This window comes from Pinus tabuliformis, chromosome 4_2, assembly GCF_031772625.1.
Source record: "Pinus tabuliformis cultivar Carrire ecotype Pingquan chromosome 4_2, CPIR1, whole genome shotgun sequence".
Taxonomy (NCBI): Eukaryota; Viridiplantae; Streptophyta; class Pinopsida; order Pinales; family Pinaceae; genus Pinus; species Pinus tabuliformis.
In genome coordinates, this window is record NC_142304.1 from 702,068,670 (window position 1) to 702,140,758 (window position 72,089).

Consider the following 72,089-nt stretch of genomic DNA (forward strand, 5'->3'; position numbering starts at 1 on the left):
CACGGAAGGATCGATGGCGATCCAAAGATCTTGTGTTTATATGAATGTTATGTGTGTTAACGAAGAGTGGCAGAGTAACTGTGTTTTAGGCGAGAATCCATCAAAGGCGACGAACTCCATTTACACAGAGAAATGGCGAAAACCCCTTAGCGGATCCGTAAAGCAGACCTAAAATATTATAAATCATGGCCTATATCCTTATCGGGTCCGGAATGCATATCGGGTTGGCGCATTGAGCCGGTCGAAACATGCCTTTGAAATGTAGCGATAGCGATATGCGATTAAATCGCAACCATTGGATCAGAAGGTAGATCAACGGTGCAGATCTAATCGCTAATCACAATCAGGGACTTAAGAGATAGTGGGAGTGTTATGAACGCCGACGGCCGACGAGCGAATATGGAGATATTGTCGATAAACCAATCGGTGATCGGAGGTGTCGGTAGTTGGGTATCAGAGCGGTGCTGAGGAGCGACAAAAGGAATGGACCCGCCGATATATATAGAGGCAGGTGTATTATTTTTTAAGTTCGTATATGTGAACCGGAGCGGGATTTACATGGTTTCCCATGTATTTTGTATTATGTGTGGCTGCGGGGTTAAGGCTTGAACCCGATAGTTATATTAGCTCTGATTCTAATGTAAGTCTGCGATTATAATTTAAAAGGCTTAAAGCCTAGAACACTTCTGGTAGGGCTTTGTGGGCCCATAACCCACAGGCCTCAGAATTGATTTGTTTAGGGAAAGGGATTTTGACTTACCCCCAAGATCTCTTTTCATCAAACAACCCTTTGAAGATGAAACTTGTTTGTTGCTAGATTGTTCCAAATATGATAAACTTTCAGTCCAAAGGGCTGAATGCTTTGCGTAATTTTCTAGCAAACATATAGGAAGCTTTCCCAATGAACTGTAGTTTTTTTTAGATATGAAAAACTTTCAGTACAAAGGGTTGAATGCTTTGTTGAATTGAATTTCTAGCAAACATATAGGAAGATTTTTCAAGGAGTTGTTAGAAAAAAAAAAAACATTTTTCTAGCACAAGAAGAGATGAAGAGTTTATAAATGTATTGATATACAAGGCAATTTGAGCGATATATATTTGTATTTACATCACATATCTTATACAACTAAATATAACAAGATAAATTTCATGGAATCTATTTTTATGATGTCCCATAAATATGTTTGAGCTCTTAAAGGATGGTAATAAAAGTTATGTTTCATTTAATTTCAAATTCATTTGCTCAACTAGATTCTTGGGTCATTTCTACTTCTGCCACATTTCCTCTCTGTACATACTGCTTCCAAAATATAATCTGTAACCTATTTAAATATTTCCTCTGACAAAGAGACTTCGGCGAGTAATTTAAATGCATAGTCCTCAAAAGCCATGTCAAAGTCACGTCAAAGTCCTGCTTCCTCTTCAAAACAATGTGTACACTAATTTCTTCAATTTACATTTTGAGTTATTTGTTATTTATATTTTGATAGAATGAATTAAATTGATGAAATGTTCGTGATTTGTGTTTATAGAATCCAAATGTAGACTTAATTGACATAGTCTTCACTGTTGGACAGAGAAAAACTTGTAATTTGTTTATAAAGGATCCTTCTATTAGTATAGTTTTGTGCAAGTTGAAGTATACACTGGTAATCTTTATTGTATCTTCAGAAATTTTGGTTTGTGTGCTTTGATACAAAATGATATTATGCAATCATAAAAGGAGTAAATTTGTTGATAGGTGATGTAGAAAAAATTTTGGTGATGCGTTTGTTTTCATGCATACTTTAAATTAATATGGTTTACTTTGATGAAAAGTAACCAAACAACATGGAGATCCTATGACAATTGTCCTTGAAAGCACAGGCAACAGTGGCTTTGTTCAAGTCAGCAGAAATCATTTTAGAGTTTCAATTACTATGAAGGAAGGGAGGTTCTCTAATTGAGTGAAATTGCTCGGTATGATCCTACTTTCATATTCTCAATCGGAATCAAGTACCTGCATATTTTTCAGGAGGAAGTGGGAGAGTAATCAGGATGGAATCATCCCCCGCAAGATGATGAAGGCAATAATCTAGTGATTGATTCAATTTCTAGACACTCCTTATTACCCTACAAGGACTACCAGGATAGCTACTACGAGAAAAAAGAAATTGGTTGCTAATCATGTGAATAAGCCCACTCCCTATGAAATATCATCGTAAAAATGTTTCATTTCGCTGTTAGAAATATCATGGAATGGTTTGAAGTTCCACACACTCCTTTCTACCTGGAACTTCATTCCAAGCCTGGTTTTGACTGATGTTACAACTTGTATGATGTTGTACTGACACAATAGTAATGCATTGTAAGAAACCCTTTTCCAAGCCAGGAGAAGACATGTTTCTGTTTTATACATATTAACTCACTCTAGAATGAGATCTTGTTAGAAGAGTAATATGGATACTAAGTCCAAAATCAATAAATAAAGCTACCTTTGTAACAAACAAAACCAATATAATCAAACATAGTTCAAAACTACTATAATGAGATATAGATATGCATCTGTAACATTTTCTATATGGATACTGAGTTCAAAATCGATCAGTAAAGATACCTTTTGTTTATTGCCTTTTGTAACAAAAGAAACTTATATAATCACTCAGAATTCAAAATTATTATAAGGAGATCCAACTATGCATATGTAACATTTTCTCAATTCGTTCGATCAAGTGAAATATTTAACTTTACAGTCTTGATTTGAATAAAAAGGACTTGGCATGGGTCTTTGAGAAGCCAGACACATCATTTTTGTCAATATTTACCAAAGTTCACATACAAATAGCGTTTTTTTAAATAACAACCTCGATAAGATAATAGCTTCGTGGAAGGAAAACATAAATTCTTCCACATATTCTAAAACCTAAATTCTTCGTCATATTTTATGTTAGGATATGCATGTAAGTAATTTGTGTTGAAATAACTTATAGTATTGTATGTTAGGATATGTATGAAAGTTATTTGTGTTGAAATAACAGATAGAATTTGGATAAAGGATTATTCGCAATAAATGTCTCTACACTAGAAAAGGGTATGATTTGAGTTTAAAAGAAATGTTATCTGAAACATGTCTATTCTAGGTATTCAAGATAGTCCAAAAATGTTGAACTTTTAGTCACTTGAAAGCCTTTACCTACCTTTAACAAGATTACCTAAAAATTGTAGATTCAAAAAGACAAATCCTTATTAGGTGGTTGATGCAAACATAATAGGAAGTGCACAAGTCATCAATAAGAAGAAATACAATTAACAACTGCATTGAGCATTTTTTAGTGTTATGCAGCCATGCAATAGATATCTAAAATATATCATTACACTAACTCATATGTGCTTCACAACATTGAAAAATCTAGTAGTTGTTAATAATACCTCAAAAAACTACAAAATTAAGGGAATTAAATAATACTCAAAATGTTGTATAAACATACCCATGGGGCATACAACAAACAATGCCAAGGTGTTATGTTAAGGCGCTTTGTGTTGTAAATGTCACTAGTTCTCAACTGGAAGCGAAGGACTCGCAAAGATATGATTATGATGATGATGTTAAGCGTGTTTTTGGGTTGTTGAATATTTTTGTATATTGCAAAAGCCTCACAGATATAGTATAGCCATCCTTCCTTCTAGTGTGACAAGAAAGTACATCCCACGACTTGTCTGGTCTCATTCTTGCAGCATCATATCATTTAATATACTTTAAATCTTTTGTTTTCATCAATGAATGTGTAAATTTTTGGATTTTGAAACTGCTTGTTGAGGTTTACTAATATTCTATGCAATATTGACAATCTGCTCGTCTTCTATTTCTTATTTGGTTCAAAATTGAAGAGCTCCAATTTAGTGACTTGAAGTGGAATGGACTCTTGTAAACTCCTATTGACTGAACAAGATAGGTTATGGGTTTTCATGTAGATTGAACCATAACAAAAGTATTTCACCCATTTACCATTAAAACTTGAAATAAGACAACCAAGGACATGAAATTGCGAGCACCAGTGGCCCATAGGCTTTGAATAGAAGCATTCCATGAACTCAGGCCCTTGGTGTCCAATGCGATGGAACTTCCCCAGCAAACCACGAGCAGCGGGAATAATACATCTCCAAACCGTGAACCACAAACACTAGCCGCGAACATCCAAGAACCATGATCTATCAAGAACCAAAAGAGAAACCACGAACTTCAAACTGCTACAAGCTAATGGAGCATCCACAAACCATGAACTATTGAAACCCGTGGACTAGGAAGGATAGGAGACTCCATTAAGAGGCCTTAGAGTCTTATAATGCACAAGCTGACAATGCAAAGCAAAGTCCCACATTCCAAATAACGAGCCACTAACTGAGTTGATAAATTACAACCTCTTATTGACCAAGAGGAAGCAGAGCATTGTTTGTGAGAGTGGGACCATTACTGAAATCCTTAGAGTCCAGGGGAGACCCGAGAGACACTATGTGAGCGTGAGAGGATGGAAATTCCTAGACCAAAGGAGGATGGCTACATTGACCCTCCAATTTCGAGAAGTCCAATGCATACTAAGATATAGGCCAACTGAAGAGTGTTTGGATGCAATCAGGAGTGCAGGCATGGCGACCATAAACAAACAAGAGAGAAACACCAAGCATAACTAACATCAATAATACATTTTCAGAACTGCTCATCGGGTCCGAAGACAGGCTTAAAGAAGGACGCATACGCGCCATGACGCCATCTTCGTCCATCTCCATCAAAGTAAGCCTCTTCGTGCAATAATAAGGTGACATGATGAACCAATGAGGGACGACGTACGATAACAGGAGCAAGTAAATGATTCCATCTCGCGAGTATAAATATGAGTGTGCCAGCCTGTATGAGGGTTGAAGCTATGGGCCAAGTGGCCACCTGATCCACCTATGTTCAGCGTGACAAGGACAGGTGTCTGGATCCAACACCCATTTTGGGGATTCTTATTATTAACGTTAATGTTATTAATATCATTGATATTCATAATAACATTAATATATTATAATAATGCCCCTAGTTCATGGAATGCTTCTATTCAAAGCTATGAAACTTGCCCCTTCTGGTTTGTTGGGGTATTTGGTTAGGAAGGAACCAAAATATTTTTCAAGATAAGGTATCAAACTGGAATTTTACATGTTCCCACATAGTGGCACTTTATAACATGATCCCTGAGGATGAACTAAAACAGAATCATTGGAACATTAACATAGAAATCATCGATAAGGCTTTCCCTTTGGCGTATTTTGATGGATTTGCTCAACAAGGTGGTTGTGGTAGAGGAGCAGTTTTTTATTTAAATGAAGATCATTATTACAAGATGAATTTGGGTTTAGGGAGAGGCACAAATAACTATGCATAACTTAATAGCCTTAGACTTTTTATTTTTTCCCTTGAGAAAGGATGTCAGCAACTGCAGCTATTTGGTGACTCTAAACTAGTCATAAATTGGTTCACTGCACACACTCAGAAATGTGCTGGAAGAAGTTATTACAATAAAATCACATTTTGACTATGTAATTTGTCATCATATCTACAGGGAAAGGAACCAGATTTCTGAGAGTTTATCTAAAGAAGCAGCACAGCAAGTTGCTATTAGAGATATAGTTCAATGGAAAGTAAATGAGAAAATTTGGTAAAATACAAAGGAACATATGAACTACTATAGTATGGAAATAAATCCTATGGTTATATATGAGGAATACAAACATTGATATAAGTCCATATCAGTCTCCGAAAGACAATTGACATGTAGGATAAATATGAGTTTGCAAAACCTAGAAATTGGAACAAGAAGGTGGGAACAAATGGAAAAAATAGAACACACGTGTCTCTTATGCAATGAACAACCCTTTGAAGATGAAACTTGTTTGCTACTAAATTGTTCCAAATATGACAAACTTTCAGTCCCAAGGGCTGAATGCTTTGTTGAATTTTCTAGCAAATATATAGGAAGCTTTCCAAATGAACTGTAGTTTCTTTTAGGTATGAAAAACTTTCAGTACAAAGGGTTGAATGCTTTGTTGAATGGAATTTCTAGCAAACATGTCAGAAGATTTTTCAAGGAGCTGTTAGAATATAGAAAAAAATCATTTTTCTAGCACAAGAAGAGATGAAAAGTTTATAAATGTATTGATATACAAGGAAATTTGAGCGATATATATTTGTATTTACATCACATATCTTATACAACTAAATATAACAAGATAAATTTCATGGACTCTATTTTTATGATGTCTCATAAATCTGTTTGAGTTCTTCGAGGATGGTAATAAAAGTTATGTTTTATTTAATTTCAAATTCTTTTGCTCAACTAGATTCTTGGGTCATTTCTCCTTCTGCCACACTTCCTCTCTGTACATACTACTTCCAAAATATAATCTGTAACCTATTTAAATATTTCCTCTGACAAAGAGAATTCACCAAGTAATTTAAATGCATAGTCCTCAAAAGCCATGTCAAAGTCACGTCAAAGTCCTGCTTCCTCTTCAAAACAATGTGTACACTAATTTCTTTGATTTACATTTTGATTTATTTGTTATTTATATTTTGATAGAATTACTTAAGTTGATGAAATGTTCGTGATTTTTGTTTATAGAATCCAAATGTAGACTTAATTGACATAGTCTTCATTGTTGGACAGAGAAAAACTTGCAATCTGTTTATAAAGGATCCCTCTATTAGTACATTTTTGTGCAAGTTGAAGTATACACTCGTAATCTTTATTCTATCTTCAATGATTTTGGTTTGTCTACATCAAGACAAAATGATTTATGCAATCATAAAAGGAGTTCATTTGTTGATCATTGATGTAGCAAATTTTTTGGTGATGCATTTGTTCCTCCATACTTTAAATTAATATGGTTTATTCTGATGAAATGAAACCAAACGACATGGAGATAATATGACAATTGTCCTTGAAAGCACATGCAACAGTGGCTTTTTTCAAGTAAGCGGAAATCATTTTAGAGTTTCAATTACTATGAAGGAATGGAGGTTCTCTAATTGAGTGAAATGGCTCAGTATGCTCCTACTTTCATATTCTCAATCGGAATCAAGCACCTGCATATTTTCCAAAAGCAAGCGAGAGAGTAATGAGGATGTAATCAGCCCCCCCAAGATGATGAAGGCAATAATCTGGTGATTGATTCAATTTCTAGACACTCCTTATTACCCTACAAGGATAGCTACTACGAGAAAAAAGAAATCAGCTTCTAATCATGTGAATAAGCCCACTCCCTATGAAATACCATGGTAAAAATGTTTCATTTGGCTGTTAGAAATATCATGGAATGGTTTGAAGTTCCACACACTCCTCTCTACCTAGAAGTTCTTTTCAAGCATGGTTTTGATTGATGTTACAACTTGTATGATGTTGTACTGACACAATAGTAATGCATTGTAAGAATCTCTTTTCCAAGCCAGGATAAGACATGTTGTTGTTTTATACATATTAACTCACTCTATAATGAGATCTTGTTAGAAGAGTAAAATGGATACTAAGTCCAAAATCGATCAGTAAAGCTACCTTTGTAACAAGATGAACCAATATAATCAGGCATAATTCAAAACTATTATAAGGAGATAGATATGCATCTGTAACATTTTCTATATGGATACTGAGTTCAAAATCGATCAGTAAAGATACCTTTTGTTTATTGCCTTTTGTAAAAAAAAGAAACCAATATAATCACTCATAATTCAAAATTATTATAAAGAGATCCAACTATGCATCTATAACATTTTTTCAATTCGTTCGATCAAGTGAAATATTTAACTTTACAGTCTTGATTTGAATAAAAAGGACTTGGCATGGGTCTTTGAGAAGCCAGACACATCATTTTTGTCAATATTTACCAAAGTTCACATACAAACAACATTTTTTTAAATAAAAACCTCGATAAGCTACTAGATTTGTGGAAGGAAAACATAAATTCTTCCACATATTCTAAAACCGAAATTCCTCCTCATATTGTATGTTAGGATATGCATGTAAGTAATTCGTGTTGAAATAACTTATAGTATTATATGTTAGGATATGTCTGCAAGTAATTTGTGTTGAAATAACAAATAGAATTTGGATAAAGGATTATTCACAAATAAATGTCTCTACACTAGAAAAGGGTATGATTTGAGTTCAAAAGAAATTTTATCTGAAACATGTATATTCCAGGTATTCAAGATAGTCCAAAAATGTTGAACTTTTAGTCACTTGAAAGCCTTTACCTACCTTTAACAAGATTACCTAAAATTTATAGATTCAAAAAGACAAATCATTATTAGGCGGCTGATGCAAACATAATAGGAATTGTACAAGTCGCCAATAAGAAGAAATACAATTAACAATTGCACTGAGCATTTTTTTGTGTTATGCAACCATGCAACAAATATCTAAAATATATCATTACACTAACTCATAGGTGCTTCATAACATTGAAAAATCTAGTTAGTTGTTAATAATACCTCAAAAAACTGCAAAATTAAGGGAATTAATTAATACTCAAAATGTTGTATAAACATACCCATGGGGCATACAACAAACAATGACAAGGTGTTATGTTAAGGAACTTTGTGTTGTAAAGGTCACTGGTTCTCAACTAGAAGGGAAGGACTCGCAGAGATATGATTATGATGATGATGTTAAGCATGTTTTTGGGTTGTTGAATATTTTTGTATATTGCAAAAGCCTCACAGATATAGTATAACCTTCCTTCCTTCTAGTGTGACAAGAAAGTACATACCACGACTTGTCTGGTCTCATTCTTGCATCATCATATCATTTAATATACTTTAAATCTTTCGTTTTCATCAATGAATGTGTAAATTTTTGGATTTTGAAACTACTTGTTGAAGGTTACTAATATTTTATTCAATATTGACAATCTGCTCGTCTTTTGTTTCTTATTTGGGTCAAAATTGAAGAGCTCCAATTTAGTGAGTTAAAGTGGAATGGACTCTTGTAAACTCCTATTGATTGAACAAGATAGGTTATGGGTTTTGATGTAGGTCAAACCATAACAAAATTATTTCACCCATTTACCATTAAAACTTGAAATAAGACAGCCAAGGACATGAAATGTCGAGCAGCAATGGCCCATAGGCTTTGAATAGAAGCATTCCACGAACTCGGGCCCCTGGCGTCCAATGCGATGGAGCTTCCCCAGCAAACCACGAGCAACGGGAATAATACATTTCTGAACCGTGAACCACAAACACTAGCCACGAACATCCACAAACCATGAGCTATCAAGAACCAAAAGAGAAACCACAAACCTCAAACTGCTACAAGCCAATTGAGCATCCACAGTGTTGGGGGGAAAAGTATCTAATGCAGAATGCCTCTATCCCACTCTGAAGGTGATAGTACTCCAGCAACAACTGAATGCAAAGCTATTTAAAGTTTCTTCTTTATGAGATGAGAGAGGGAAGGAAAGGATGATCTACTAACCGTTATCTTGCGCTAATAGTCGATCCAGTCTTCACTCCTTGCCGCTTGCTCCTAGCTCCTTGCCCTTTCACCGGCCCAGCTACACACAGATCCTGTAAAAGCACAAGAAAAGGAAACTACAAGAAGCATACATCCATAATCGATTATAGGATTAGCATAAATCAAATATACAAGCATCCATTCATCATAAAGACACATGCATATAGAAGAACCTCAAATACTTTATTGATAATAGAAGTAAAGTTCTGAGAGAGTTACAACCACAATGGGCCCAATCCAGCAACACCTCCCAGCTGAAAGAAATCTCCTCTTCACCTCCTTCAAGCAAAACACCCAATAGCTCTATACACAAACCAACAGCACTTCCTTACTTGCACAAAATTCCAGCCTGCCTAGACCTCATGAGAGAGCTCTATATATAGGAGATTTGGAGAAAGGATGAGTCATCTTGAGACTGGCCTGAAGGTGACTTGTGTCCTCTCCCACTTTAGTTAATCTTCAGTTCTTGAGTCCACTTGGAGAATCTTGCTTCCACTTGGAGATCAAGACCCTCTTACTCATCATAGGGCGAATTCCTTGAACCAAGTGTCAGTTTGGAAGCTTCCTGGGAAGTTGACACCTTGCAGAATGACTGTGCCACTTGGCCAATCTCGCCCAGCACAGGTAGCCTTCATTAGTTTTGACCTTCAGCGCAGGTACAAGGAGGAGCAGTTGACATTCAGTGCAGATGCTCAGTGGAGCAGCTGACATGATCCAGAAATAGCCTGTTTTTGAGTGTTTTTGGGTGGAGAACTGATTTTCAGTGCTGTGGTTTGCTGACCTTGTTCCTCTAAGGGTAAGAACAACATGTTTAGGGACTTTGGATCCCTCAGATTATTGACATTTCATGCTCCATGTTGTAAGGCACAAAAATGTCTATAACAGTTGCCCCCTAAAGTATGAGGTCGTTTATCGGGTGAAATGCTTTATCAGGAGGATCCGAAGTTCATTCAATCGCTGAGAGGTGCTCTGTAATAAAATACAATACAATACATTATTTTTCATTCTGCTTTCATGATCTAGCTGAGGCGGGTATTCCCATGCTCAGCTTTATAAATTCATTTTGGTACACATAACAGACGACCGTCTGATTATAGACTGATAATTCTCTGCTGAAATTATCATCCTTTGAGTAGGATGATCATCTGCTGTAATGATGTACATATCCAATGTCTTTATATTTCCTGAATATATATCGCAGCCCGGATGGATGAAACTAGATCCGGGGTCTTCAATCTCGTTCGATCTTCACTCTAAGTACAAGTCGATCCATGTGAGAATTGCGCTGAAGTCGAACATGGAAAGACATCGCTTGATTACCGGTCAATAATGTAAACCGTTAACAAGCGCGAGAGGAATCACCAATAATGACAATGACCCTCAAGGTACTACAGTACAATTCACGTGGTGTGAATAAAGGACTTGGCGTCGAACACCACGCAAAATCTTCTGGTCGAAGGTCATTGATGTATACCTGTCGCCGGAAGTGAGAAACTTGCCATTGAGGCATGCAAGCTTCAAAGTACTGGGGGGGTGTCCCTAGATCAACTTCTTGGATAATGAGCTGAAGTCGACAAGAAGCGATCCGTCAAAGGAGGGCCTTAATGAATCCCACATCAGTGACATGGAACGGAGCTAATGACTTTAGTGGAGGTGAAAACAATCTGTGAAATATGATTCAGGGTGGCGATCATGGGTGGATGAAGGATAATGTATGGCAGTGGATGGAACACGGTTGACTCTTTCTGAACACATCTCTTGAACATATAACGACACTGATGTGATGGATCGGTAGCATTACCCCAAATACGGATGGTTTGGTGAAGACCATGGTGATGAGACCGGTGAATGAAACAACCCAACCCGATGTGATACGGAGGACAAAGTGTCATGTTCAAGAGCGACTTGCTACCATCAAAGCTTTGAGGTTCTCCCAATTTTTCCCCAGTCATTTCTGACCAGTACCTCTTTATTTTTGTCAAGCTTGAGGAGGATAACATATGCTTGTTCTATAACCTGCCCTTCGGGCAAGCCCATCGCTATGTTTTAACGAGCCTAGCGATAGGGAAACTCGTTCTCGTCTAAAGACAAGTTTGTCGCTATTTAATCATTTTAACGAGTCTAACGACAAGGAAAACTCGGTCCTTTTCATTTTTAGAGAGTCTGAAAAGGTACAGAAAGTTAACTCCAAAATTCCTTTTACGTCATCTAATCCCTTAAGTCCGAAAAAGTATAAAACAATACAAAAGGGATGAATTTTCGATAACTTTAACGAGCCGAATAAAACAAGTGCTCGACCTTTTTGTGCAATAATCCCTCAGGTCCAAAAAGATTAAAATCTAGAGGAGGGATAGCTCTTCCGGTCACTTTAACGAGCTGGAAGGCCAAAACTCGGCAAACTTTTCATATTTTACGAGTCAGGAGAAAAGAGCTCAAAGAAGACTCGTCTTTTGAGGAACGAGTGATAAACAGGGATAGCAGCGGATTCCAGGTACAGGTTGGAATTTTCCAATCACGGCAGCGTCACAAGGATGGCTAAGTGAAATCACTCTTCGCAGTTGTTCCTCAAAATGGGTAAACAATCATATGGAGGTGAACGATTGGCCAAATGAAATGGAGGTGGCAGGTGCAAAACACGACCAAGGCTTTTATGGCTAATAAATTTACGATCACAATGGTTATTTACCGAGATGGGTTCATTTTTTAATGAGCTTGAATGCGCCAAAACACTGCTCGAAAGCTTATGTTTATTTTTTAACGAGCATGAACTATGACGCTAAAACTGCTCGGATCTCGCTTTTCTATTTTTTAACGAGCATAAATTCCGCAGTAAAACTGCTCGATATACCAGTCATAGGATAAGAAATGTCTTCCTGCAAGATTCCAATTTTTATAGAGCTTGCACCTCACATAAGCTATGCTCTAAATTTGGCAATTTTTTACCTTTGCCCCACATCCTTTCTTTATGTAATTAGGAAACGATCAATGACCGCTCTTTGCTTACACTCCAAAAGGTTGCATGCCCCCAGGTATAAAGTATGATTTCAAGGTTACCCCCCAATTTGCAGGTAGAACAATCGTTCTACCGGGAAAGGCCTACCTCTTTTAGGTTATCCAAAAAAAATGGTTTTATTTGCTGCCACAAATGAAACTCTTTCTTCGGCAATGTCTATCATTAGGTTACTCAAAGATGGTTACTACTTGTTGCAGCAAAGGAATCCCTTTCTTTGGAGGCTGCCCCTACTTATCCTCTAAAACATTAGTTTTAATGGGTGAGGCTTGCCTTTTACCCAAAGATGGTTACCATTTGCTGCCGCAATAGAATCTCTTTCCTTGGTAGCCTACCTGTTTAGACAAAGGTGAATGACTAAAATCATCAAACACATAACTTTGACAAAAGAGTCCTGTTCTAGAACAACCCCTCTTCCATCCACGGACGGGGTACGGACTAGTCATACTTTTTCGCGGAAATTCTACCTTATACCCAAGGTTTCCTCTGCCTGAAGCAGACCAGGATGCATGCCCCCTGGGTTCCAGCCCTATCTTTCCGAATCACTCGCATTCATCGGGAAGGAGGACTGGGGGTGGAGACATTTCTTGGGTGAATAGACCATTGAGGATTGGTATTTGACTATTTGCGATGCGTGATCCCGGAAATGAAAGTTGGTCTACGAGCTTGACCACCTTTCCTTCGTGTGGAAAACACATTACTCTAAAGAGTGAGGAGACTATAGCTCCCATGCAATATATATAGTCACGTCCAAGGAGTAGGTTATAATCCAAGGGTCCTTGAACGACCATCACGTTCAAATTAACGGTCTTCCCTTTCAATGTAACAGGCACATTGGGGAGGATCCCTAATGGTCGACTGGTTCCTTTATCAAAGCCCGAGAGATTTCTTATCTCAGGCAAAAGCGCCGGGGAACCCAGTGCTTTCCAAGCAACAAAGGAAAGGATACTCACAGATGCCCCTTCATCAATGATAGTTCCAGCCATCACCATTCTATAAATTTGGACTATGATTCTGAATGGTATACTGGCTGGTAACCGGGGTTTGCCTAGTTGGTTCCAATCAAAGGACACAACTAGGTTGCTTGGTGGTGGGACCGAATATACGGCCGGATACGACCCTGACGATGTTCCTTCCTGCGATAAAGGAGTGGGTGCATTGCCCTAATCCTCATCAGAATCTGTGTTGATGAAAAGAATCTGGATGGTGTCATCCTTATTCTCTTCCGTGAGGGTGTCATTTGAAGATGAATCTTCAGTGACGGTGTCATTTGAGGATGAAACCTCTGAAGGAGGAACCGGGTCAACTGCCGTATCGACCTTTAGACTTTCGTCTGGTCTGGATTCAGTAGGTTCATTTTCAATGACTGACGCTTCAGCTGACCACTTGAGCGGGCCAACTGTATTTTCAACCAACGAAGGACTTGGCACAAGTTTTTTGTATCCAGGAGGAAGTATTACCGATGAAACCGGACGATCTTCCAAAACTCTCTTCGCTTCGTCTAAGAAGGGACAACGGTGGATGGCGTGACCGCCTTTACACAGTCTGCAGGGGGATTTTGCTCCTCCTCTTTGTCTTGAACCTTCACTTTCGCTGGTTGACGGTAAACAATCAACATGGTTATCAGAGGTTGATGCTCCCGAATTGTGCAGACGAGGGGACCAGTCCCTTAGTATCCGGGGAATACAGGGACAATCTCTATGGAAGTGGTCTCCTCTACATATGACACATGGCGATTTAGGCCCGGTCTGTGCTGTGTGTGGGTTTTTGTCAGATGTCTTTTGCTTGCCCCCAGTCGCCTTAGACTCCTTCTTCTTCTTCTCTTTCTTCTTCTTTTCCTTCTTCTCCGTAGGAGCTTGGCTTTTGCCAGCTTTACCTTTTGAAGATGAAGGATTGGAGGAAGGGTTAGAGGAAGTAGAAGGCTGGTGGGAGACTCTAGACTCATCTAACTGTTGACTCGACTGCTCAGGAACCATGGTGTTCTGAACTACACTAGTTGAGAATAGCCAAACAGGCAGGCCAATTGTCAGTCCTGGAAGCGACAATGTGGCCATGTGGGGCGCACCAACTTCTCCCCAAGAGGAAAAAGGACTAGGATTTCCATCATGTGGAGTTCCTTGGTTGGGGCGTTCCATGTTCTCAACTTAAGATCAACGCGGGAATAGGAGGTGATTATGTTCCGTTTAAAATAAATTTTATAACGACGCTTAGACACAACTTGCTTTTTCACTTTTTAAGAGTCGAGAAAAAGCTAAAGATGACTCTAGTCTCCTTCGATGTTTTAACGAGCCCGAAGTGACAAATGCTCGGATGGACTTTTTCAGTTATAGAGTTTGAAAAAGGCCAAAAGAAACTGCTCTGGAGTTCTAGGCAGAGGGTGTGCCAAACTTTTCGCAAAACCACAGAATACGTTTTACGGTACGAGTGGTCGATCTTCGTGAATGCTGTGTTCACTGCATTGCGATCAGTAGGGCGGCCGACACGGTTTCCTATGGATAAAGGCTTTGATCCTATAGGGGTCTCCCAATATATACGCGACGGTACGTGGGAGCACAAGTCCGTATTGATACTTATCGCTTCACCGTGGAGGAATCACCCAACCACTCAATGCTAAGATATCACGTTTAACAACGCCGGAACACGTCTCTAGCTTAGACCTCTAGATGTTTGCGTTATGTTTCAATGCGTTGTTATGTAAATTCAATTTATTTTAAGGTTGATCTTGTTTAGCAGTTTGCCTTTATGGATCACCACGAGATGTATAGAAACACTCCTGAATGCAATCTAAGATGATAAGCAAGCTTTTCAATCTTTCAACTTTGAAAACCTTAACTACTGAGGGAGAAGGAAGATAACACCTTTTCACACAGATCATAGAGCACACACTAATGCACTTTCCTAAATCAACATGCAAACTGTCATAATGTACATGCACAATGCAAGTATTTTTTTTCTCTTTCTTAATGTTGATGAAATGCAAAAAGAAAGCTGTTGTATAACTTTGAATTCAATTTCAAGCGAAAGCAAACAAGTTCGTCCAAAATCGAAAGACACCTTACGATTCACTTGTTTCGACACTTAGAAATATATCAATTCAAACCATATAACGAAAGCGACAAACTCATTTAGCTATGAACAGCAAATAAACTAACTCTTAAGATCAGAACGACACTTAATCACAGGTCTAGATCTAAGAGGTCAATGCAAGACTGGTTCACTTTCGTTATGGGAAACTGTAAATGACACAAGAAATACAAAAGAACAAATACAGTTTCTTTATACAACTGAGGCGGAATAATGACAAAGGAAGATGGTTTCAGATAGGCCCACTGACTGGCAACAAACAGCAAAAACAATAGTGAAAACAAGGCAAGACACAACAGGAAACCTCAGTAACTCAAGCCAAGACTGGTCCAGCGCAGGTGTAACACTGCCTGTTTGACCTTCAGCGCAGGTAGCCCCTTCGGGAACTGCGCTGAAATGCAGACTGCCTTTGTACAGCCTGCAATGAAGAACGAGACTTTCGTCCATCTTGGTTTCCGGGTCACAGATTGCTCAAAAATTCACAGTTTTTGCTCAAATCAGAAGCTATCAGTCAAGGACACACTAAGGGATGTAAAGGAGGATGAAAAGCTATCACTAAGAGCTTATTAGAGTCCTTGTGGATCAGCTCTTCAAATCATAAACTTGCCCAGAAAGCGAGCTAGAGTAGCTGCCCTCTACTTTGTGTCTGATGGACTCAAACACAGTTCGATTCGGTACTCCCTTTGTTTATGAAATGAATAGCAAGAAACACAACAAACCAACAAGATACGCATCCCCAGTGGAGTCGCCAATTTGTTGGGGGGAAAAGTATCTAATGCAGAATGCCTCTATCCCACTCTGAAGGTGATAGTACTCCAGCAACAACTGAATGCGAAGCTATTTAAAGTTTCTTCTTTATGAGATGAGAGAGGGAAGGAAAGGATGATCTACTAACCGTTATCTTGCGCTAATAGTCGATCCAGTCTTCACTCCTTGCCGCTTGCTCCTAGCTCCTTGCCCTTTCATCGGCCCAGCTACACACAGATCCTGTAAAAGCACAAGAAAAGGAAACTACAAGAAGCATACATCCATAATCGATTATAGGATTAGCATAAATCAAATATACAAGCATCCATTCATCATAAAGACACATGCATATAGAAGAACCTCAAATACTTTATTGATAATAGAAGTAAAGTTCTGAGAGAGTTACAACCACAATGGGCCCAATCCAGCAACACCTCCCAGCTGAAAGAAATCTCCTCTTCACCTCCTTCAAGCAAAACACCCAATAGCTCTATACACAAACCAACAGCACTTCCTTACTTGCACAAAATTCCAGCCTGCCTAGACCTCATGAGAGAGCTCTATATATAGGAGATTTGGAGAAAGGATGAGTCATCTTGAGACTGGCCTGAAGGTGACTTGTGTCCTCTCCCACTTTAGTTAATCTTCAGTTCTTGAGTCCACTTGGAGATCAAGACCCTCTTACTCATCATAGGGCAAATTCCTTGAACCAAGTGTCAGTTTGGAAGCTTCCTGGGCAGTTGACACCTTGCAGAATGACTGTGCCACTTGGCCAATCTTGCCCAGCGCAGGTAGCCTTCATTAGTTTTGACCTTCAGCGCAGGTACAAGGAGGAGCAGTTGACATTCAGCGCAGATGCTCAGTGGAGTAGCTGACATGATCCAGAAATAGCCTGTTTTTGAGTGTTTTTGGGTGGAGAACTGATTTTCAGTGCTGTGGTTTGCTGACCTTGTTCCTCTAAGGGTAAGAACAACATGTTTAGGGACTTTGGATCCCTCAGATTATTGACATTTCATGCTCCATGTTGTAAGGCACAAAAATGTCTATAACACACAGACCATGAACTATTGAAACCCGCATACTGGGAAGGACGGGAGACTCCATTAAGAGGCCTTAGAGTCTTATAATGCAAAGTAAAGTCCCACATTCCAAATAAGGATCCACTGACTGAGTTGATAAATTACAACCTCTTATTGATCGAGAGGAAGCAACGCATTGTTCGTGAGAGTGGGACCATTACTGAAACCCTTAGAGTCTAGGGCAGACTCGAGAGCCACTATGTGAGCGTGAGAGGATGGAAATTGCTAGACCAAAGGAGGATGGCTACGTTGACCCTCCAATTTCTAGAAGTCCAATGCATACTGAGATATAGGGAAACTAAAGAGTGTGTGGATGCCATCCGAAGTGTAGGCATGGCGACCATAAACGAGCGAGAGAGAAACACTAAGCATACTTAACATCAATAATAAATCTTCAGAACTGGTCATCATGTCTAGAGACAGGCTTAAAGAAGGACGCATACGAGCCATGACGCCATCTTCGGCCATCTCCATCAAAGTAAGCCTCTTCATGCAATAATAAGGCGACATGATGAACCAATGAGGGACGATGTACGATAACCGAAGCAAGTAAATGATTCCATCTCGTGAGTATAAATATGAGCCTGTCGGCCTGTATGAAGGTTGAATCTATGGGCCAAGTGGCCACCTAATCCACCTGTGGTCAGCATGACAAGGACACTTATCTAGAGCCAACACCCATTGTGGGGGTTCTTAATATTAACGTTAATTTTATTAATATCATTGATATTCATAATAACATTAGTATATTATAATAATGCCCCTAGTTCGTGGAATGCTTCTATTTAAAGCTCTGAAACCTGCCCCTTCTGGTTTGTTAGGGTATTTGGTTAGGAAGGAACCAAAATATTTTTCAAGATAAGGTATCAAACTGGAATCTTACATGTTCCCACATAGTGGCACTTTATAACTTGATCCCTGAGGATGAACTGAAACAGAATCACTGGAACATTAACGCAGAAATCATCGACAAGGCTTTCCCTATGGCGTATTTTGATGGATTTGCTCAACAAGATGGTTGTGGTAGAGGAGCAGTTTTGTATTTTAAATGAAGATCATTATTACAAGATGAAGTTGGGTTTAGGGATAGGTACAAATAACTATGCATAACTTAAAAGCCTTAGACTTCTTATTTTTTCCCTTGAGAAAAGATGTCAGCAACTACAGATATTTGGTGACTCTAAACTAGTCATAAATTGGTTCAATGCACACACTCAGAAATGTGTTGGAAGAAACTATTACAATAAGATCACATTTTGACTATGTAATTTGTCGTCATATCTACAGGGAAAGGAACCAGATTTCTGACAGTCTATCTAAAGAAGCAGCGCAGCAACATTTTGGTACTTGGATGATACAGGAACATATAGGATGCGAGTTCTACCAGTATTTTCACAGGCCATTCATTGATCTTCAGCCACAGGGGGCAGCGGCAACTTGATCATACACAACACATAGATGGGCCTCGTTTTGCAAACCTTGCTTTATGGAATGTATATATTTTATATGTTTTTTATTTCGAGTTACAATTATCTACCAATTGTTATTTGAACTCTATAAAATATTGTGGCAGTTATGACCACCAATTTTGAGATATGCTCCTTTTGCAGCATCTACAGCATGTAATTTTCAATATTTTATATAATGAAAATTAAGATTTTTCTTTGGGAAAAAAATATTGTTCATATTTTTATATTATTAATATTAATGTAATTAATAATATTGATCATTATTTTTATTATATTCTTTATGTTGATATTAATATTATTACTTAAATAATATTAATGTTAATAGTATTAAAATTATTAATAATATATTAATTTTATTTAATATTATCAGTAATATTTTTATTAATATTAATAATTCAATTATATTATTATTAAAAATATTTAACATTATTAATGCTATAATTTAATATTAAATATATTTATTAACATTGTAACCTAATATTAAAACAATAATTTAATAAAAAACAATGTGACATGTGCTTATTGGAATTTCACATTATTATTATAATAATATGATGATCATCATGTATGTCGGTCCGGGAAGAAGTTTATCATAATGATAATAATAAAAATGTACTGCCACCAAGCTTACAAAAATAAAAACTTAATTTGACATAGAATAAATAGTAAGAATGATCATAATTTCACATTATTATAATAATAATAATATGATGATTATCATGTATGTCGGTCCTTAGAGAAGATTATCATAATGATGATAATAAAAATGTAATCCCTCCAAGCTTACAAAAATAAAAACTTAAGTTGACATAGAATAAATAGTAAGAATGATCATAATTTCACATTATTATAATATTAATAATAATAATACGATGATCATCATGTACGGCAGTGTTTAAATAAGATTATCATAATGATAATAATAAAAATGTAGTCCCACCAAGGTTACAAAAATAAAAACTTAATTTGACATAAAATAAATAGTAAGAATGGTCATAATTTCACATTATTATAATAATAATTCGATGATCATCATGTATGTCGATCTTTAAGAAGATTATCATAATGATAATAATAAAAATGTAGTCCCACCAAACTTACAAAATTACAAACTTAATTTGACATAGAATAAATAGTAAGAATGGTGGTTGATGAAGGTCAGTGAAAAAACTCTGATATATATATATATATATATATTACCCATTTCTAAATGTTTTATATTGCTCTCTCAACTACGCATTAATATCTAAGTTCAGCTCGCGTTAATTTGTATTTCTACCCTTTGACTTGGGACGTTAATTTTTATTTTTACCCTTTGACTTTGACTTGGGACACAGTATCTGAGTTGGTTTAAGTGGAACGATCAATGGAAAATGATATGGTCAACACAGTGGCACTGGAAACGTTTGACGAAGAAATTTTTCAGGTGGGTAGAGAAATTGCAATGGAGTCGAAGGTGATAAAGAATATGGCAGAATTCATCAATATATCTCATGCAACTGTGCCTGTTTATGTATCCACTCCAATATTGGAAAAGGTGATCTATTGTAGTTTTTGGCCCTTTTCTTCCGGGAGCCTTGGAACATTCTCTAGCAAAGTGGTTGTATTCATGGCATAAACAACATTTAGCAAAGTGATCGTATTCATGACATAAACAACATTTGAATGATGTTTGCTCGTAATCTAGGGTTTGGCGATGTATCCACTCCCCTGTTGTGAGATTAATCACAGAAGGAAACGCCTTTTCTAGATCTTTTCTAAATCGAGATCCACGCATATTTTGGTGCATGTAAACTGCGAGTCAGCTACCAACTCCACTTTTGATTGCACTTTTCTAGATCTTTTCTAGATCAACATCCACGACTATTTTGGTGCATGTAAACTGGGAGCCATCTACCAACTCTACTTTTGATTTCCCTTAGTAATCATTGCTCCAGTAAGATAGTAATAATCTGGTGAGTTTAACCCAAATTAGGATCGTAATCAGCACTAGTTTTTTTCAGCAAAGAAATCGCTAGCAGTGGAGCGCGTTCCAATGTAAATGTACAAAATTCAAAACTTATTCACCAATAAAGTATTGATAAATAAATAAATAAATTATTAGATGGTAAGGTGTTTTCTTTTTATAACAACTCCCCCAATTGCCACTCTGCACTGGTCTACAGAATTGGATTGAAAGTTAGAAGATTAAAATGTCTTCGGTAGTTCGATCCCACAACATAACTGTCAACCAACTTCATTGTCATTACCCTGCTACAACTCGTTATGCAACCATTCAGGAACAATTGGATTTTGGTTTGAGTCTCTCAAAAGTGGCGGTTGTTGCTCTCTGCAACTGTATTCAAAGTCTAAGCGGAGCTATTTTCGAAAACTGCGATGGTTGATTATAAGCTATGTGTGTTTAGTGAATCCGACTTCTTCAACAGTTTTTCCTAATGTTGAATTTATAAGAGTAGCCTTATTGGCATTTAAACAGGGCTATGGGAAGACGGTAGTTAATGAAGCAATTAGACGTTTTATTAGAAAGTAAAGAGTACAAGGAGGCATATAAAGCCTTTCACAATGATTTTGAGCATCGGTCATTCGATATTTTTGTGGAAATGTAGAAGATACTTTTTGAAGCTATGAAAGATTTTTTAACAAGGAAGCTGGAGACATTGATTCTGTTAGCCTCACTCTCATGTGATGAAAACAATTCTAATTCCAAAATAATTAAATTAATTAAAATCATGAAAGTTAGGATTTAATCCTACCTTTCAAGATTGACTTTGTTCCTCATGGGTAGGATTCATTTTAGGCCTAGTTGGTTGAGAAATTCTCTCCAACTACTTAGGCTCCTAGATTAGTGTTTAGTTGAGAAATTTGCTCAACCATATGATGAGCCCCAAAAATGGATAATTATATGGGCTCATTCAGCCTCCTAATTCGACTTAATCCACCATTCTCATTAGTTTATTGCATGTTTTTTATTATATTTATGCTAATAGAGTGAATTGGGTTAGTCATTATGCCAACAAGTCTAATGGGTGCTTTGTGCAGATTTTTAGTCAATTTTGAGACAAAATCAAAGGTTTAAATGAGCACTTGGCAGCCAAATTTGTGGAGAGGATTTTTAGAAAGGTGTCCCCTTCATTTATGGGCCCTTACCTCGAATTCTCCACCATCATCTCGGAGTTCAAGGCCCACCACATCAATTATCACAAGGGCAGTCGAGCAAGGGCTAGTAAAGGTGTTGTTAACTATAAGTTTTGGCAACCGAGTTCCTAAAGTTTAGGAGGGATGTTGGGGTCCTCAATTTGTATAAATAAGAAGGTTTAGGGCCTCATTTCAGTTAGTCACTTTGTAGGCAGAAGTTAGCTAGTTTGTAGTTCGATTTTAATCATTCTTTTAGTCATTTTTTAGGCAGTAGATTAGCTCTGCATTTCAGCACACTTTCAAGCTTTCCCTTGTGGATAGTTTTTGATGTAACTATTATTTCTTGCTCATTAAAGATGAATCCAACTTTGCACCAGCTCTAATCTCTTTTAGGAGGCTGTAGCTCTTGGGGTTGGGCCCAACCCAAGTGCCCAGTACCTCCTTTGTTTACCTTTATGTGTTTTTGCTGCATTCTTAGAATAAAATCTGCTATTTAGATTTAAATCTTGTTTTGCTTTTGATGATTAAAAAGGCTTTTCATGTTCAGATTGATTTGATAGGTTAATAACATAGAATATCTTCAGAAAAAGGCTATCAAGCACCTCTGATCTCACCTCTCCCTCAGTGGGACCATGAGTTGGGACCAAGGTGTCCTTGCTGCCACCAAAAACACTGTTTTTGCTTCATAATGCAATTATTAGTGTTAGATTCTCATTTTCCGAAGTTGATACCAGTTGTGGTTACATGCTCAGGTTCATGATTGCTTAGTTTACATCGCTATTTCACATGATTTCGTTGCAAATAAACTTCTGTTCATTTTCTTTGCTGTTATTTAGATCATATTAGGTTAAAGTAGCTAGGTCCTTGATTTTCCGAGTCTTTGTTTGTTCAGTTTGAGAAATAACTTGCAAAGCACCTGTATCACCTCTCTATCTACCTTTCCTCCATCAGATAATCTGCTCCAACCCTTAATCCATGATCCTTGCCTTTCATTTGCCATACTTTCTCCCTTTGCCCTAATTTCTATATTCTTGTGCATCATTGCTCCCTCCATCCTTAAACCAAATCCAATCGCTCCTTAGCCTCATGCGCCAGGTCCTAGACCCCTTAACATCCTTATCCAACCTCCATGTCCACTTTCCCACCTTTTTTCCTCCATCAACCCTCCAAAATCCTCTTTTCGGAACATCCTGTAGAAATTTCAGAGCATCCTGTAGAACCCCTGCAGACTTCCTGTAGACGCTCACGAAAGCAGTTTCTTAAGATCTGATCACTGTGAAACTCTCTGGAAGGGTGCTAGGGACCCCTTAGGCCCTCTTCTAACCTTCCCAACCTCCTGCAAGCATTTCCTTTCGCCAATCCACCTCTGCACAGTCAAAAATAGTTAAAGCACATGCATAATAATTCTGCCAACTTACTCAAAAATACAAAAAGATGTTTCTTCCAAATTTTACTGTAGAAGTAGCTTAGTCACATGCATTTTACCTTCCTAGAAGTCAATGGCATCCATTTCCACTGCTTTCATCGCTTTTCTTGCACCGGTAGGGTTAGTCGGTAAAACTAGGGTTTGCTAGGGTTTGCATTTCCTTTCAGCTTTCCGCTCCTTTCTGCAAGTAGATTAGCCTTTGTTGAGTTAGCTTTCGTCCATCACAGTTAAAAGCTTCTTCTAAGAGCTCATAGAAGTTGGCTTAAGCTCCTAGCAGACTTGTGCCAGCTGATCAAGTGACAGCCGCGGCAAGAGCTAGTACTTGTGCATATAGCATCGTCGCTTCCAAGTTTGTTACGAACTACCGGGTTGATAAAAGTAAAGAAGGGAGTCCCAGGAGTTGCAGCATTATTGCTGCAATACTGGGGCCCACCATCTTTTTGGCGTCGTTGCCGGGGAAGCATCAGAGTATTGGTGATTGCTGCTTTTCTTCTATTTTCTACTACAACCTTCCGTTAAGTAGTTTATTTCATTTCAATTCCGCAATTTCAATTCTGCAAGCATAGATTAGCATTTCAATTCTGCAAGCGTAGATTAGCATTTCATTCCTGCAATTTCATTTGAGAAAAATAGATTAGTCATTTCCTGCTTTCATTTCAATTCCACATTTTCATTTCAGCAAGATAGTTAGTTGCAGTTCAATCTATTTTAGTTTTGTAGGTACAAGCAGAAAAAAACAAAAATCCACCAAAAAGATTTCCTTTCATGCCTTACAGAAGTAGAGATCATTCAGAAAAATGATTGCACAACGCCCCCACTGCTTCACACATCCAACCTTCTCTCTTCTTCGATGGTTGTGATTAAAGAACCCTTAAGTGGACAGCAAGACATATTTGAAGAACCTCAAGGGAAGAAGAAGAAGAAAACATTCCTCTGGAGCGAATGGCTACAAGCAGAAATGTTGGGAGCAGTACCTTATCCAAAAATGAATTTGCAAATCAGAAGGAAGATTTCAAGAGCGAGATGAGGCAGTTTCTTGCCATGCAATTGGATACCTTGCAGATCCAAAGGAAGTAAGAGGAAGCCAAGAGGGCTTTGGCCATCTTTTGTCCCAGATGCACTAGAAAGCATCCTAGGAACGAATGTCCATTGCACTCCATAGAAATGTGTTTTGTCTGTGAAAGAGACCATCCTACGAATCATTGCCCTTCCTTGCCCGGAATTAAAGCTGCATATCAGAGAGCCAAAGGAGCCACTAAATCACTCTATTATATGAACCAAAGGAGGCCACATGGACCCATACCCTACTAGCAGGGAATGCAAGGGACATCCCAGACCTATTACGACCCCTATCAAGCCACTTCCATGCCTTCTTGGGGTCCCCCTGCTCATCCTTCCTGGTCCACACCCCCTCCTTGGTCGTATCCTTCTCAATACCATGCTTCTCTAGTTTCTCATTCGTTTCACTCTTATGCTCAGCCATAGCCTCAGTGGAATGCACCTCATCAGGGGTGGAGGCCCCAGTACAACTCTCCTTCCGCTCATTTGCCTCCACCACCTACCCAACCACAACGCCATTTACATCCATCTCAAATATACACCCCCACTCAACTACCCGTACCACCACTTCCAAACCCGCACATTGGAGTAGCTCAACTCCATTACAATGTTGAGGCACAACATGTCCAAACAACTCCTCTTGAGCTCCAAGATATTCACCATAGCTCAGGAAGAGTATTGGAGAAAAGAGATTATATTGACAGCACTGAAGGATCACATCCAGCAAAAGAAGATTCAAGAGAGGAGATCAAAGAACCATGGGCTGCACTTGATGAAGAGAAGAGATCAGAATCAGAGATCGAGAAAGCTCCCTCATGGTTACCATCAAATCCTCCATGTACTCAAAAGAAAAATTAGCAAAAAGAGGAAGATGAAAAGGTCATGATAGAAGAAGATATGAAGAATGATCCAGATCAGCAAAAGTACCAAGGATATGAGAGCTATATTGAGATATGGTTCCAAACGGTCACTAAGTTGCAGCAGTACTCTCTTCCTCAGCTATGCTTGGTCCATTCAAAGTCAAATCATTTGGTCTCTGAAATCCGGATACCTGTCAAAGCATGCATTTCAAGCCTCCACATCATTTTGTCTCTAAGCTCGATGTGCACATGGCTCCATTGGAAGTATTCTTATACTTGAAAATGATTTTGTTTTTCAAGTAGGGTAGGGTAAAAAAAAAAAATGAATGAAAATAAGAGGAAAATAAAGATCTAAGGTGGAAACCTCCTCGGAGACGCCTCAGATCGGCTCATTGATTGAAAACCTCCATGAGGTGGTCAATGGGTTGGAAAAAAGATAAAAGAAAAAAATAAGATCCCTGGGTGAAAACCTCCCTTGGAGGTGCCCAGGGCAGGCAATTAGGGTGAAAACCTCCATGAGGCGCCCTAGTTGTTTTCAAAAAAAAAAAAAGAGAGAAAAAGGAAGAAGAAAAAGTAAACCTAATTTCCATTGAATAATTGCAGGTTGCAGCAAGGACATTGCAGGTTAGGAGGATCGCTTAAAACAAAGATAGAGGAAGTTCTGTGCCTTCTACAGGAAGTTCTGTGTCTTCTACAGGAAGTTCTGTGTCTTCTACAAGCAGCCTACAAACGAGCCAAAATTGATCTTTGAAGAGGACCTGAAGGCCGGGAATCTATCCATGAGGCCTGCAAGCATCCATGTTTCCATCCCTCGCCCTTCTCCATCATTTTTTCCATCTCATTGTGCTTCTTTCCTCAAAACTGCGTGTTCTACAGGAAGTTCCTGTAGAAATTACAGGATTTCTACAGGAAGCTAGAAATGGATTTCAAAAAGGTAGTTTGGCGAACATGATAGCTTCCTCACAGGTTCATAAGTCCTCCTACAATCTTCAAACCTCTCTCCCATCAATTCCATGCCTGCATCACAGCCCAAGCTCATTTTTCTTACCATGCAAAAAACTGCAGAATGCTTGGAAGCAAAAATACATAGTGCTGAAATTTGTTTTTTCTCTCACATGAAAACCGTGCATCCATTTACAAAACCGTTTTACGGGGAGTTGTATAGGGATGATGGCAACATGCCCGAGCAATTTCAGCCAATTCCGATGCACGGTTTCCAAGAAATCAGCCTCCATCACCTTCAGCCATTTTTGCATTTTCTCCATATCCGTGCATCCGTTTCAAAACCTGTTTCATGGGGAGATGCATAGGGGTGATAGTAACCTACCCAAGCAGTTTCAGCCGATTCCGATGCACGGTTTCCGAGAAATTGATCTCTGTAATCTTCAGCCATTTTCCATTTTTCTCGAAATCTGTGCATCCATTGATCGCAATTTTGCTATGGGAGGTGCATAATGATGATAGGAACATGCTCAAAAAGTTTCAGATCGATCCGGTCTATCGTTCAGGAGCAATGGAGAAAACAAGTTTCTGTCCTGTGAAAATTCAGCGTCAACAGCATGAGGGTGCAGATCTGAACGTTGAAGCCAGCTCCTGCAGCGTGGATCCGGCCAGAGGATACCTGCACAAGGAAAATAACCACACATCAGACAACAAAAAGCTTATAGCATAAAGGATCCAAGCATGCAGCAAGAGAATGTGAGCATGCAGCAGCAAAAAAAAGACCTAGCAGCACGTCGACTTACAGGTATGTGTCTAAACCAGTTCCTCTATTTGCATCAATATGATTCGAAAGTGCATAAATGAATGAAGTGGTGGGATTAAGCCGACAATGCCTTGTCCAATTCTCTAGTGCTCAGCCAGAAATCATGCAGCATACGTGTATAGACGACTCACATGAAATTAAAAAAACAGGTAGTGTTGGCCATTTGAACTCCAATGCAACTGATTAACAAGAAGAGAACATACAGTTCATCATAGCACTGCAGTCTGCATGTGGCCACGTACACCTGGCCACCTCACTCCCTCACCACGAATCACGCCGAAATTAAATGGTGCTCGGCTGAAACTCTCACCACTCTTTGTTCAACTGCGGTCACAACTGAAGCACGCGTCCACCACGTCCAGATCAGTTAACCAGTGGTCCTCTACAAGATTCCTACCTGATTTCTCGAGATTTCTGCCGTTTTTTAAAAAATTTCCTGCCTATCAGGCTCTACAGGAAGCGTCGTTTCGTTCTACAGGAAGGCTTCTACAGGAAACGCAGGAAACAGCCATGCAGAAAGAAAACCTGGGATTTTCAGCGAAGTTCAAGCTCAAAATGAGGTAGGATCGGGGAAACTTCTTTGTGCATAATTTTTTGGTGCAAAATGGTGAATTGAACACGGCATTAAATTGAAAAATGAGAGTAAAAAGTCTGCCTGTGCATTGAGAACAGTGGAAGTCTACTTGCATGATTCACTGAGTTTACCCATTTTTTTTCTTCTGCATCCGAAATCTCCTCATCAGTTTAAAAAAAAGAAAATAAAAAAATTCCCCTGCAAAGAAGACATGCAGCAGTAGAGACCAACCTGTGTGTGTGGAAAAACCTGAATTTACATATCTATCAATGTGTTGAAAAAGCCAATGTCCTTATGCTCTGCTCTGTAAAAAAAATTCTTTCATAAACAGACAAACCAATTCTAGGTGACAGTAGTTTTAACACAAGGGAATCACTGCCATTTGATGTTGTAAGGAGCACATGAAGAATTCCTTATTTGGTCTCAGAAAAAGAAGAAAATTCAGCTATCCTCTGTCGCAGTGAAATGACTGTTTCCCTGAAAAATTTTCTTTTTTTTGGTTAAAACACAAACTCAACACCATGCCAACTGAAGAAATTGAGAAGAACATTGATGAGGGAGCACAAGACATTCAAGCAGAGGGAAAAACAGAGGAAGAAAAAAAGGAAAAAGAGGAATTTGACATGACCGCTGAGCATGAGACAGAAAAGGAGACAACAGCAAAAACAGAGAGGGTGAAAAAGGAAAAAGGTTGGGAAGAAAAAGGCCAAGAAAGCCCAAATGAAAGTTATCACAACCAAGGCAACCACACAAAAATTAAAAGGAAAGACACATCCAGCCAAGCAGACCGAAACAGTTGAAAACAGTTTCTACAAGAAGCATGAGAACAGTCGACACAGAACTTTCTACAAGAAGTATAAAAATAGAGCAGCAAAAGGAGAAATCACCCGAGATATTGGCTAGGGAGGTAGCAACTGTGCTTGCTGCCTTAAGCACATCTCCCAAGAAGAAACGAAAGAGAAAGAGGCAAACCTCCATGTACTTTAAAGCGAGGAGGAGCACACAGATCAAAGTAGGCAAACCCCAGCCACAGTCAAAGGAGCAAATTGTCATTAAGGACACAACAACTAAACAAAAGGAGGAGTCTCATTCAAAGATAACCATCACCTATGAATGAGGAAGCCAAAAACCTTCACTTGGAGAGAGAGAATTCAGATGATGGACTCAAAGACAGCTCTACAGGAAGCTGAGATAGTTCTACAGGAAGCTGAGAATTCTCTATAGGAAACTCGGGCTAAGCTAAGAGAGACCGAGCAATTGGAGGAAAAGGCGGCCAAACAATCACAGGAAGAAGGAAAGACAAGGAAACATCTGATGAACAGCAAAGAGAGGACAAGCTGCAGGCTGAGGTTGAGGCGCTAACAAAACTGCTACAAGAAAAGGAGCACAGGTAGTGGAAAGAAGCAGAGAGAAAAGCATGGTTTCATGACCGAGAAGAAGACATCACTTCAGAAGCTTGGCATGACAGGGAGGCCACCAGGGCCATCAAAGATGAAGAGATAGATTAGTTGCTCAGAGGATGAGCAACACTTTCAATAGGGGGGTGATGATGAGCCCCAAAAATGGATAATTATATGGGTTCATTCAGCCTCCTAATTCGACTTAATCCACCATTCTCATTAGTTTATTGCATGTTTTTTATTATATTTATGCTAATAGAGTGAATTGGGTTAGTCATTATGCCAACAAGTCTAATGGGTGCTTTGTGCAGATTTTTAGTCAATTTTGAGACAAAATCAAAGGTTTAAATGAGCACTTGGCAGCCAAATTCATGGAGAGGACTTTTAGAAAGGTGTCCCCTTCATTTATGGGCCCTTACCTCGAATTCTCCACCATCATCTCGGAGTTCAAGGGCCACCACATCAATTATCACAAGGGCAGCCGAGCAAGGGCTAGTAAAGGTGTTGTTAACTATAAGTTTTGGCAGTCGAGTTCCTAAAGTTTAGGAGGGCTGTTGGGGTCCTCAATTTGTATAAATAAGAAGGCTTAGGGCCTCATTTCAGTTAGTCACTTTGTAGGCAGAAGTTAGCTAGTTTGTAGTTCGATTTTAATCATTCTTTTAGTCATTTTTTAGGCAGTAGATTAGCTCTGCATTTCAGCACATTTTCAAGCTTTCCCTTGTGGACAATTTTTGATGTAACTATTATTTCTTGCTCAATAAAGATGAATCCAGCTTTGCACCAGCTCTAATCTCTTTTAGGAGGCTGTAGCTCTTGGGGTTGGGCCCAACCCAAGTGCTCAGTACCTCCTTTGTTTACCTTTATGTGTTTTTGTTGCATTCTTAGAATAAAATCTGCTATTTAGATTTAAATCTTGTTTTGCTATTTAGATTGCTTTTGATGATTAAAATGGATTTTCATGTTCAGATTGATTTGATAGGTTAATAACATAGAAGATCTTCAGAAAAAGGCTATCAAGCACCTCTGATCTCACCTCTCCCTCAGTGGGACCATGAGCTGCGACCAAGGTGTCCTTGCTGCCACCAAAAACATTGTTTTTGCTTCATCATGCAATTATTAGTGTTAGATTCTCATTTGCCGAAGTTGATACCAGTTGTGGTTACATGCTCAGGTTCATGATTGCTTAGTTTACATAGCTATTTCACATGATTTCATTGCAAATAAACTTCTGTTCATTTTCTTTGCTGTTATTTAGATCAAATTAGGTTAAAGTAGCTAGGTCCTTGATTTTTCGAGTCTTTGTTTGTTCAGTTTGAGAAATAACTTGCAAATCACCTATATTACCTCTCTATCTACCTTTCCTCCATCAGATAATCTGCTCCAACCCTTAATCCATGATCCTTGCCTTTCATTTGCCATACTTTCTCCCTTTGCCCTAATTTCTATATTCTTGTGCATCATTGCTCCCTCCATCCTTGAACCAAATCCAATCGCTCCTTAGCCTCATGCGCCAGGTCCTAGACCCCTTAACATCTTTATCCAACCTCCATGTCCACTTTCCCAATGTTTTTCCTCCATCAACCCTCCAAAATCCTCTTTTCGAAACATCCTGTAGAAATTTCAGAGCATCCTGTAGAACCCCTGCAGACTTCCTGTAGACGCTCACGAAAGCGGTTTCTTGAGATCCGATCACTGTGAAACTCTTTGGAAGGGTGCTAGGGACCCCTTAGGCCCTCTTATAACCTTCCCAACCTCTTGCAAGCATTTCCTTTCGCCAATCCACCTCTGCACAGTCAAAAATAGTTAAAGCACATGCGTAATAATTCTGCCAACTTACTCAAAAATACAAAAAGATGTTTCTTCCAAATTTTACTGTAGAAGTAGCTTAGTCACATGCATTTTACCTTCCTAGAAGTCAATGGCATCCATTTCCACTTATTTCATCACTTTTCTTGCACCGGTAGGGTTAGTCGGTAAAACTAGGGTTTGCTAGGGTTTGCATTTCCTTTCAGCTTTCCGCTCCTTTCTGCAAGTAGATTAGCCTTTGTTGAGTTAGCTTTCATCCATCACAGTTAAAAGCTTCTTCTAAGAGCTCATAGAATTTGGCTTAAGCTCCTGGTGGACTTGTGCCAGTTGATCAAGTGACAGCCGCGACAAGAGCTAGTACTTGTGCATATAGCACCGTCGCTTCCAAGTTTGTTACAAACTACCGGGTTGATAAAAGTAAAAAAGGGAGTCCCAGGAGTTGCAGCATTATTGCTGCAATACTGGGGCCCACCACCATAGTGTCCAAGATAGACGTATTATCTTGAGACAAACTTCCTCATGTATTTATTTATATTATTATCATTATTTGTACATTGGATTGCATCATGAGAGGAATACAGTGAGGCTAAGGCCTTTTATGCCATTTCTATGTTTTTGGTATTTTTTATGTGTGTTAATTTTATTTATTATTCTACATCTGGTATCAGAGCCATGGCTTGACGTTGTGGGCTATTTAGTACTGAAGGTTCAATTGTCTAGAGGAGACAATGACCTCTGCTGGTGTGTACAGTATGTGAGGAATTTGAGACCTCTCATGAGTTTTGTGTGGAAATTAAGTGTATAGGAAATATGTTGGAGAATGGGAATAGTTTTTTGTAAAGGAAGGGAATTGTTCATAGAGGAGCAAAGCGCAAGCAAGGAACATTCTGTGTCATTTACAGTAGCTGAAAATCAGATCTTGAACGATGGAATTGAGGTCTCGTTATAGAGATCTATGAAAGGGTGAGAAGAAAATTGAGGAGAAGGAGCTCTGGTATGCTATGACTTGTCGCAATATTCACCCAAAAATTGCGACCCAAAGATGATAGATGGGATGACTGGTTTCCAGCATGAGGTGTAACGTGGTAATTGGATTATCCAACAAATGACATTGAATCAGTTCATCACAAAGAACCTGAGGAACTTGCGATCACAAATCATCACTGTGTAATCTTCCTGTAAGGATGTGAGACATATGGCTTCAATCTCTTTGCAATAATCAAAGGGAATGTGCAATTGGAATTGAACAACGGAAAAAGATCCCTATCAAAGTTTGAGTGTTGCTACCACTTTGCAATCAGTGGTGGCATCAGAATCTCAAGATATTTAGCCTAATTGAGCTCGCCTCCAACAGCATCTGCAAGTGTACCAATTGCATCATACACAATTCGAAGATTATTTCTCTGATATTTACTAAAGGCACACAAGAGGTGTTGTAAAATGAGCTCCAACAGAGGTGCCAAGTCTTTTGCAACCTCCTCTTCAAGAGTAGCAAAGGCCGAACAAGCAGCCTCCTAGACTCTCTTGTTGCTGTCTAAAATCCACCTGAGAAGACCAGTAAGCACCTTATCAAATTGATCATGCCCTTCTAGATGTCTTGTACCTTGAACAATCCATTTGTTGTAGCGAGAAAGGGTCCAGCATGTGATGCTCCGCACTAAAGGAAATTTATCATCAAGGAGAGGTACAAGAAATGCAACTATCTCCCGTAATTATGGAAAAGACCATTGATATAGCCTTCCGCAATTGCACCCAGTGCCAAAACGGCAGCTTCCCTTTCCTTCCAGGAAATGTCAACATTGGACAACTTGACCTGTACTAAAGGCATCAGAATGGGGAGAATTTCATCACCAAATACAGTAGAGAGTAAATCAAGCCCGACAGCACTGCATTTTCTCAAATTCCAGGAATTGATAATGTCATCTTCATCTTCTTCCTCCTCAGCACCATCTGCTCCATGAGATTGTGAAGTGCGAAATCTAGGTTTCAAATCCTGATCCTTGTCAGGACAGTTTCATCCACCTCTGCATCAACAAGTGCTTTATCATCATCTGCATATACCATGTTCAACAACAATACCACAATCAAGGGTGAGAGAAATTCCCTCAGTATCTCTGGAGGAAGACGAGCTTCGCAAAATGCAGACCATAATTCACATGCTTCTAGAGCAACATCTGCATCGCTGTCCTGATTTCCTGCACTTTATATTTCTTTTTTACATGCATCCATTAAACTTAAAAGTTTGGAACTAAACGTGAATTCACCTTTTATAAAGTGATATCATAAAAGGATGCTAAATTCATTTTTAAGTGGGATGATAAAGTAGAGTTTTTATGGAGCTTTTGGAGAGATAAGGTTATGAAAGATTTTTTCTTTAAGATTTGCAATCATGATAAAGTTAATGGAGTAATAAGGGCATGTTTTTTAATTTGTATAACTTTTTTTGGAATGGTAAGGTGAACTTCATTTAGTCATATTTGAAGTCATAAGTGAATTTTTGTATTTGGAGTGATAAGTGAAAGTCATTATTGTAATTCAAAGTAATATTTTACTTTGAGAGCGATTGAGTCAGTGCAGGCAGTTTTTGAAGACAATTTGCTTCCAAAGTTTGCAAGTGTGACATTCTCATTGAGAAGTTTCCACAACAAAGTTGTGACATTGAAGAATGATGTACTTCAGTAATTAATAAAATCATAATTTTTGTGGTGCTTGTGTCCTAGATCCACCCGAAATTGAATAAGGGGATCTTAGGTACACCGTGTGTAATGAATGTGTGTGCATGACTTGTGTTCAGATTATCAAAACGCTCTCTTTGTATTATGCTTAAACAACTACATGCACATAAGAAAGCTTAAGTATAAGAATGCTTAATCAAGCTCATGTAATCAAGCTTAAGTACACAAGCACAAAGCGTCACATCATCAACTTGATAAGATGATCTTCCAAGCAAGCACATTTCACATCATGTAATCAAAGCAATCAAGTTAAGGATGCTACAAAATCAAGTATTTCAAACCAAGACGACATCAACACTTTTTGTATCACTTGCAGATAAAAAAAAATTAACTGAATTGTACGGGTGCATTCTCGGTTGTAACCGACACCCTAATTTGAATTGTTAAGGTGAATACATTAAGTCAAGTAAGTCTTCAACTGAGTCATCAAGATTGAACTTGTCATTTGTCTCTTGGGTGCATTTTCGATAGTGTTCGACACCCTTCCTTTTTTAAAATCAGCACATTCAGTGAGTACATTAAAGAAAGCACAAAGTGTCAGTAATCAATCAAGCAAGTTCAAGCAAGCCATCTAGCAAGCAATCATCATCAAACAAGTGTGAATTCTAGTATTCTATTCTTCAAGTGAGCATCAAATCAAGCCAGTGTTTAATGCAAGTGCAATAAGCAATAAATCAAGGGAGCGTGTCATTCAAACAACAAAGCAAGCGAGCGTGTCATTCAAACAACCAAGCAAGCGAGCGTGTCAAAATCAAGTGTGAAAGTTCAAAGCACGACATCTACAACAAACGAGCCAGTGTGAAGTTGATTGAAGCATTCACAAAGTGTCAGTGAAGCATTCAAGCAAAGCGATCGTCATCAAGCGAGCGTGAAATCAAGAGTTCAAGCAACCAAGTTATAAAACTCTAGCAAGTGTTTAAAGCATCAGCAATAAGCAATAGTACAAGCAAGCCTAAATTCAAAGTGAGCAAGCTAACATGGCGACACACATTCAACTATCCCAAATTCTTAACAATTTGATTTTATCATCAGCTGGCGACATGGTGAACATCAGCAAAACAACTCTTGCTGATATTCAAGTGCATCTTCAACATGCACATGAAATGATTGAGTTCCTTCAACTGGAGTCGCAACTACAAAGAACTGAGTTGCTAGAGAAGAGTGATGCTTCCAAGTCTTTGAACAATACAAATACAGTTGATGATTCCAAGTCACTGATCCAACCAACTTCAAGTGTCGAAGTGGTCCCTGATCCAGTTCAACTTTCTTCCAAACCAATCATCAAGCCATGGGAAGAAATCCAAAGTAACAGAAATCGACGAGGCTTAGGATATGTCAAATATGACGCCAATTTACATATCCCAGATTATTCAAGGCCCATTAAGTTTGTCAGTGTAGGGTTTCTTTCACAAATCACATCGGCTAGTTCTGAGAAAGTTGAAGACAAACAGAAATACACGCAAACTGAAGTTGCAGTCAAACCAAAATGCCTTCATTATCAAAGAACTGGTCATCTGGAAGATCAGTGTTTTGATCTCCATCCTTGTCACCATTGTGGAAATTCAAATCAATCATCAGCACAATGCAGCAAACAACAATAATCAACCAGATTAAAGCTCAATTATTCATGGACTTATCCCTGGGAATGGTCATCCACGGTCAGAAGATTGTATAAGTTTTACAATCGAATTCACTCACACATATTGCAGCCAACAGTAAAAATGAAGATGGTACTCTCGTGCAGTTGAACGGGGGAGTACACCAGTGAAACACTCCTACACCTGAAGGGGGGGAGTTCAGAAATAATTTGAAGAAGATTGTCTCTCCTTTCAGCTGACAAAGGGGGGAAAATGTCAATGAAATTGATAGTGGTTGTCAGACTGAAAGTCTCAACAACATCAGCGAAGCAGCTAGTGGGCATTTTCATCAGCAAGTGAGCATCAACAAATTCGCCAGTGGGCGATCGACAGCAAAGTCAGCAGTGAGCAGTTTTCAAACACAGCAAAAGCAACAGTGAGTTGTTTTTCAATGTCATCAGCCAATGGGTGATCCTCATTAGCAAATTTGCCAATGGGCATTCATCAACTTTTGTCAGTGGACAAACAAATATGCCAGTGGGTGTTCATCAAATTTTTCAGTGGACACAAGATGTTGATTTCAAGCAAAGGACAGTTAGATCCTTTTGCAGCTTGGCACGTGATGGAGTTGTCAAGTGACATTCAGAGATGAATCAGACATGCAGCTGACTCATGGTCTCTTCATATTACAGTTTCTTCAACATCCAGCTTTGGTGGTTTTTCAGGCAGCGTTTTTGAGGATCAACATGAGAACTTGGAAGATGGTTCCTCGTTCTTATTTTGGACTTATCATTGGGGGGGGAATGTTAGCCTCACTCTCATGTGATGAAAACAATTCTAAGTCCAAAATAATTAAATTAATTAAAATCATGAAAGTTAGGATTTAATCCTACCTTTCTAGATTGAGTTTGTTCCTCATGGGTAGGAGTCAGTTTAGGCCTAGTTGGTTGAGAGATTCTCTCCAACTAGTTAGGCTCCTAGATTAGTGTTTGGTTGAGAAATTTGCTCAACCATAGTGTCCAAGATAGACGTACTATCTTGAGACAAACTTCCTCATGTATTTATTTGTACTATTATCATTATTTGTACATTGGATTGCATCATGAAAGGAATACAGTAAGGCTAAGGCCTTTTCCGCCATTTCCATGTTTTTGGTATTTTTTATGTGTGTTAATTTTATTTATTATTCTACAAATTCCAAAGGGTATTCTTGCAAAATTAAAGGATGCATTTAGTTTTGTAGAATCATGCGAGAGGGGTAAGCAGGGAATCATATGTATTTATGACCCTATTTCCATGTTACTAATTTGAAATCTTCCTGTGCTAGTATGACAATTCAAATCTTTCACGTAGCTTTCAACTTGGTGACATTGCCAAGCTTTTAAATTTGCTACTTTTATATCTGAATTGGCTGAGACTAAATCCTTTGCTTCATAATACAGTCCAACACATCCATACTAAGGCTTTCCGGAATGTTTTTTGCTCTGCATTTCTGCAAACTCCATTGTCTCCAAGGAAGAAGGTAGATCATTTGTATCTGCTACAATCATTCTTATGCCCATTAGCAGCCAGGGCACCGGATCAGCACCATTCACAAGTGTAAACCTACAAATATTCTGCAACACATATCAATTTCTTCCAAAGACAAATAATATTCTTCTTTTTTTATTCAACTTTGTATCTTCCTCACTGTGGTTAAAGGTGACATGTCACTTGGTATTGGAAGAAACATAGTGGTTTCTAAGTCTTTTTTCGATATCATATCATTTATTTTCTTTTATATTATCTGAATTCTACTTTTTAACATATTTGTTATGAGTTAATAAGTTATTAATAAAAATATACGTAATTTAATTATTTAATTATTAATAAATTAAATATGATTTATTTATACATTAAAATATCATATGTAAAAAATATTTATTAAATTTTAAATTTTAAAATAAAAATTAATATATTGAAAAGTTATTTATTTATTCTTAAGTTTTTTATTTAATTATTATTATTAAATTAAATGGTTTAAGCGTTCTTATTTTAAATTATTCAAAGTTCTCTTTCGTGCGTGCAGCAGCAGCCCCTGGTGTGATTTGAATACTCCCTCCATCGCCATGGCCCCGGGAGGGGGTCCTAAGGCCCCTCCTCCACCAGAGATCCTTGCATTCAAGAAGCTGATCGGCGACAGTAGTAAACACCCAGCAAGGGAAACTCAGCGCAAGTTTGTAAAGAAACTGGACAACATTCCCACAGTCGCCCTGAGCATTGAAGATTCTTGTAGATCTACTTTGAACTTAGCTGAAAGAGGGCTCATCGGTCAATTTACAGGGCTATGGCCTTCCCCCAAGGCTCTCGAGGCATGGGTACAGAGGAACTGGCGACCACTAGTAAAGGAAGGCATCGGAAGCTTCCTGGTTGGTAAGGGATTTTTTGTCTTTGTTTTTGATTCAGTAGAAGACAGAAATATCATCTTTAGGAATGGACCATATTTCATGGGACCTCAGGGTCTGTATCTAAACTCATGGTCACCAGATTTCGATCTGACACAAGATATGTCGTCAACAGTTCCAGTGTGGGTGTGCCTCCCTGATCTTCCACTGCACTGCTGGAACCCAAAGTCACTAGAAACGATTGGTAACACCCTGGGAAAATACATAAAAAGAGCAGAGAGAAGGAATCAGTATTCATGTGCAAGAATATGCGTCGAAGTCGACTTGGAAATAGGCTTACCTGAAGCCATAAAGTTAACAATAGAAGACTGGTCTTATATCCAAGAGTTAGACTACGAGCAGCTACCATTCAAATGCAGAAATTGCCATGAATATGGGCATTTCGCAAGATACTGCCAAAAAAAAAAAGGAGGAAGATCCAGAGAAGTTGAAATGAGAGAAATGGATCTAGGTGCAGAAAGCAGTCCAGGCCAAGGTGAGTAATAGGAATAAAGGGAAAGAGGTACCGATGGAGTCTAGAACTCCCTTAACAGGAATGGTTCAAACGGAAGGAAGAGGAGAACAGCCAAAGAAAACGGCCACAATAAACCCATTCGAAACCCTGAGCTCTTCAATCGAAATTCCAGAAACAGAGATAGAGGAGATTGAACAACAAGTTTCCTCACTCGAAGCAGAAAAGAAGAACATGGAAGTAACCCAACTTGACTCCCCAACAGGAACCTCCTCCTCACCCACATATGCAGAAATGACAAGGAAAAAACCCCTGGAAACCTCTGGGTCATCGGAAGACGAGACATTAGAGAGAACCTATAAAAGAGTTGGAAGGAAATCTCATAAGGAAGCCAGGGAAGAAGAGGTGGAGAGGAAAAAAATGCAAGGCAGCCAATCCACCATTGAAATGTCTATCGGGAAAAACACCAGAACAAGGCTCTCTAAAGGGGGAGCAACTCACTCCAATCCCACTAAATAATGAAACTAGTCTCTTGGAATTGCAGAGGCTTGGGAAACCCTTCGAAAGCTGAAGCAGTCAAAGATCTTCTAAAAATAGACACTCCCAAGATCCTCATGCTCCAAGAGACTAAGATTTAATGGGAAACCCTTCTTGATATCAGCAAATTAAAATGGGGAAAAAACATAGGAAAGGCCATTAGTGCAAGAGGTACTTCTGGTGGCCTAGCAACATTGTGGTCGGAGGACAAGTATCAACTAGAAAGCTCCTTTGATACCCAACATTGGATATTCACCAAACTGCAGCACCTCTCTAGTAAACTCTACATCTCTCTCTTCAACCTTTATGTTCTTGTCTACCTTACAAAGAAGAAAGAATGTTGGCAGACCTTGTCTGATTTCTTAGACATTTACTCCCCTCAGAATATAATAGTGGCTGGAGATCTCAACCTCGTCATTGATCCAAAAGAAAAGATAAGTGGCAATAGTGGTAGGGACCAAATGCTTCCATTAGTAGAGGAGCTGATACTTCACTAGGATCTTATTGACTTCAAACCAAAGAAAGGTCTTTACACCTGGACAAACAATAGAGTTGGGGCAGAACACATCTCTGCTCGCCTAGATCGCTTCCTAGTGTAGAGCTCTTTGTTGCTAGGAAAAAGACTGATCTCCTCGAAAATTCTCCCAAAGCTGGCCTCAGATCACAAACCTATTCTCTTAAAGCTGGAAGAGGAAGAAAATTTGGGCCCTATACCCTTTAGATTCAACCCGCTTTGGTTAGGGAAAGAAGGGTTCATGGAAACTATTCTAGAGGCATGGTCCATACCTGTGACAGGATCTCCAAGCTTCGTGTGGGAGCAGAAACTAAAAATAACCAAGAGAGCTTTGAAAAATGGATTAAAGAACCCTCAAATTCTCCTACCAGCAACAGAAAGGAGACAGTTCAGTTTTTATCAGATCTGCAAATGGATTTGGAAAGTAAGGAGATCTCTGCTTCAAATTTAGAAAAAGAACAAGCTGCCCAAATCAAATCATTTCACGCTTTCCGCCATGAAGAAGAGACTTGGAGGCTTAAGTCTCGTAGCCTGTGGCTTAAAGCTGGAGATCAAAATACCTCTTTCTTCCATAGGCAATATAGAGCTCGGCTATCTCGAAATCATATCTTTGAAATCACTTGCTCAGATGGGACTGTGCTCAAAGGTCAAGAACAGCTAAAAAAGGCAGCAGAAGATCATTTCCAGAATCTGTATAAAGAGGAAGGGAATGAGTGAAGAAGTCACCTCTGAATTCCTCTCCCACATTCCATCTTTGATAAGCAAGGAGGACAACACTAGTCTTATGAAACCTTTCTTCGAGGAAGAAATCTGTAAAGTAATATGGTCCATGGAACCAGACAAGGCACTAGGACCTGATGACTTCTCAATTCATTTTTATAGAATCTACTGGGAAATAATAAAAACTGATCTTCTGAGGATGATTAAAGCTTTTCATCAAAAAGCCAAAGTGGGGGGCAGTATTAACTCTACCTTCCTTGCATTAATACCAAAAGAAGTGAATCCGGACACTTTTGACAGGTTTAGGCCAATCTCGCTTTGCAATGCATCATACAAAATCCTGACAAAACTATTGGCAAACAGAATCAAGCCACTACTTGGGAAACTCATTTCTCCCACCCAAGGCGGCTTTCTCAAGGGGAGACATATTTTGGACAATGTAATACAGGTGCAAGAAGTCATACATTCCAATTATCCTCGGCAGGAGCAAGGTATCCTCATAAAGTTAGACATGGAAAACGCATTTGACCAGGTAAATCTTTCTTTCATGTACAAAGTCCTCCTTTCGTTTGGTTTCAGCTCTAACTTTGTCAATTTGATTAAATCTTGCACTGAAAAGCCATGGATAGCTCCTTTAGTTATTGGCAGGCCAGCAAACTATTTCCAAGCCTCGAGGGGAATAAGGCAAGGCTGCCCCCTCTCCCCTTTTTTATTCATTCTGATGGCAGACTCGTTAAGTAGAAAACTGACAGCTGAAAATAAAGCAGGGACAGCTCCAGGAGTTACGTTGACGAAATGGCTAGAGCCTCTCAATCACGCACTATTTGCAGATGATACTCTTCTTTTGGGCGGAGCCTCCATCAAGATAGCCAAAGTTTACAGTGGAATTCTTCAAAAATTATGCAGCATATCAGGAGCTCTTATAAATAAAAGGAAAAGTGCAATATATGGGTGGAATGTGGATCCAGAGAATAGCCCTCTCCTTAGGCTTTTTGGGATTCGCTACTTGGAATAAAATCAAATATCTCGGGTTACCAATAACCCTGGGCCCTAACAAATTATCGTTGTGGAAAGAGGTGATAAGCAAAATTAAGTCCATACCAATAACCCTGGGCCCTAACAAATTATCGTTGTGGAAAGAGGTGATAAGAAAAATTAAGTCCAAGATTACAGCTTGGGGAGGTCAATGGCTCACCAATGCTGGCAAACTCATCCTTATAAAATCTGCATTGTCCTCCCTGCCTATTTATCAGGCTTCCTTTCTTCTAGCTCCAAAGAAGATCACGGAACAGATCTCCAGACTTATCAGGGATTTTCTGTGGAAAGGAGGAAGAGGAAATCAAAGAAAATTCCATGTATTGAATTGGGATACAGTTAAATGCCCCATCTCTGAAGGAGGCCTGCAAATAAGAGACTCAGGCCTTGCCAATCTAGCTCTTGGAGGTAAAATACTTTGGACCCTCTTCTCAAACAGAAAACACCCTGTCAGTCAAGTCATAAAGAAAAAATATCTAAAAGGCTCATCGCTAACGAACATACAGATAGATAACAGCATCAAAAGGACGTCAATATGGCATCTCTGCCACCGTGGGATAGAGTTCTTCCAAAAGCATTTGTATCGCATTCCTGGCAATGGAAAAAATATGTTGCTTTGGCAAGACAGCATAATGGGACAGTCGCCTTTAAGCAAAAATGAAGCAATCAAAGACATCGGGAGCTTGCTCATTCAGCAAGGAGTCCTCACCTTGGCAGATATCTCGACATGGGACGACTCTAGAAAATGGCGAACTTGGGAAATCCCCCGAGTTCCAGATCAAATGCATAGTCAAAATACCCTCCTAGAAGAAGCGTTAACGGGACTGGCACCGGTTCACAGACGTTTGACAGACAAATGGGAATGGGGAAAAACTAGAATCTACAACGCAAGGCATGGATTTGCCTCTCTTGAACCACAGCAAGCTTCAAGCCATACTACATCCGTGTGGAAACAAGTCCGGGACCCTCTCGATCTCCCCAAAATAAATTTCTTCACATGCACATTAATGCATGGGAAAGTGCTAACTGGCGACAATCTGACAAAAGAGGTATTCACGGGCCACATCGGTGTTCTCTCTGCTGCAAATCCCAGGAAACCATGGAGCATCTATTTGTGGATTGCTCTTTTGCTCAAGAATTCTGGGATTGCATCCTTCAAGGCCTCAATGTCTCTGCCCCTTCGCAAGTCAAAGTAGCTAACCTTTTTATCACCTGGAGAATGTGTTATCCCCACATGACCCAAAGAAAGACAGCATGGAACAAAATCTGGAAAGCAGTACCTAAATACGTCTGCTGGAAAATATGGCTCGCCAGAAACGACCATATCTTCAATAGCATTTTGAACTCCCCTTTGAAGGTGGCAGCAAAAGCATTACTCCTCGAAACTGTGGCCAATCATCCCCTTAAAAACGATAACATGCTTCTCCCGGAAGAAAAAAAATGGATGGGAACTTATATATTTCGAGACAGGATAAACAACACCACCATGCCCCAGTAAATCTCTTGTATGGAGACTACGAGAAGCGGATGCAGATTTTCAAGCTTGGTGGAGGAAACAAGGTAAAACAACAATCTTTTTTTATGGTGCCTCCAAAGGCAATCCAGGGACAGTAGGAGCAAGCGGAGTGATCTACTCCCCGGAGGGTATTCATGAAGATAGCTTCAGTGGGGGACTTGGACAGAGAACCAACAACCAAGCAGAAATCCTTGGGTTACTAAAAGCCTGTCAGATAGCACGTGAAAAAGGCATTAAGGAAATACAAGTCTTCGAGGACTCAGAAATCTTGATAAAGATATTAAATTCGGAGGACCACTTCAGCAATCCGGCGCTCAGCAAGACACTTCAAAGGTTGAGATACATGCTCCAATACTTCTCTTCCTATCTCCCTTTCCATATTCTACATGGCTCAAATAAAGAAGAAGACGCAAAATAAAACCTAGCATGCCTCCTACCACAAGGAGGCTTAAGCAAGAATGATGAAGAACCCACATGGAACCCGATCCTGTAATCTAGAGTAAATCTACACCTATGTAAGGAAAAGGAGAGTTGCAACTAAAAGGAATATTGAATATTGTAATGATGGTTGTTTTTGTTTCGGCCCAACCAGTTTTAAATAATTAATATAACTGTTATAGTTAAAAATAAAAATAAAATAAAATAAATAAAATAAAATAAAAATTTATTCAAAGTTAAAAATAGAAGAATGAAACTTATATTATCTAAATACGTTACAAATAAATTATAGAGTAAATATTAAAGTGTGTGAATTAAATGTTGCACTTTTTAAGAATATTATAATTAAATTACAAAATTATTTTTTATGTAATTAATAAATTGTATGAATTATATTGCCTATTTAATTATTATTATTATTTGAATAAAAATGACAAAGTCGGTATTTTTTTGGATAATGTATATTATTAATGATAAATTATAAAAACAAAATAAGTCTATTACCTCAACCTCTCTCACACACACACAGATACATCTACATCTATATATATATACGACTACTAAAGTTTGTATAAATCTCTTTAGTGAGAAAAGGGCACCATAAGGGAAGCATTTTGTTTAGATAAATCCTTGCAGGTCCCAAAGGATCAAATGACAGGAGAAGAGGCGCAAACCCTCGATGTAGTGATTTTTGTTGATTAAATAAACTATGGGTCGAATTTGTGAAGGCAAAGACGAATTGGAAGCAAATTAGAAGGGTGTACCCATATATTTCTAAATCAAACAAAATCCAAGCTATACCACTATTATTGGGGGTGATTTTCACCATATTTCTAGGGCATGTCCGAGTTATATGGAAGGTTGATTTACTGCTTATTGACGATTGCATTTTTATAGAGGTTGTTGCTGAGATTGGGCACATTTCCTTTGGCTGGGAATTCCATTCTTGTAGTTGCATGAATACTAAATTATAATCACGCTTTGGGACGTTCCACTACACAAAAGGGCTTCTTAGAATGGAGGAGTGAGGGTGCACTAAGAAGAACTCATAATTTTCTTAAGGTTGGAGATTGGAACCATATTCTTGAGGTTGTGCCCAACAGTAAGCTACATGTTCACCTCATTTCCTCAATGTTGAGTGCAAACATTGGTTAAATATTCCTTGTATAGGTGACCCACAATAGTATAGAGGGTGGGAAATACTCTAGAAAATCAAACTAAGTTTTATTCCAAGTTTTGGGTGCATTCAAACTCTAAATCTGCATCTACAATAAGCTTGCGAAGAATAAACAAAGATCAGATCATTATAATTGTGTTTCATAAAATGTTCTCCCTTACTTCCTCTTAAATTGCTTGGATTTGGGGTTTTTGTTGCATTTGGTGTATTAGGCAATCATTTTCCACTGAGTTTAAAATAAAGAGATTATGTCCCAGAAAACCATTGAATCAAGCATAAACCAGCAAACCCAAAAAAAGTTTGACGAAATGCCAAACTCAAAATTTCAAACAAAATTTGTCAATTAACATGCAATTTGGAGGGATAAGTAGACTAATTACTTGTGTAGTTTAAGATCACTTGTACAAAAAGTTGCGAGCACTTTCTAAGCAAAAATACTTCCGCATAGGATTCACAAAAAGTGTTTGACGAAAGTTTTCAACATCAATAAACCATTGAAATCGGCAGTAGAGAAAATATAGTTGAGACAAAACATTGATTCTTTTTTTAAATGGAGGGGATAGGGCTCTTTAAGAGTGAGAAGTAGGCGAAGTTGTTGTCCTCTATGGAGAATATGAGGTCCATTTGTTGACTTGTGCACTTCCATCCCACCATACTCTAGACAATGGTGGTTCTGGCCTATGGAAGCAGTCATGCAAGAGTTTTTGCAGAAGGCCCCTTATCCACTTCAACACAATATTGCACCATGGCTCTTAAGAATTTACAATCAATTCAAGAATAAGACTAGAATTCCATAGCAGAGAATAATTGTCAAAAGATTCAAATATCTATCCAGGTAGCTGGGACACTGGGGTACATGTCTCCAGAATATGTTAATGGATATATTGCTACAAAGCAGGTCGATGTTTACAATGTTGTAATGTTGATGATGGAGATTGTCAATGTAAGGAATCCTAACCTTTGTATCCAGGTTTCATTGACTCTTGTCTTTGACGTTTGGGTCCATATATTACCTGCTTGCACATACCCATATCCACAAGTAGTTAGTCTTGAATTATCTATAACTTTAATCATTGTATCATTTGCGAGTTGTTATTAGAGATATAGTTCAACGGAAAGTAAGTGAGAAAATTTTGCAAAAGACAAAGGAACATATGAACTACTATAGTATGGAAATAAATCCTATGGTTATATATGAGGAATACAAACGCTGACATAAGTCCATATCAGTCTTCGAAAGACAATTGACATGTAGGATAAATATGAGTTTGAAAAACCTAGAAATTGGAACAAGAAGGTGGGAACAAATGGAAAAAATAGAACACACGTGTCTTCTATGTGATGAACAACCCTTTGAAGATGAAATTGGTTTGTTGCTAAATTGTTCCAAATATGACAAACTTTCAGTCCAAAGGGTTGAATGCTTTTTTGAATTTTCTAGCAAACATATAAGAAGCTTTCCCAATGAACTGTAGTTTGTTTTAGATATGAAAAACTTTCAGTACAAAGGGTTAAATGCTTTGTTGAATTGAATTTCTAGCAAACATATAGGAAGATTTTTCAAGGAGTTGTTAGAATATAGAAAAAAATCATTTTTCTAGCAAAAACAGAGATGAAAAGTTTATAAATATATTTATATACAAGTCAATTTGAGCGATATATATTTGTATTTGCATCACATATCTTATACAACTAAATATTACAAGATAAATTTCATGGACTCTATTTTTATGATGTCCCATAAATCTGTTTGAGCTCTTCGAGGATAGTAATAAAAGTTATGTTTCATTTATTTTCAAATACATTTGCTCAACTAGATTCTTGGGTCATTTCTACTTCTGCCACATTTCCTCTCTGTACATACTACCTCCAAAATATAATTTGTAACCTATTTAAATATTTCCTCTCACAAAGAGATTTCGGCGAGTAATTTAAATGCTTAGTCCTCAAAATCCATGTCAAAGTCACGTCAAAGTCCTGCTTCCTCTTCAAAACAATGTGTACACTAATTTCTTCGATTTACATTTTGAGTTATTTGTTATTTATATTTTGATAGAATGAATTATATTGATGAAATGTTCGTGATTGATGTTTATAGAATCCAAATGTAGACTTAATTGACATAGTCTTCACTGTTAGACAGAGAAAAACTTACAATTTGTTTATAAAAGATCCTTCTATTAGTATAGTTTTGTGCAAGTTGAAGTATACACTGGTAATCTTTATTGTATCTTCATTAATTTTGGTTTGTGTGCTTCGAGACAAAATGATATTATGCGATCCTAAAAGGAGTAAATTTGTTGATCATTGATGTAGCAAATTTTTTGGTGATGCATTTGTTTTCCTGCATACTTTAAATTAATATGGTTTATTTTGATGAAATGAAACCAAACAATGTGGAGGTCCTATGACAATTGTCCTTGAAAGCACAGGCAACAGTGGCTTTGTTCAAGTCAACAGAAATCATTTTAGAGTTTCAATTACTATGAAGGAAGGGAGGTTCTCTAATTGAATGAAATGGCTCGGTATGCTCCTACTTTCATATTCTCAATCGGAATCAAGTACCTGCATATTTTTCAAGAGGAAGTGGGAGAGTAATCAGGATGGAATCAGCCCTCGCAAGATGATGAAGGAAATAATCTGGTGATTGATTGAATTTCTAGACACTCCTTATTACCCTACAAGGACTACAAGGATAGCTACTACGAGAAAAAATAAATTGGCTTCTAATCATGTGAATAAGCCCACTCCCTATGAAATACCATGGTAAAAATGTTTCATTTGGTTGTTAGAAATATCATGGAATGGTTTGAAGTTCCACACACTCCTTTCTACCTAGAAGTTCTTTTCAAGCATGGTTTTGATTGATGTTACAACTTGTATGATGTTGTATTGACAAAATAGTAATGCATTGTAAGAATCCCTTTTCCAAGCCAAGATAAGACATGTTGTTGTTTTATACATATTAACTCACTCTAGAATGAGATCTTGTTAGAAGAGTAATATGGATACTAAGTCCAAAATCGATCAGTAAAGCTACCTTTGTAACAAAAGAAACCAATATAATTAGGCATAATTCAAAACTATTATAAGGAGATATAGAAATGCATCTGTAACATTTTCTATATGGATACTGAGTTCAAAATCAATCAGTAAAGATACCTTTTGTTTATTGCCTTTTGTAACAAAAGAAAACAATATAATCACTCAGAATTCAAAATTATTATAAGGAGATCCAACTATGCATCTGTAACATTTTCTCAATTCATTCGATTAAGTGAAATATTTAACTTTACAGTCTTGATTTGAATAAAAAGGACTTGGCATGGGTCTTTGAGAAGCCAGACACATCGTTTTTGTCAATATTTACCAAAGTTCACATACAAACAACATTTTTTTTAATAACAACCTCGATAAGCTACTAGCTTCGTGGAAGGAAAACATAAATTCTTCCACATATTCTAAAACCTAAATTCTTCCTCATATTGTATGTTAGGATATGCATGTAAGTAATTTGTGTTGAAATAACTTATAGTATTGTATGTTAGGATATGTATGCAAGTAATTTGTGTTGAAATAACAGATAGAATTTGGATAAAGGATTATTCACAAATAAATGTCTCTACACTAGAAAAGGGTATGATTTGAGTTCAAAAGAAATGTTATCTTAAACATGTCTATTCTAGGTATTCAAGATAGTCCAAAAATGTTTAACTTTTAGTCGCTTGAAAGCCTTTACCTACCTTTAACAAGATTACCTAAAAATTGTAGATTCAAAAAGACAAATCATTATTAGGCGGTTGATGCAAACATAATAGGAATTGTACAAGTCGCCAATAAGAAGAAATACAATTAACAATTGCACTAAGCATTTTTTAGTGTTATGCAACCATGCAATAGATATCAAAAATATATCATTACACTAACTCATATGTGCTTCATAACATTGAAAAATCTAGTAGTTGTTAATAATACCTCAAAAAACTACAAAATTAAGGGAATCAATTAATACTCAAAATGTTGTATAAACATACCCATGGGGCATACAGCAAACAATGACAAGGTGTTGTATTAAGGCACTTTGTGTTGTAAAGGTCATTGGTTCTCAACTAGAAGGGAAGGACTCACAGAGATATGATTATGATGATGATGTTAAGGTTGTTTTTGGGTTGTTGAATATTTTTGTATATTTCAAAAGCCTCACAGATATAGTATAACCTTCCTTCCTTCTAGTGTGACAAGAAAGTACATCCCACGACTTGTTTGGTCTCATTCTTGCATCATCATATCATTTAATATACTTTAAATCTTCTGTTTTCATCAATGAATGTGTAAACTTTTGGATTTTGAAACTACTTGTTGAAGGTTACTAATATTTTATGCAATATTGACAATCTGCTCGTCTTCTGTTTCTTATTTGGTTCAAAATTGAAGAGCTCCAATTTAGTGAGTTAAAGTGGAATGGACTCTTGTAAACTCCTATTGACTGAACAAGATAGGTTATGGGTTTTGATGTAGGTCGAACCATAACAAAAGTATTTCACCCATTTACCATTAAAACTTGAAATAAGACAGCCAAGGACATGAAATTGCGAGCAGTAGTGGCCCATAGGCTTTGAATAGAGGCATTCCACGAACTCGGGCCCTTGGCGTCCAGTGCGATGGAGCTTCCCCAACAAACCACGAGCAACGGGAATAATACATCTCCAAATCGTGAACCACAAACACTAGCCACGAACATCCATGTACCATGAGCTATCAAGAACCAAAAGAGAAACCATGAACCTCAAACTACTACAAGCCAATTGAGCGTCCACAAACCATGAACTATTGAAACCCACAGACTGGGATGGACGGGAGACTCCATTGAGAGGCCTTAGAGTCTTATAATGCAAAGGTTGACAATGCAAAGTGAAGTCCCACATTCCAAATAAGAAGCCACTGACTGAGTTGATAAATTACAACCTCTTATTGACCGAGAGGAAGCAGAGCATTGTTCGTGAGAGTGGGACCATTACTAAAATCCTTAGAGGCCAGGGGAGACCCGAGAGCCACTACGTGAGCGTGAGAGGATGGAAATTGCTAGACCAAAGGAGGATGGCTTCATTGACCCTCCAATTTCGAGAAGTCTAATGCATACTGAGATACAAGCCAACTGAAGAGTGTGTGGATGCAATCAGGAGTGCAGGCATGGTGATCATAAATAGGCGAGAGAGAAACACTAAGCATAACTAACATCAATAACAAATTTTCAGAATTTCTCATGAGGTCCGGAGACAAGTTAAAGAAGGATGTATACGAGCCATGACGCCATCTTCGGCCATCTCCATCAAAGTAAGCCTCTTCGTGCCAGCGAGATATCCTGCTGCGCACATTGGGACAAACAGAAATAGACAACGCGACCTCTACCAACAAGGGAGCATGCACACCTCCCAGATCACTATCCACTGTGCTCAATACACTCTGAATGGAAGAAGAAAACTCAAGTTGCCCCCCATTCCTACTTTCATTCGAAGTTTTCAACTAAAATGTCCACAACTATTTGGTCGATTCTGGCACAGCAGCCAATGTCATGCCACTCTCCATTGCTAAGAAGATCAATGCACGATGGAGCGAAACATCTGCAAGAATCATCCAACTTAATAGAACATCAGTACCAACCATTGGTGAACTACAAGACGTGATCATCCAGTTATCCCATGACAGTAGAGTCCACCAGTGCATCAACATAATTGTTGTGGACACACCGGAAGCATATGGTTTGCTGCTCAGCAAAGACTAGTCCAGCAAGCTAGATGGATACTTTGTTATAGACTGGTCTCACCTGTGGCTTTCGTAGGAGGGCAAATGCAACCGAATCTAAGTGTTATCCGAGAGGTATGTTAAACACAATGTCACTCCCCTTAATGGCGAGAACGAGCCATTGGCCTTCGCAAAACTCATATTTGGCAACTGCTTCCTGGAAAAAACATTAGAGTGTTATCTTACACGACCAAACCCAACCTCATCAGACAAGCAGTTGGGACTCCTTCCTCGCCCAACTGATGATAATGAAACTTGTACAGTTTCTTTTTCTAATAGTAGAAGTAGTAGCAACAATGGTAGTAGCAGCAGTACTAGCACGCCAAATAGTCCATATATAGACAAGTTGTGGGCCACGAGTCTTGCTAGAACAGGAACACATAATGGGTTAAGGACAGAGTGTATCTCACCCATCCAAAATAATGAACCATGCATGATTTCAAGCTTTTTGAAGTCCGAAGTCACAAACTATGATGTTGAGGCACTCATGTTGAACACATGAAGGACCAACACCATGAACGAACAGAGTAACCTGGGAACCCACCATGATCCGAAGATGGCCAATCTTGGTACAAGTTACACACTGCAGCAAAAACCAACTGTTGACCACTTGATCGAATAGTACCTAGATGGGTCTACATGAGTAGATGATGACCTGAGTACCCATTGCACCCGAGCAATGCAACATGAGACTTCAGGTAAAGGAGGATTCAAGCCATTACAGCTAAGAATAGGTAACACATACATGTTGTTTATTCTCCTTTTGCCGAAAATACTGACTAACATTTTAATTCTTTGGATTACTTGCAAAGTTTGTCATCATACTTGGTTTTCTAATTCAAATCCCACACGTAAGAAATGTGGGAAGATCCGCATATGCATTGACTTCCAAAACTTGAACCCTTCCCAGAATAAAAACAACTACCCCTTGCCATCATCCGAGCCCATGTTGCACACAGTACCTGAAACAGTGGTGTTGTCTTCAATTGAAGGTCTTCTGGAATGCCACCAGGTTCCGGTAGAGGAGCCCGATGGATTGGAACTGGTCCACGAGAAACTTGGCTCACACACACATCATTTGCAATCACTTGATGGGAGGATTGATAATATTCCTGTCAAAGGCCAAGTCCTCAAACACTAGTTTCAGTAGGTCGAGCCGCGCCCAAGCCATGTACATATTTTTCTTGTTGCTTGTTGTTTAATTTGATTTGTTTTGCTTATTATCTTTGCTTTTGCTTTGTTTTATTCTGATTACTATTTTTGTTCATGTACATTTTGTTTATTTGATATATTAATATTTTTGTTTCCGGAAATAAGTGTTGCCAACTACTACGTTCTGGCTTTTGAATAGAGTATGTGGCTAAAATTTGAAGAGACTTGTGACACTGCAGCACTTGGCCAGTCTTGTGTCCATTTTCTCTGTGCTTGGTTACAACCTTCGGCCGATGAAGTCCTGACGGAAAATATGAACTGTCTGTAAGGGAAGCTTTGGTCCAACTGTGAACCTGTGTCCACACTGGGAAGCCCCATGCCTATACTCAGCCTTCTGCTCTATGTGTTGAAGCTAATCCAATTAGTAGAAATGGAGAAGGGGAAAAATCTAAACGAGCAAACCTATGTCAGAGGTCTTACATGCTTCTCTGAAGGAACAACCTCTTCTTCTCTCAATAAGTCAGGATCCCTCTTTCGCCCCAAAAATAAATAAGTGCCTATGCATAGTTCTCTTAAAAAAATAAAAAGGTGAAAGAAGAGAAAGGCTTCCTTCACAGAGAGGTGAAGCATGCAAATCCACGGGAATACTGACCAGGCTCGCTGGCAGTGAAGCAATGTGTGTGTTCCTGCATGATTCCACCTAGGTCCTGTCCAGGCCTGCTGGCAGTGGAGAAACACCAGAGATGAAAACTTATACTCTGAAAATCTTCAACTCGCGAACTAAACTACCCTTCCGGATTCGAAACACTGAGATCTAAGCTGAACTTTTGATTATGTTTGACTGAGTTGGCAAAGGGTGAACCATGTATGTCCATGGGGTAAGTGGGGAAACTGAAGTAACCTACACAGCGATTCAATACTTCCTAAAATACCAAGGCCATTTGCTAGCAATGAACTGAAACAGAGAAACTGGAGTTCTACTAGTGTGTCACCAAGTGTTGTAGCAGCTACAACCACCCTCCAAAATTTTGGCCTGCACCAATTTCAGAGCCTCCCTTGGAGAGTTTCACTTGATGACTGCACACACTCGAGTTCACACCGTGAGCTTGTGAGAGTCTTTATGTTCACCTTGCTTGTTTATTGCACTCAAGTCTCCACATGTTGATGTCTAAGTCATGCTTGCGACCGTTTTCTAGTCATGCTCAAAGTCTTTGCTTCTTATGTGTTTAATGTGTTCGCCATGAAAGCATTTGTCGCACTCACACACGGAGTCACATTCACTGTCGTGCAAGTGTCGTCTCAATCATCTCGCTTGTCGCTTGCACCATCAGTCAATCATGTTTAACATATGTATCCAGATGGTTTGGTCGTTTTGTCGTCAAGTCGTGCGAGTGTGTATCCGTATGATCACCTATGCATCTTTTGACTGTTCACACACTGAGTCATTTTGTTGAAGTTCTAATGACCAGACTCTTCATTGACAACTGGACCATCACCCTACTTTCGATTCGATCGACTGTCAACCAGAGCAGCATCGAAGCACTAAGCTAGTTCTTTCAAGCTTTGTTGCCCGCAAGCATTTTAATCAGCACTCATGTTGGCCACCGGGACAGTCGACCCACTGTTCATCTCAGAAATCGCACAGTGCTCATGAGTAGGCCCCCCGTTGCCCATCAGTCATCTCAGCTCAAGAATTACACAGAGATGATCAGCAAGTTAGCCTCCCAGCCTTAATGCAGTTTTCCCAGCCAGCAACAGACTGCCTGTTCCCTCTAGGAATTACATAGTTTCTACTGCCAGTGACTGAGTAGCCAACCAGCAGTTCCCTCTAGGAATTGTGCATATCTAGCTACTAGTGACCCTAACATCCAATTGGAAGTTCCCTCTGGGAATTGCATAGATCTAGTTGCCAGTGACCCCAGCAGCCAACTAGTAGTTCCCTCTGGGAATTACGCAAATCTAGATGCCAGTCTCCAGGGCAGTTCCCCAAAAAAATTGTGCAATCCCTGATGCATCCCAGCCCGTTCCTCTGGAAAACTGCGCAAATTTAGTTGTTTATCCCTAGTTGGCTGTTCATCTTGGAAAATGCGTAGAGCATGCCTGCCTTACCTTCTAGCAGCGCAAATTGTTCCTCTCGAAATTTGCACAATTTTGCCTCCCAGCCGAGCTAGACCTTGCAGCCAGTCACTATCGACTCAGATTGCCTGTCTTCATCTCTCAGTGACTCTTGCGTAGTTTTCATCAGCAGTTGCCCGGAGCCATATTCCCACATCATAGCCCTGTTGTCTCTCCCAGTCACCTGCATCTGAATGATCATGTGTCGTGGTAGACTAGGAGGCTTTGGATTTGATGTCATCTCATCATGAGTGACTAAAGGTACAGGTACACCCACAAACATGTCATGACGACGAACGAGATGAACGAAGGGAGCACATGCAGATGGACAGGTTCACCAACGGACAAACGAACAAAGCATGCGAAGTGGACAAACGTGAAAAACATGCATCTTCGCAAACAAGTGAGCCTGTCAAGCCTTCCAACACGAAAGCAAGGAACAACACGCTAGAACTTCATCAAGCGAACTAAGGACCATTGAAGACTCCGCACACTTCGCCATGCGGAGGTGAAGCTATGATACACCATGAAGACATCCATCACTTAGCAGCATTGTAGCTCGACATGCACTCCAGCAATAGCATGAATGTACCAGCATTGTCTTGTCAAGTCATGTCGAGTCAAGTCATGAGTCATGTTGACCACATCTCCATTATGGACTTGTTGTCAATCAATGTGATGTAACGTGGAAGTCCAAGAGACCCACTTGTTGAACATAGAGTCATGTAAGTCAGAAAGTCATGGAAGTCGAACAGTCATGAGGGTAGTCGAACAGCCACAAGGGTCAATTTCACCCTTGGCTATAAATACCCCCTCATTTGTACATGAAAGGACTTTTCACCTCAGCTCCTCCCACATAGCCAAGAGAGTCTGTAATCTTTTCTTTAAAGAGTAAGTAATCGCTCCAACACCCCACTGATGGGGTTAGTGATGTATGGTGTAACGATGTGTTTTGGAACTTTCTCTTAATTCAGAAGCCTGTCAACAGACCAGCACGTTTTCACACATGTATTGTATTTGTTGTAAGACTAATCTTTAACACTTGTAATGCATGTTGCTTTAACCGTGTGTTCTACATCTGAACTAATTCATTTGTTGTAACGCATAATCTATTAATGGAAATGTGTTGTATGTGTTGTTAATGTTGTCTCGTCCATATCGACTTCTCTGCCAGACATCAGACAGACCTTTCACATGAACCTTGTTGTAACAACCGTTGCACTCGTATTGGACTGATCCGTGAGTGTTATACGTGTTATCTTACCTTGTATGATGTGACTACTGCATCCGAGTGGACTGCTCCGCCAGAAGCTATTTATGTCCTTTGTGTTGTGTGTTCCTAGCCGAGTTGGGACTGATCCCTTTCAACCTAGAACTCACCTTCACCTTTTTCCCCTCACAGCGAAAGAACCATTGACACAAGTACACTTACACTCACTAGGAACACGAACCTCAGTTCTCGAAGACAAAGCGAACCACTCTCATGTGCTGACAAGCAAGAGTTGAGACAAATCCTTACGACAATGGCAACTAGGCCATCATACTGGATGGGACTCCCACACCAAACGGTGTGAGGTCTAGTTGGGACTTCATACCGGGGTGATCCCCTGAATGTTGGCGGGTCAAGCACCGTCAACAAAATCTTATGGTTATATATGAGGAATATAAACGCGGACATAAGTCCATGTCAGTCTTGAAAGACAATTGACATGTAGGATAAATATGAGTTTGAAAAACCTAGAAATTGGAACAAGAAGATGGGAACAAATGAAAAAAATAGAACACACATGTCTTCTATGTGATGAACAACCCTTTGGAGATGAAACTTGTTTATTGCTAAATTGTTCCAACTATGACAAACTTTCAGTCCAAAAGGTTGAATGCTTTGTTGAATTTTCTAGCAAACATATAGGAAGCTTTCCCAATGAACTATAGTTTGTTTTAGATATGACAAACTTTTAGTACAAAGGGTTGAATGCTTTGTTGAATTGAATTTCTAGCAAACATATAGGAATATTTTTCAAAGAGTTGTTAGAATATAGAAAAAAATCATTTTTCTAGCACAAGCATAGATGAAAAGTTTATAAATGTATTGATATACAAGGCAATTTGAGCGATATATATTTGTATTTACTTCACATATCTTATACAACTAACTATAACAAGATAAATTTCGTGGACTCTATTTTTATGATGTCTCGTAAATCTGTTTGAGCTCTTCGAAGATGGTAATAAAAGTTATGTTTCATTTAATTACAAATTCATTTGCTCAACTAGATTTTTGGGTCATTTCTACTTCTACCACATTTCCTCTCTGTAGATACTACTTCCAAAATATAATCTTTAACCTATTTAAATATTTCCTCTGACAAAGAGACTTCGGCGAGTAATTTAAATGCATAGTCCTCAAAAGCCCTATCAAAGTCCTGCTTCCTCTTCAAAACAATGTGTCCACTAATTTCTTCGATTTACATTTTGAGTTATTTGTTATTTATATTTTGATATAATGAATTAAATTGATGAAATGTTCGTGATTTTTGTTTCTAGAATCCAAATGTAGACTTAATTGGCATAGTCTTCACTATTGGACAGAGAAAAACTTGCAATTTGTGCATAAAGGATCCTTCTATTAGTACAGTTTTGTGCAAGTTGAAGTATACACTCACAATCTTTATTCTATCTTCATTAATTTTGGTTTGTGTGCTTTGAGACAAAATGATATTATGCAATCATAAAAGGAGTAAATTTGTTGATCATTGATGTAGCAAATTTTTTGGTGATGCATTTGTTTTCCTGCATACTTTAAATTAATATGGTTTATTTTGATGAAATGAAACCAAACGACATGGAGGTCCTATGACAATTGTTCTTGGAAGCACATGCAATAGTGCTTTGTTCAAGTCAACAGAAAACATTTTAGAGTTTCAATTACTATGAAGGAAGGGAGGTTCTCTAATTGAGTGAAATGGCTCAGTATGCTCCTACTTTTTTCATATTCTCAATCGGAATCAAGTACCTGCATATTTTTCAAGAGGAAGTGGGAGAGTAATCAGGATGGAATCAACCCCCCCCAGATGATGAAGACAATAATTTGGTGATTGATTCAATTTGTAGACACTCCTTATTACCCTACAAGGACTACAAGGATAGCTACTATGAGCAAAAAGAAATTGGCTTCTAATCATGTGAATAAGCCCGCTCCCTATGAAATACCATGGTAAAAATGTTTCATTTGGTTGCTAGAAATATCATGGAATGGTTTGAAGTTCCACACACTCCTATACCTGGAATTTCTTTTCAAGCATGGTTTTGATTGATGTTACAACTTGTATGATGTTGTACTCACACAATAGTAATGCATTGTAAGAATCTCTTTTCCAAGCCAGGATAAGACATGTTTTTGTTTTATACATATTAACTCACTCTAGAATGAGATCTTGTTAGAAGAGTAATATGGATACTAAGTTTAAAATCGATCAGTAAAGATACCTTTGTAACAAAAGAAACCAATATAATCAGGCATAATTCAAAACTATTATAAGGAGATATAGATATGCATCTGTAACATTTTCTATATGGATACTGAGTTCAAAATTGATCAGTAAAGCTACCTTTTGTTTATTGCCTTTTGTAACAAAAGAAACCAATATAATCACTCAAAATTCAAATTATTATAAGGAGATCCAACTATGCATCTGTAACATTTTCTCAATTCGTTCAATCAAGTGAAATATTTAACTTTACAGTCTTGATTTGAATAAAAGGGACTTCGCATGGATCTTTGAGAAGCCAGACACATCGTTTTTGTCAATATTCACCAAAGTTCACATACAAACAACTTTTTTTTAGATAACGACCTCGATAAGCTACTAGCTTCGTGGAAGGAAAACATAAATTCTTCCACATATTCTAAAACCTAAATCCTTCCTCATATTGTATGTTAAGATATGCGTGTAAGTAATTTGTGTTGAAATAAATTATAGTATTGTATGTTAGGATATGTATGCAAGTAATTTGTGTTGAAATAAGAGATAGAATTAGGATAAAGGATTATTCACAAATAAATATCTCTGCACTACAAAAGGGTATGTTTTGAGTTCAAAAGAAATGTTATATGAAACATGTCTATTCCAAATATTCATGATAGTCCAAAAATGTTGAACTTTTAGTGCAACAAGATTACCTAAAAATTGTAGATTCAAAAAGACAAATCATTATTAGGAGGCTGATGCAAACATAATAGGAATTGTACAAGTCGACCAATAAGAAGAAATACAATTAACAATTGCACCGAGCATTTTTTAATGTTATATAACCATGCAATAGATATCTAAAATATATCATTACACTAACTCATATGTGCTTCATAACATTGAAAAATATAGTAGTTGTTAATCATACCTCAATAAACTGCAAAATTAAGGGAATTAATTAATACTCAAAATGTTGTATAAACATACCCATGGGGCATACAACAAACAATGACAAGGTGTTATGTTAAGGCCCTTTGTGTTGTAAAGGTCACTGGTTCTCAACTGGAAGGGAAGGACTCGCAGAGATATGATTATGATGATGATGTTAAGCGTGTTTTTGGGTTGTTGAATATTTTTGTATATTGTAAAAGCCTCACAGATATAGTATATCCTTCCTTCCTTCCTTCTAGTGTGACAAGAAAGTACATCCCACGACTTGTATGGTCTCATTCTTGCATCATCATATCATTTAATATACTTTCAATGAATATCTTGTTTCATCAATGAATGTGTAAATTTTCAGATTTTGAAACTACTTGTTGAAGGTTACTAATATTCTATGCAATATTGACAATCCGTTGGTCTTTTGTTTCTTATTTGGTTTAAAATTGAAGAGCTCCAATTTAGTGAGTTAAAGTGGAATGGACTCTTGTAAACTCCTATTGACTAAACGAGAGAGGTTATGGGTTTTGAGGAAGACATGTTGCAACAACATTAAGATTTCTCTTTCACTCAAACTAGGATACAATTAAATCACATAACATCTCACATATGTCTTCATATATGTTGCTCTTCCATGCGATATCCACTCAACGACACACAATGACATAGAAATACCAGTGTATAAATAAAATTGCATAAATTTTTTACTTATATCATATATTTTCTCTTTCCTTCGCTCCTCCCTTACGGTGTTTCCTTTGCAACATATGATGCAATTGCTAGTATATAAACCAATATGTATACATCTTAATCACGGATCTCGCAAGCACTGAGAGCAATCAAATATTTGAGGCGCAAAATTTTTTTAAAGAAAATTTTGAAAAAAAAAAGTTTGCAGCTCAAGATATTTTGTCCCCCTCGCCCCCTAATAGATATGTGGTTAAAATGGGTCTCTCTCTCTCTCTCTCTCCCCCTCTCTCTCCCTCTCTCTCTCTCTCTCTTTCTCTCTCTCTCATTTTTCATGGTTTAAATTGTATTTTTGAATGCATAAATGGATTCAAAGCCTTGAAAATCTTCTTGGCCACTTGGATTGTGTAGACAACTCAGCTTAAACTTGCAATTCCAAGAAATCTTTATTAGATTTCATACAAAATTGACAAAAAAAATATACTTGAAAAAGGACCAAAATGTAGAATAGTAAAAGTAGTTTAAATTTTTTAAACATAAGATTACATCTACAATAATTAAAAAAACAATGTAACAAGCACTTATTGAATTTCACATTATTATAGTAATAATAATAATAATAAGGTTATCATGTATGTCGGTCCTTAAAGAAGGTTTATCATAATGATAATAATAAGTATTATAGCGCATGTCGGTGAAAAGTTACCATGAGAAGTTATTGTGAGAGTTTCCTTTTCCCTTGATATTATTTTGTGAATATGATGTAACTAACTTTTTTTGGCTCATTGCATGAACGATGGGAGGTTGGAGGAGAATTAAGGGTATTCTTCAATCATGAATACATTAAATACCTAGTGATGTTTGGAATGGTCGATCAAATTGAACACTAGTCTGTGGGTTACAAAAATTGATGATATGAATTCTACAAAGATGTTTTTTAGGTTTAGGGTGAAAAATTATATCAAAGAATCAAAAAAATCAATGGGAACAAATACACAAGGCTATTTTTCCTCTTATGACCAATTTTCAATCTAATCATGGAGGACATCGTGTTATTATTTGCAACAGAAGATCAATTGTGTCCTCTCACCAAAGATTGAGCGGTAGCATTTTTGCACATTGTATTAATGGCAGGTTGGCCTCCTTCCACGGGATTTCTTGAATGAGGACGGCCCTTGTATATGTGTCATTTACATTATTTATGGTCAGGAGTGACATCTCTGGAACAACGCTACTTCTTCCCATCAGTTCTACGACACCTCTTAGGCTTAGTATCCATGTTATTGGCATTATTGTTTATGTTCTGAAAATGACCCATTAACTAAAATGACTAAATCATGGTGAAATAGAATCAAAACATAGAAGGTTGTGGAGTATTTTAATTAGAGTTTGTGATGGGTACTCTTGGATTATTTTCCTTGATTACATGGAATTTCCCATCAACTATTGATTGTAAGTACTAGAGTTTGCACTCACATTGATATTTAGTAGATTCAATTCATGAAACTACATGTACTAGCGCATTTTAATTTTATTTTGTAATTATTTCATTTCCTCTTTGCTTCAAGTGATCACCAAAAGACCATTGGCATTCTTGGATTGTTGGATTGTTGGCATCTGAAGAATGGTTGGCATTCCTTTCTATCGGGTATCTTGATAGAAAATTCCCTTTGGATCCTAGTGAGTTTTGTGTAAAAGAGAATTCTAGTTTGGTTCAAAGATCTTTTTTACTGTTGACACATGTTGTTTGTGAGACTGTCACATTTTTTGACCACATACTGAAGACGAGTACATTTTCAATTGAAGTTGACACCCTTCATTTGCTAAGCTTGATTTGTTGAAAAATGGCTCTAATTGGTGGAGTATTAGAGTTATTGAACACTCTAATTGGTGGAGTATTAAAGTTATTGAACACTCTAATAGTTTCTATTATAGACAATACAGTAAAAATTAGCAAATCATATCTCACTAATATTCAAATATGTTTACAAGCTACACAGGACAAGATTGATTTTTTGCAACTTGAATCTCACCTCCATCGAGGTGAACTACAGTAAAAGAGTCATTATCTCAAACTAGTTCTTATTTAAAACAATTCTCTTTTTGAGTTAGAGAAAGACTCCCATCAACATCCAGTAATTGATCAAATTAGTGAGGCCATTTTAGGAGAAAACTTAAATGATGATGCAGAGATTTAGCTTGCACTTCCCAAGCCCATATCATCAGACCTTGGGAAGAATTTATCATCAACATGAATAAAAACATTGCTAGATATGAAAAGGAAGTGTCCTTTCATTCCAGAATACTCCAAACCAATCCACTTTCAGAGTGTTGATTTTCTCCAAGACAATTCATCTTCACTTGCTCTTATTCCACATCCACGTCATATGGCAAATGCCAACATTGTGTTCGGGTTCACCATGTGAAAGATCAGTTTTTTGATCTTCACTGTTGTGACCACTGTAGAAAACATATTTATCATTCAGACAAATGTTCTAGACACATGACTCTTGCAAGAACAAAGATTCACCTTGGATGGATCACTTATTGGCAATGGTCTTCAATTCATGATGTCATGAATTGAAGTATTAAATCGAGTATTGACGTGTCATGTAGTGGAGATATATTAATCTTCTCTTCTTGTATCTAACATGGGAGGAAGTGATGGTCATCTACCATATTCGAAGATATATCAAGCAAGCCTGAGCCATGTCTTGCACTAGAGCTAGCTACCAGATCCTAGAGCCAGAGGTAGCAAAAGCTAGATTCATAGTTGTAACGAGAGATATATTCATCTTCCATGAGCATGATTTGGTTAGTGGCCAACCGTAAACAACCACCTGCAAAAGAATTAGGCTTCTACAACCCAATTCATTAGTTTGAGGTCATCCTTAAACCATCATCAGGGAGCACTTCCACTTTGCAAAAGACTTCATCTTCTAGCCAGATTTGTAATTGGTCCAGGAACTACTTCAAACCTATTTCAAGATTTGGTGGTCAACCTTAAACCACAACCTATAGAAGACTCTAGCTTCTACTTCCCATCATCAAGAAGCACTTCCACTTTGCAAAAGACTTCAACTTCTGGCGAGATTCGAAGTTGTTCGAGGTACCGCTTTGAGCCTAGTTCAAAAGTTGGTGGTCAGCCTTAAACCACCACCAATAGAAAACTTTAGGTTATGCTACCTCATTTGATTTGTGATATTCCTTAAACCATGATTTTAGAGAGAACATCTAGCCATGGTTGACATGCAATTTTATATTTCATATCTTTTCTTAGGCTTATATATACCCCTTTGGATCAAGGGAATGTTAGAAGAATAATCCTCTTTGGTTATGCAAACTTGGCTCATTCACTTGAATTGAAGGCGAAAAGCCTCAAGTGATGACCAATCGTCATAGAAGTCCAAGATACCTCTTGGAAGATGAAAACCAAAGATCAATGAAAACTATATTTATATGTACATTGTGTGATTAGAATGCAACCACACATTTATTTATTTATTTTCTATTATTTAGTGTGTGTGTGTGTGTGTGTATTTAACAATAACAAACAAGAAACTGGAGTGGGGATGAAGCTGAGGGTTACGACGAAAGGAATAGACTGGGATTTGAAGGATTAACCAAGGGGAATCTCCATTCCTTCGTGGTAAAAAAACCCTTTAGTGTTTCCACCTGACAACTTTGTGTTCTTGCCTGATCAGGTGATCAAAATATACTCAAAGATCAAAGTTGTCATAATGGTGTGGAACCTGAACGACTGTGTAGTGCTCATCATCCTGAATCCAACGCAACTCGTTTCGCGTGAAACAGACACTGTATGGCTTCAAAAACGTGTTTTGTTCACTTTGGCAAACAAGTAAATTTTTGGAAAAAAAAGGGGACAGCCCAATCAGCAGTTCGTACTGTTGACTAGGCTGCCCAGTTGGCATTGACTGTGTAGTTGAGGTGGCATCATAATCTCATCAGTGAATGGTTGAGTGCCATGTGGCATGTTTGTACAGGCATGAGTTGGCAGGATGTTATTGGTTGAAGGCTATACAGGTGGACCAATGAGAGGGTGACACGTGGCAAAGTCGGAGGCTACCACATGCCCTCTCAAAGGTCGAATAAAATTATATGTGGGGAGGTCGGGATCAAACCCACATCCTCACCAGCAACAACACTAAGCTTTACCACCACGCCCGCATGTTGGTTCTTAACTAGCATATCGCAGGCAATTCAGCATTAAATAATCAGCCCCAGAATAAGCCAAGGTGCGATGCAATAATCACAATCCCACATCGTAGAAGGGAAGTACAATAGAATCGGCCCCGACATGATCAGGTTGTGATTGCGATATCACAATCACATATCGCACAATTCAAAGTTCTGTTATATGTTTTACTCTGGCTCCACTGATTGCGATATATTCCAGATGCAATACAAGTTATACTGCAGTTGATAGTTTGCCAAGTCTACCGCTTATCGCAATCGCACATCGCCCACACTGCGTTCACAAACCATAAGACCCGTCGGTTCTCGCCAATTGTGATTTGTGATGGGGCTGTCGGTGCCGATAGTTTATGGCTTCCGTGCGGCGAAATTTTCGCCCTGTTAGCGCTTTTTGGAGAGAAATTGTAGGATCATGCCGGAAATGGTGCAATTTGTGGAGCAAATATTGGGAAAACTAGGAGAGGTCATAACTTCTTCAGTTTTCCACCAAATTGGATGCAAAAAGAGGCTAGGTAGCCATTTTTGGACATTTTGGACTCATTGGAGCAGTTTTCAGAAGCATTTGAGCATTGTAAACACATCCTTTTACATTTCTGAGCATAATAGAGCGGCCCAAACCATTGGAAGTTGGACCAAGGAGACGTAGCCTAGGAGGGGTGAACTCCTTTATCATGTTCATGTTGTAATGTGTTTTTGATGATGTTCTGTACATGTTTATGCTACTATTCAGTCTCTTATTTATGTTAAATTTCTCATAAAATTAACATAAAAACTCATCATTTCACTTGCAAAAATTCATGAATCCTTAAGCACAATGAAAGCATTTTGTTTCTAATCTGAGGAGGATCTTAGCACAACAATCTAATATTATAAATTAGATCATTTTGGTATCAGAGCATTAGGTTTTCTTTGTGAAATAAGGATTTAACTATTTGCAATTTTATGTCATGCTTACAAGGTTAAAACTCAAAAGAGGAGAAGGGAAGCTGGTTGGAAGCCCTGAAGTTGGGTCAAGGGGAAGGAGAGCAAGGTTGCCACAATATCCAACACCAGTTTAGCCTCGAGTTGCAGTTGAGACTCCAGAGATCATGTCTCATGAAGGAGAACCTAAGAACATGACAGAAGATGAGAAGACCTTTAGAAAGGCTTTCTTTGATATGACAGAGATGGTGAAGGTCCTCTATGAAGAGAGGAATACCAGGCTGCAAGGGGAAAGTTCCAAACCTCCCAAAGGAGAAGTCTCTTCAGGAGGAGGTAATGGAAATGGAGACAAACCTCCACCCTCTCCACCATCTTCTTCATCTTCTTCTTCACAAGCATCTTCACCCTCTTCCACTAACACAACCCTTACTCATACTCATCATCATACTTCAAAAGGAACTAGTAAATCACCGTTTTTAAAACTTGATGTTAAATTTGAGTTGCCCATGTATAATGGTGAAGTGAATGCAAAGAAGCTTGATAATTGGATTCGTCAATTGGAGATCTATTGTAGGATTCAAAACCTTCAAGCAGATGATATAAAGATTCAGTTAGCTTTCTTGAGAATGGAGGAAGCAGCACTGGTATGGTGGGAATCAAAGACCCAAGTGGAGATTAAAAAGCACAGTAAGATCTCAATTTCTTGGAATGATTTCATTGTTGCAATCAAAAGACAATTCTACCCTCTTGATTATATGCAAAAATCCATCATGAATTAGTAGAACTTTAGACAGCTTAAAGGTCAAAATGTGCAAGATTACACCCAAGAATTCAAAAAAAAGGTCTTTGATGTTAGGTGTAGATTTGCAATCACATGACACATTGTTGAAGTACATAGGGGGTTTACACAGTTACCTTAGGCATACTATCTTAATGTTTAATCCCAATAATCTAGATGATGTGTGTGTGCAAGCCACTCATCTTGAGGCAAGAGGGAAAAACACCCCAGAAGAAGGTAGTAAAAAGCCATTTAAGAGTAAAGGAAAGGAAAAGGCTTTCAAAGGGAAGGAAAAGAAAAATGTGTCTATCAAAAAAGAAGGAGAGAAAGTTACATGCAAACATTGTTCTAGAGAGGGTCACGATGAAGCTCATTGTTGGAAGCTTCATCCTGAAATGAGACCAAAGAGAAACAACAACAAGGGAAAACAAAAGACAACTGCAACCACTCAACAGGATTTGGGATCTGATTCGAGTGATGAAACTAAAATCATAGCCATGGGGTTAAAAGGAAAAGAATCCATTGCTAACACTAGTTCTTCAAACTCACAAAATGAAACTCCAAATGAAAAGAGGAGAATAGAACTTTTTCACATAAGGGTGATCTCAAAACACAACAAGATTGGTATGATTTTCGATAGTGTATCTCAAGCCAATCTTATCTCTGAAAACATTGTCAAAAGTTTAAACCTGGAAACTGTTCCACATCATAAACCATATCCACTTGGATGGGTGTGTGACAATGCGCAATTGCAGGTTACTAGAAGGTGTAAACTGAAATTCGCCATTACTGCAAATTTCATAGATGAAGTGGAGCTTGATGTTGTGTCGTTAGATATCTGTGGCATAGTTTTGGGCAGCCCGTACCTTTATGATAGAAAAACTATCTTCCATAGACATGAAAACAAATATCATTTATTCAAAGATGGAGTAGAATATATTGTGAGAGCTCATAGCAAGAAAATAAATCTTTTGCTTGTTAATGCAGGGCAGATGAAAAGACTAGTGAATTCGAGCAAGAATTTTGTGCTTCTAATGATCAAACCCAAGAATGATGTTGATAATGAAGCTTTTAAAGGTTGTGATTCAAATTTGAAATATGAATTGGTTGACATAGTTAACAAATATGATGAGATGTTTTAGGAACCAAAGGGATTACCTCCCAAGAGAGGAATCCAACATGAGATACAGTTGCAGCAAGATTGTCCTCTTCCTAACATTGGCATGTACAAGATGTCAGTGATGGAAAGCATAGAAATTAAGAAGCAAATTCAAGAGTTGTTGAATAAAGGGATCATCAGACCATCTTCCTCGCCATGTGGTTCACCTATTGTCTTGGTGCCAAAGAAGGATGGAACATGGTGCATGTGTGTGGACTTTCGTGCATTGAACAAAATTACAGTAAAGAATCGTTACCCACTGCCTAAAATAGATGATTTACTTGATCAATTGAAAGATGCAAAGTATTTTACTAAGTTGGACTTAAGAAGTGGCTACCATCAAATTAGAATAGTTGAAGGAGACATTTGGAAGACAACATTCAAAACAAAACAAGGTTTGTTTGAATGGCTAGTTATGTCGTTTGGTTTATGTAATGCTCCTGCTACATTCATGCGTGTGATGAATGATGTGTTGAGGCCATTTCTTGATGAGTTTGTCATAGTCTACTTAGATGAAATCTTAATTTTCAGTAAATCTTGTGATGAACATGTCATGCATGTAAGAAAAGTACTTGATGTCTTGAAAAAAGAACAATTGTATCTTAAGATGTCAAAGTGCGAGTTTGGAAAAACTTCTTTAGTTTACTTGGGTCATATTGTTGGAGGAGGTGAGTTGAAAATAGATCCCTCCAAGGTTGACATCATTGTATGCATTGGTGCAAAGTGTGAAAAAATGGAAACACTACTTGATGGGTAAGGAAATAGTCATTCACATTGATCATCAACCATTGCAATACTTGTAATCTCAATCAAAGTTGCAACAATCAAGGCACTTCCGATGGATGGGTTTTCTTCAACAATTCCACTTGGTAATCAGGTATAAGAAATGTATCTACAATAAATTTGTTGATATGCTTTCTAGGCCTATTGTTAGTGCAGCTACTTTACTCAAGCATAATTTTGTTTTACGTGAAAGTTATATTGAGCAATATGCATTAGATAATGACTTTCAAAATGTTTATGCAAGCTTGAGTCAAGGTAACCAAGTAGAGGAATTGGATTATCATTTGCATGATAACTTGTTGTACCATCTTGGCAAGCTTTGTATTCCACAGGGAGAAAGAGTTAACATCATAAGAGAGGCACATACTTCTCTTATTGCTGGTCATTTCGGTGTAAGTAAGATGGTGGCACATCTACAGAGGTATTGTTATTGGCCTCGTATGCTTGAAAGTGTGTCTCATTTTATTAAAGGATGTTCATTATGTGCAATTAGTAAGCCTAGCAATAGGAAGTTAGGATTGTACACACCACTTCTGGTTCCTTCACGATCGTGGGAGAGTGTTTCCATGGATTTTGTAGGAGGTCTTCCATTGTCAAAAAGAGATCATGATTATTTGTATGTAGTTGTGGATAGGTTCAGAAAAATGTACATTTTGATGCCATGTAAAAAGTAAGTTACAACTGAACAAACTGCTTAGTTATTCTTTCAGAATGTTTGGGTTCATTTTGGATTGCCCACATCCATTGTTAGTGATCAAGATTCTCGCTTTGTTGGGAATTTTTGGTCAAGCTTGTGGGGATTCATGGACACCAAATTGAAAAAGAGTACATCTTTTCATCCACAAACAAATGGTCAAACATAAGTGGTGAACATAACAATGATACATCTTCTTTGTGGGTATTGCAACAAGCATCCTAAGTTGTGGGATGAACATTTGCACTATATTCAACATGCTTACAACCGAGCCAAGCACTCTTCAACTCAAACCTCGCCATTTGAGGCATGCTTGGGATACTTGCCTAAATCTCCTTTGGATTTTATTTTTTGCAAAGATGTTGCTATTGAAGGTCATAGCGATATAGGCAAAGCAAGAAAGTTCATTGAACAAAACCAATTAGTACACCAAAAGGTTCAAGAATAGCTTGAGAAAATCCAAGGGAATTACAAAGCAAGGCACGACAAGCATCGTCAAGATCACAAGTTCCAAGTTGGTGATGAAGTTTGGCTTCACATTAACAAAGAGAAGATCCAAGGAGAAGGTAAAAATCTAAAACCAATTAGATATGGTCCATTCATAATTTTGGAAAATATTGGTAACAATGCCTTCAGGTTGGATTTGCCTTCATATATGCAAATGTATGTTGTTGTTAATGTTGAAAATTTAGGATTGTGTGAGACTCCTTTGATTGAATATCAAGGAGAGAATATTCAAATTCCATCTATTGAAGACTTTTCTCCAGAATTCCTTGATGAGCTTCAGCAAGACATTATACTTGACAGAAGAACAAGGATATAAAAAATGGGAAGTGTTGATTATCTTCGAGTGGGGCTCAAGGGTACAAATCCTTTAAAATCCAAATGGATAGAGGTTAGAAAGGTGAGAGAACTGTACCCTCACTTGTTGGACAATTGAAAGTGATCTTTTGGGGTCCAAAAGGCTTCCAATGGGGAGGAGTGATTAGGTGCTCAAAATTATGCTCAAAAATCAAATTTGTCATAATGGTGTGAAATCTAAACGACCACGTAGTGCTTGTCATCCTAAATCTGGCGCAACTTGTTTCGCATGAAATGGACACCGTATGGCTTCAAAAACGCGTTCTGTTCACTTTGGCAAACAGGTAAATTTTTGGAAAAAAAGGGGACAACCCAGTCAGCAGTCTGTACTACTGACTAGGCTGCCCAGTTGGCACTGACTGTGCAACTGAGGTGGCACCGTAATCTCATTAGCGAATGGTGAAGTTCCATGTGGTACGTTCGTACATGCATGAGTTGGCAAGATGCTATTGGTTGAAGGATATACATGTGGACCGATGAGAGGGTGACACGTGGCAAACCTGGAGGTCGCCACATGCCCTCTTAAAGGTTGAATAAAATTTTATGTGGGGAGGCTAAGGTTGAACCTGCGACCTCACCCACAACAACACCAAGCTTTACTGCCATGCCCGCAAGTTGGTTCTTAACTAGCATATTGCAGGCGGGTCAACGTTAAAGAATCGGCCCCAGAACAAGCCAGGGTGCGATGCGATAATCGCAATCGCACATCGCAGAAGCGAAGTACTACAGAATCGGCCCCAATAGGATCAGGTTGTTATTGCGATATTGCAATCGCATATCGCACAATTCAAAGTTTTGTTATATGTTTTACCCTGGCTCCGTCGATTGCGATATATTTCAGATGCGATACAAGTTATACTGTAGTTGATAGTCTGTCAGGTCTGTTGCTTATCGCAATCACACATCGCCCACGCTGCGTTCACAAACCATAAGACCCGCCGATTGCGATTTGTGATGGGGTTGTCAGTGCCGAAAGTTTATAGCTGGCACGCGGCGAAATGTTCACCCCGTTAGTGCTTTTTGGAGCAAAATTGTAGGATCGTGCCAGAAATGGTGCAATTTGTGGAGCGAATATTGGGAAAACTAGGAGAGTTCATAAATTCTTCAGTTTCCACCAAATTAGATGCAAAAAGAGGTTAGGTAGACATTTTTGGACATTCTGGACTCATTGGAGCAGTTTACAGAAGCATTTGAGCATTGTAAACACATATTTTTACACTTTTGAGCATAATAGAGAGGCCGAAGCCATTGGAAGCTAGACCAAGGAGACGTAGCTCAGGAGGGGTGAACTCCTTTATCATGTTCCTATTGTAATGTCTTTTTGATGATGTTATGTACATGTTTATGTTGTTGTTCAGTCTCTTATCTATGTTAAATTGCTCATAAAATTAACATAAAAAAACCTCATCATTTCACTTGCAAAAATTCATGAATCCTCAAGCACAATGAAAGCATTTTGTTTCTAATCCGAGGAGGATCTTAGCACAACAATCTAATATTCTAAATCAAATCACTACCCTACCGAGGTGAGGAGTCAACTGGTTTTTTTACAAGCACATCGATATTAAGTGTGGAGGAAACCAGGGTAGTTACGACTAGTTAGTGATTGGGCTTGGTGGGTTTGACAGTCACTGATCTGGCATTTATCGAATTTTTCTAGCATGTTAATGGAGGAAATGATTGAATACAAAAAGCTGAGTGGGGATGGAAGCCCTATTTTTAGAAATGTTGAGGAGTTCATAACCTCATGGCATGCAAGGAGACATGTTGTAGAGGGATTTCCCATGGACTTGGATTTGTTGGTGGCTTAAGGAAAGGGTTTGGGTTTTCAGGAGCTACCATCAAGGACAATTGCTCGCTTAGGACAAGAAACAGTCATATCCCAAGTTCACATTAGGGTAAATTCATTACTTGAGGAGCTATGGCAAAAAACTTTAGTATCTACACCCCTTTCTAGATTTTTGTCCCCGTTAGTGAAGGCTTTCACAAAGGTAAATGTGACTCGCTCACCAATTGAATTTTCAGCTCAAGGGGAAAGGAACATTGGTTACCTGGAGGATTTGATCCAGCCAATGCTACATTGTCCAGAACAAGCTCCCTTGGAGCCACTCCCGATTGAGGGTTTTAACCTAATTTCGAATAGAGGTAGGGGGTGAGGAAACTCAGGGAGGAGAACAGGACACTTATACAAGCAAGGGATTCAATCAGACAAATTTAGGGGCATCAAGTTAGGAATATAAGGGATTTCCTAACAGGGTTACCAAAAGAAAGAAGAGCCATACCAAATTCAATCTGAGCCTGGGGGTGGATGTGTAGATGCAGGAAGCAGTAGTGATGGAAAATAGAATCCTAGTTGGAAAAAGTGAGGTCATAAGCTCAACATCAAAACAATGGAAGATCGGGTAGCAACAGAAGTAAGTCCTATTGTTCATAATCTTCCTCTAATCTTTCTGCTAGCAAAAGGTTGGATACATCTAAACTGTCAATCCTACAAAGAATCCCTAGGCATTTCCCAACAAGTATGGAATATTGACTCAACTCTCGTTATTTTCATATATTGAGCACATTTTTTTTATGCGAATCACGAAATATTGGATGTATCTCCAATTTGGGTTTGATTCCCAGGTTGGCCATCGGAGTTATGGAAGGAGGAGATTTTCATAGACATGGGAAATAGTATGGGGACCTTCTTGGCAACATATTACTCGATTTTTCATATTAAAGATAAGTATATGGCAAGGATCTTGGTAAATATTGATATAAGGGAGGGCTTATCTAAAACCCTAGATATGGGGGATGGTTGGGGCACCCTACAACCTTTAGACTATGAAGGAGTTTCATTTAAATGCCAAAGATGTCATCAGTATGGCCATACTCTTAAGTTTTGTAAGTTTCCTTTCAACAAGAAAAAGAAGAAGATGTTGAAGGATCATCAGTTGAAGGAGCCAATCAAGATATCCACATAAAATGTTGGCCAAAATTCTCCTCGACATGAGACTCCATAGGAACCTACAGATACTCCAATGGAAGACACAATGACCCACCCTCAGACACTGGTAGGCAGCGATCAAGCACATTCATAACCTACTGGAGTTCCTATGGCCTCCTCTAATAGTATGTTGGTCTCTGAGCCTCCGGTTGCCTCTCTCATTGAGTCATTTTCTGTGTTGGGCAATGAATGGGTATCGACTCCTGATAATATATACTTTATGTTTTCTTCTTCACCAGTCACATCCCTAACCTTGCCCTTTGTTTCTTGTGTCTTACCTGCGGGATCTCCTGGACCCTCCTCTCCATTGAAGCATGTCTCTCAAGCATCTTCTGACGTTGAGTCAATCGACAATTTGATTTTACATACCTTGAGAAGTTGACAAATATTCTCTCATCTCGAAGATATATTGGCAGGATTGGGGAAGATAGAGCCGATTACTGGTGGAAAAAGGGGTAGGGGAAGAAAATATAACATGTCAAAAGCAAAAGAATGGGCACATTTTGAATCGGTAACTCGTAGACAACAATCTATAGACGGAGCACTTGGAGCATTGGTTACCCAGGTGGGGAGGAATAAAGAAGGCCCTCTCATTTAATTGCAGAGGATTGGCAAGTTCCTCCAAGAAACTTGCCTTGAAATGATTGACTTCAAAGCATGATCCTGATATCATTCTATTTCGTGGAACCTTGGGGTTTGGTGAGGAAGTAATTAGGCTCCTTGTGTCCTTATTTCCTTATTGGCATTTCATAGCAATTGATGCTCAGGGGCATTTGGGAGGCTTAGCTTTATGTTGGCACTCTCAGCCCAACAAGCCTTTGAATTTCTAGATCATCCAATCTAGACTCGGGTTGGAGTTTCACTCATTGGAATTAGATCTATCTTTCACCATGCTAAATTTGTATGGCCCCAATGGAGACTTAAGACCTCTATGAGACTCTGTGTTCTTGAAATATTTATTGCAAAAGGACAACCTGGTTATAGGGGGACTTAAACTTCTCTCTGGGCGACTTGGGGTCATGGGGACCCAAAGTTGTTCAGGACCCTCTATCGGGTGATCCAAGAAATTTTCATGAGTACTTTCAAACAAAAATCCCCATCATAGAGGACCTTTCACTGATGCTTACATTTGCTTTGTGAAATCATGAGCAATGCATATTCTAACAACACTTTAGCAAACCTTCAACAGGAAAAAAGAGGCAATAAGCATGAACAACCATAAACACACAATATGATAACAAAGTTCACCATGTGTGGGTTACGTCTCCACGCCCGATGTCAAGAGTGGGGAGGTTGCTTCATTAATTTATGCAAGATAATGATGAGTACATGATGCATTCTTTGTAGAATATAAGGATGAAGTTCCTTAACTAGAGTGGCATGTCTCTCTCCCAGGAGACGTCCTTCTATAAGAACTCTCACTCATAAAATATCTC

The 72,089-nt window shown here is 38.4% G+C and overlaps 1 pseudogene; it reads right to left on the minus strand.

Moving 5' to 3' along the window:
• Positions 1–32,098: 32,098 nt before the first annotated feature.
• Positions 32,099–37,360, minus strand: LOC149171436 (transportin-1 pseudogene; annotated as a pseudogene).
• Positions 37,361–72,089: the final 34,729 nt, after the last annotated feature.